Raw genomic sequence first — 72,089 nt, 5'->3', positions numbered from 1 at the left:
TAATTGACAAAATGGACCCAATCTCTGGTTTGAGTCCCTTCTAAAATTTCTTCGTCTTACTAGCTTCCCCTTTTAGGTGTTCCAGAGCAAAATGGAACAAATCTTCGAACTGCTGCTGGTAGTCCAGCACGGACTTGGTTCCTTGCATGAGTGCAGAGAACTCAGCTTCCTTCTTGTCCCTAAAGCTCTCAGGGAAGTAGTTCTTGAAGAAGACCTCTTTGAATTGCTCCCAGGTAGGGTTGGATGAGCTGCCTCAAGGTTAGGCTTGGTTGCCTTCCACCATGCTTCTGCCTCGTTTTGTAGCTGATATCCTACACATATCAACTTCTGCGCATTCGTACATTCAAGTACGTTGAATGCCTTCTCCAAGGCACTAATCCACCGTTATGGCTGCATTACCTCAGTATTTAACTTGGAAAACGCAGGTTGTTGGAGTTTCTTGAATCTCTCCATCACCTTGACTGTAGAGTTTTCCGCTATCTATTGAGGCACATGTGGTAGAAAAAGTATTGACCGGTTGGGTGGTGGCGGTGGTATTGCTTGTTCCTGCATCATGGCCACAAATTGTGTAGACATTTGGCCCAACAACTCCTGTTGTTGCTATATGGTCCGCATCATGGTGGTCATGAAAGCGTTCACCTCTCTAGCTGCTATACCTGGCTGAGGTACAGTGGCAGTAGCTTAGGCAACCATTGGTACCCTCGGCGAGGTAACCGACACTTCAAAATTCTGAGCTTCGGTTCCATCCGGCAGCTCAACTTCTGGGACAAATCGAGAGTGTCTCCCTCGACGACCACCTTGGTTGGATCTAGTGTTGACCATTATTGCTTTTCTGAAAGAAGCTATACGTTCAATATTTCCCACACTCTTAACGAGGTCAATATATAATTCCTAACTATCACATGCTCATTGCCCATTCCACAATTCCAGTGTAATCATGTTATCATCCCAGTGAGGTATGTTATTTATTGAGTGTTTTGTTAAGTGTTTTATATTCGTGGAGTGTTTTATGCTGTGATATGTCATGCATGATATTATGTTGAAGATTTATATTAAACAAAAAATTTTAAATTTTATACTTGTGTCTAGCATGCAAGTCTCTCCAACTTCATCCTGGTGATAAGAGCCTGCCCGTAAAGGTATCCTATATCACCCCTAACCTTGTCAGCTAGGGAGAGGTAGATGGCACGACCCTCGGGTCCATTAGTATCTGCAAGTGCCAAGAAGACAATTAATTGATTCTCAGCCCGGGACTGTATTTCTTGTATCCAAGCTAGTCTCTTCCTTAGTTGTCTAATGTAGAGCATGTTGCTGGGGTCTCCAGCCCGAACAACGCGATAAGGTCCTGCCATGTAGAATTTCTAAATATCAGGTCGCTATGGCTACTTTAAAATCAAGTGCAACACTATAGGTGAATAAAACAATCACGGACAAGAAGTTAAATAGGTTAGCTCGAGGTTGCACACAAAGTTACTATGATCTATTGGGTCCACTCAATTCCTGGGTAAGAGTAAGGGTAGTGCTTGGAGTTTTTTCTCTCTCTTTTTTTTTTTACTCTGTAACCTATTGGGCTTGGTTGGGCTAGGTTATGGGTAGAGTATGGCCTACTTCCAGCCACAAGGTTTTAAGTACGGCCTAAGTTTCCCAAGATTCTACAACCACATATCTCAATATCCCTACGTATCTATGTTCAAGTTTGCACAGCATCACTCACACAGTGGTTCATACATACATGTATATGAACATATAGTATTAAATATAATAGTTTTACTCAAATTTAGCCGTATATATGTATATATATAAAAAATCATCTTCCCCCAAATTCCTTACTCCCTCATCTTATTAGTTTATACTTATATAATTTTCCCATTATTACTTTATTTATTCATTTATGTTTATTTTTCTTTATTTTTCATTATTATATCATTTTTTTATTCACATAATCATTTGAATGCTGTAATTGTGTTAATCATACTGTTTTAGGGTGGAATCTATAAGCCCATAAATAAATATCTCAAAACTGCTGAAAATTCCATTCTTTAGGCAATTCTCTGGGCGTTTGGCTCCATCGCCCAAAGAATCGGGGCACAGGGTATATAAGTCCGAGAGTTGTCATTTTCAACTCATTTTCTCTCCCAAGTGTTCTAAACCCCTATCGTAGAGCTCCAAAGGCTTTATTGACTATTTCTACACCAAATCCACATGTCTTCACGAGTCTTTCGCACATCCACGCGAATCTATGGTAAGTTTTCTACACTTTTCTCCCATTTTGTACTGCTGTCCTCAATTTTCTTGTCTTTTTGTTTGAAAATACAGATTTTATGCCCTAATTTGTTTTTATTTTCCCTTCTTGCTTGCAGCACCATGTCCACAAGTGGTAGGCATAGTACGGTGAGGAAGGCAGTGACCCGCAAGTGGCTGCGGTCTGATCCTGCACCTTCTTTGCCATCTACGGTACCTGCTACCTCGCCAGGAGAGGATTCCTCGTCCGAGGAACCAGAGTTCAACCAATTTTGGTTTTATAGATTCAAGCATTCGTAGGACTGGGAGAAGTTCAAGTCCAAGAACATAGTGAATGGAAGGGTGGTGCAAGTGGATGACTTCCACCAGTATGGCTTGTATGCTAGGTTAAATGCCCTAGGCTAGGCATCGATGTTGTCACCCACACAGCCATGCTATCCGAACCTGGTTCGGTACTTTTATTATAACCTTGTACGAGCCTTTGGGGTGTAAGGATTTGGTCTGGAGAGCAGGGTGAAGGGAGTGGATATGAAGTTCACCACTGCCATCTTGGTAGAGATCTTGAGACTGTCGACACAGGGAATAGGTGTTATTACAAGCCTCGGGTAGATATTTCTGATATGTTTTCTTCGGAGACTACGAGGATAGTCTTCAGGGCATTGACTGGGACAGATGGGGTTCCAAAATCTGAAGCTGATTACAAGCATACACCTAGGATCATCTACAGGTGCATCTCTTATAATATTTATCCGAAGGGCGGAAACCGGGGTAGCATTTCTATGCTCCGAGCATATATCACTTTTATTGTCTACGGGGGCTGGTAAGGGGGTCCGGTGATCAACCTCCCGTATCTACTGATGCAGGTGATGCTCTATCACACACAAAACCCATAAGATGGGAACCTGCGCTATGGGAAGTTCCTAACTCTTGTGTTCCAGTATTTTGGAGTTCCTCTGATTGGAGAGTATACGGATGGAGACAGGTCCAAACTCATCAACAAGATTTCGATCTAGAAGATGAAGATGCAGGGGGAGCCGAGAGCGATGTTGAGGTTGGGGAGGAGATGTAGATTGAGCAGTAGGCAGCAGAGGGGGCAGAGTTGGGTGAGCAAGGTGATCTAGAGGGCACTGGTGCACAATTTGTAGATCTGCCCACCTATGAGCCAACCGGTGCTACTAGTTCTCAGGTGCCAGAGTCATATGGGTGGTCCGACATGATAGCACAGTTTCAGGGTCTCCGTACCCAGTTGACACAGATGTTGACGCGTATGGACCATGGCTTCTCTTCCCTGGAGGGGAGAGTAGGTTCTGTTGAGCGGCACTAGACTTATGGGATTCCTATTACCGTATTGACTCCCGACAGACTCACCCTCTGCCGAGCGACATACCTCCGCAGGAGTAGCCTTCCAGCACCGGTTTACTTTTTGGGATTTAGTCGTCTAATCTTTCAACTTGACTTGATGTAGTTTTTTTTTTTTTTTTCATGGATTATGTAGAGTTTTTTTGTTCATTTCATTTCTTGCAGATGTAATTGGAAGTAGTGCTTCCATTGAACTTTATGTAGTGGCTCCTGCCATAGTTAACTTTTATTAGAAACTAATGTGTGTGTTCTATGTTTTATTTACACCTACCCCCTGTAGCTTTTAATTATTACATATTTTATTTTCTTGCAATTTATTATTCTTATTCCGCTGTCTATGAATGTAGAAATGGCTTCTCGCTCTGATACCAAGCTCTGTCACACCCCAAACCACGCCCTGGGAGGATTAGGTAGGTGACTTGAATTGCATGACAGTAATCTGCCAAAACCCATGGATCTAGAAGTAGTTAATCCATTCACAGACACACACATCCACCATAATACATCATGTAATACTCAGAGTGCTACGAAAAACTATAATTACATTAAAACATTTAAAAAATGTAGCAGTATAGGCAATGATAATATATACAATACTGTCTTTGTTCATTCCCTTTCTCACTTCCACAGAGAAAACAGTAGTATCCATCCCTACAATATAGCTTTTAAACAAAAGAAAATATATACAGGGCAAGGTAACCTGAGCCCGAAAAAGAAAGAAAGCTAAAAAGTAAAACGGGTAAAAACTCTGTCAAAATAAAAAGGGGTCCCCAAGATACAAAGTTAGCAGCAACACCCTTCACGGGTCATCTTCAACTATTACTAAGAACACACGCACCAATGGTATGACCTCCGTTCAGGTCCACACCAATATAGTCATAACCACTATGGCTCTTCTCCGGGTAATAAGTCTCCCCGCCACAGTGACATCCACCTGTAGGATCATCTAACAGAAAAACATACATAACAGAGTGTGAGCTTCACCGAGCCCGTGAATGAAATACATCACCATGCATGCACATGCAGTCACAACCATATGAGTCCTATATGAGGTGCAGTTCATTTTATTTAATTGGCCACCTAATATCACAACTAAGGTAGGTTAGTACTACTACAATCCCCAATACATGTATCCCTGGTGCGGGCTTTTAACCCCTTCCCGTGATACACCCATTGAGTTATCGGAGAGGACCAATCAACTCCCGCATCAGTCACCAAGGTTAGCCCGACCAGCCCTCTGTGATTAACTTGTGAGGCATCCATCTTTTTTATCACTTTTCTTTTCTCTGGCTTATAGCCCATAATTCACCTTTTCGGTGCAAGAACATTTCTTTCTTTTCTTTTCTTTTCCTTTTTTTCTCATTCATATGGTCATTCGTACAGGCATCCAACACCTTAACCCCTGTTGGCAAGGGTTCGTAGCACGGGTGATGGAACTCTAGCCCAATATGTCTATATGGCATCGTATGAGTCGGGTGGTATCAACGCATCTCATTCTATGGGCTACCACATGCCTCATTTCCAAGCCGGCTACGGTATCTAATCTAACAATCACATACAACATACAATATTCAACCATGGATTCTAGCAGTCAATACATTGTTGTTTCCAGATTTCAAGATTTAATGAAATAAACATACAACACAATTTCATTATGTAATAATTCATTTTAGCATATTAGTTATGTTACACCTATATACACGATGACATTTCACTCACCTTGGTCTGGTCCTATTGGTTCAGTTGTTGATTTTTTTCTGGATGGTGTCTGGCTGTGTACCTCGAGCGTGGGATCAAATCCTAATTTATTAAATAAAAAATGTGTTAATTAACATTCAAAGCTGTTTTGGATAACCTAGTGTTGGTCTAGGCTCACTAGTCTGACTCGGTGTTCATTCTAGTGTCACTTGAAATTCTTCGAGTCTTGCATTGGGCTTTCGGGTCCATGTCCCAGTGCATCATCCAAAGATGGGGATTAGGGTCAGATCTGGTATTTATCAGTATGGTTAGTTGTACATGGTCTTGATGGTCTTACTTAACAGGTCCCAGGTCAACAGTTCAGCTGGACCATCCCTGGTAGGGTTACCAGGCCATAACATTGAATAGATGTGAAGGGGGGGTGTTTTGGTCATTTACCACCTCCACACACTGTGTATAACCCATTGGTGAAGGCCAACAAAGGCAGGACAACATTACAGTCCAAAATCATTCTCTGGGCGATTCACTGGGTGATTGGGCAATCACTCAGTGCATCACCCAGAGCCTGTTTGAAATGTGAATAGGCTTTGTTTCTTGGATTTTTCTGCATTGGCAGCCATGAGGTCGATCTAGAATGCATGTAAGTTGGTTAGGGACCTCATGTGGAGTGGAATCCAATGGTGCTCATGGATCATGGCTTGGTTCCTCCATTTGGAAGCCAGGAGTTGTCCAGACAGCTCAGAGAACAACAGCCCAGGCTGTGTTCCAGCTCAGAGCTATGGCTTGGGTTGCATGCAAGGGTGGTTTTACGTGTATAATCATGGTAGGGAGCTGTTCCAACACAGAGCTAGGCAAGGAGCAGCCTATATGTAAGGATCCATGTCCAGACTGTCTGTTCTGGATGCAGTTGGGCAGTGCAGTCTAGCACAGAGACTGGTCTCAGTCTCAGATGTAAAACAACATTTGAAATCATGTTACATAGCTCAGATCTAGCATGCAACAGGTTTGCATATCAGGTCTAAAGCATCCCAAGGCAGCCCCCAGGTGTTCTGGGCTTTCCTTAGCCAGTTTCACCTTCTCAGAGCTGGGATCCATAAGAGAATTTAGGGAACAGCAGCATATGGGGATGAAGATCAGTATACCTGAGATGGATGGGCTGCAGAGTCTATGAGCAGGCAACAGCTCAGGTGATCTCCTCCTTCCTTTCCTCTTCTTCTCCTTCTCTTCTTCTCTCTTTCTCTCTTCCTTCCTTCCTTTCCTCTCTTCCTCTCCTTTCTGTTTTCAGCTGGGGGCAGTAAACGAATTTTGGTACTGCTCCCTCCTATTTATAATGCTGGCCCCTACTGAGGTAAGTTTGGCTGCTAGCCCCCCCCTCCAGAATGCATTTTTAAACTGATTCTGGGCCATTCTGGCAGCTCAGGTGGGGTCCCTATGGGTCCAAGGGTAGGTAATGGTTCCTAAAATTTCCATCTACCCCTAGAGGGTGTCCATGGTCTGTATGGGTGGTCCCCACATGTCTGGAGTCCAAAATATCCAATTCAGCCACTCTGGACGATTCACTGGGTGATTGGGCCAATCGCCTAGTGCATCATCCAGAGAATACGATGTCATCAATGTACACCTCTAAGCGGCCTTAGCTGTACTTGGCCGTCCACTGTTCTCAAGCGATATGCCCCACCTTTTAAGACCTGATGCACAACGAACGGTCCTTCCCAAGTGGGCGACCAATTCCCAAATTTGGGATACTTATGCCCAATCTGCAATACGGCTTTTAAAACTAGGTCAGACTCAGCAAATGCCTTGGGCCAGACTGTTTTGTTATAGGCCTTAGCCACCTTGGCCTTCTGGGCCTACACCCGGTCAAGAACCAACAAACGCTTCTCGTCTAGATCGTCGAGCTTAGCCATCATGGAATCCCTGTACTAATTTGGGGACATCTCGTATTGTCTTGCCACCCGCAGGGACTTCACAGTCATCTCCATAGGCAGGATGGCATCATGACCAAAGGTTAGTGCATAGGGGGTTGTCCCTGTCGCCGTCCTCTTTGAAGTCCTGAAAGCCCACAGAACTTCTGATAGCATCTCCGCCTAGGACCTTGGGTTGTCATCGATAACCTTGGACAAATTTTCCTTGATAACCTTATTGCTTGCCTCTGCTTGACCGTTGCCCTGTGCATAATAGGGCGTCGAAAAGGTAACGGTCATGCCATACTCCTATGCAAATTAGGACACTTCCCCCTAGAGAATACTGACCCATTGTCACAGGTCAAGGTCTCAGGCAGGCCGAAGCGGTGTATTATCTCATGCTTCATAAACCTTATCACATCAGCCTGGCTGACTGACTTCATCGGCACAGCTTCCACCCACTTAGTAAAGTAGTCGGTTGCCACGATAACAAACACATGCCCCTGGGCTGATGGGGGAGTATCCTTCCCAATAAGATCGAGAAACCATCCCCTGAACGGCCATGGCTTGACGATGGGATGAAGTTGTGCTGCAGACACTCCTTACATGGGCGCATGCCTCTGACAGGCCTGACACCCTTTCGTATACTTGATGCAATCCTGCAAGATGGTCGGCCAGTAATAGCCATAGCGCCTAAGCAGCCACCTCATCTTGATTCTAGCTTGGTGGGAGCCAAAAATCCCCTCGTGTGCTTCGGCCATGACGAGCATGGACTTATTCAATCCTAAGTACTTGAGTAGAAGATCATCCTGGCCCTGCTTAAACAACTCTTCTCCAAGCATGAGATAGTTCAATGCACGGTATCTCGTCTTCCGATCTACTTTAGCATTAGGATTCTGGAGATAATGAATGACTGGGGACCTCCAATCTGGTCGAACCTCATCCAACTTCCCCACCTCAAACGCTCCTTCCTCCAGGATGGATGAGAAAGTCTTTCTCTAGATGATGAACACCTTCTCCACTTCTCCCCTCGAGAATGAAACACTTGAGGCGGCCTGGGCAAGGCCGTTCGCCACACTGTTCTCTACTAGTGGGACATGCTTGACCGTACTGTCATCAAACTTGCCCAAACACTGCTGAGCCAAAGACAAATATGGCAGTAAGGTCTGACTCTCACAGCGGTACTCCTTAGCCAGGTGCCTGATGACCAACTGGGAGGCACCAACGACCTCGACATTCCGGGCTCCCAATGCATTGCGGGTCCTGAGGCCAATTATCAAAGCCTCATACTCAGCTTGGTTGTTTGTGCACGGAAAGCAAAGTTGGAGGTAAGGTGGGTCTCAATGCCGGCGGGGGATACCTACACTATTCCTACCCCTGCTGAGGCACTAGTCCTGGATCCATTAAAGAACAATTTCCAGGGTGTCTGTGCAACGGCGTTCACCCCTTCACTCATATCTGCCTCCCCTAACTCGAGCGGGGGATGTACTGCGAGGAAGTCAGCTAAAGCCTGGCCTTTGACCGACTTCTGGGGTATGTACTGGAGTGAGAACTCCATTAAGGCCATCATCCATTTCCCTATCCGCCCCCTTATAATCGGTCTGGACAGCATGTACTTAATGACATCTGTTTGACAAAGGACCAGCACTGACGTGGGTAGTAAGTAATACTTGAGTTTTGTACAGGTGACATACAGTGCCAAGTAGAGCTTCTCGATGGGCACGTACTTCCTTTCCACCTCGATCAAGGCACAACTTAGATAGTAATCAGCTTGCTAGAAGCCAGCCTCATTGTCTTGAGCGAGGAGGCTCCCAATCAACTCCTCCGAGGCCGAGATATACAGCTTGAGCAGCACCCTATTTCGTGGTGGCATCAATATAGGGGGTTCGGTCAGATAGCGCTTTAGCTCTTCAAAGGCCTGCTGGTGCTCAGTCCCCCAGCGGAACTCGTCGTTTGACTGAAGCTGTAATAATGGAGAAAAAGCCCTTACTCGGCCAGCGGAGTTGGAGATAAACCTCCTAAGGAAGTTGATTTGTCCCAAGAACTTCTATAGCTCCTTCTTGTTCCTAGGGGCCGGCGTCTGCATGATTGCCTTCATCTTGTTCTTATCGACCTCAATTCCTTTTTGATGCACTAAGAAACCAAGGAAATTTCCTACTAACACCCCAAAAGCGAATTTAAGGGGATTCATCTTGAGGCCGTGATGCCTCATCCGCTCAAAGGATCTCCGGAGATGCTCGAGGTGCTCCTCCTGGCTCATAAACTTAACTACGACATCATCAATGTACACCTCTAAGAAATGGCCAATCATGTCATGGAAAATGAAGCCTTCGGAGATGCTTGAGGTACTCCTCCTGGCTCATAGACTTAAGTACGACATCATCAATGTACACCTCTAAGAAATGGCCAATCATGTCATGGAAAATGAGGTTCATTCCCCTTTGATATGTGACCCCAGCATTATTCAGACCGAAAGGCATCATGACCCACTCAAACGTCCTAATAGCTCTAGGGCATCTAAAGGCTGTTTTGGACACGTCCTCGGTGATAAATATTTGATTGCACCCTGAATGCCCATCCATGAACGACAAGATCTGGTGCTTTGCGGCCGAATCGACCAGCATGTCGGCCATCGACATTGGGTACTCATCCTTGGGAGTCGCAGCATTCAAGTCTCAGAAGTCTATACAAACTCTCATCTTTCCATTCTTCTTAAGGATGGGAACGACGTTCGCCGGCCATTAGACATAGCGAGTTGGCCGAATAAACCCTGCCTTAAGGAGCCTCGCAATCTCGTCCTTAATCTTTGCCACAACCTAGGGAGTTGTTTGACCGGTTTACACCCTTCCAAGATAGGTAAACGGTGCTCGACAAGTCTTCAGTCCAAACTAGGCAATTCGGTATAGTCCCAAGTAAAACAATTTTTATATTCCATTAACAAGTTTACAATCGACGCCCGGAAGCCCGGGGAGAGCAGGCCACTAATAAATGTTGGCCTCTTAACATCCCCGGAGCCAGATCAATCTCCTCGAGTGGATCCTGGACTTCGGCCAGTGTCTCCTCCATCTTGGGTGGCGCTGGCCGAAGATGTTTTAACTCCAATCCTCGGCCTGAGTCCTCACCGTCCGTAAAGCACTCGGCCATATGGGCCTGAGTCTACACTAAACGTTGTTCCAGGCTGTAGAGACCCAGCCTCTTTATTATATCAATCACTACGCCTTCCTTCTCGGGCCTTCTATCCATCATACCTCACTTTACTCAGTGTAGGCCCGTCGACACCTGACAGCCTAAGGAGCCTTAAGAGGGCGTAGCTCAGCTGCTCCGCATCTTTGGCCACTGTCGAGGCCATTGCCATCGTTGTCGATCTTCCATCCTCGTCTTGCCCAACAAACGTAATGGGGGTGATCTCTCCATCATAGAGCCTAGCCTCTGCGTGATTCGCATTGACCAGGAAAGGCCTATTGTTAGCACTTACCCATTCGATCTTTCCCTTGTCTTTCCAGAAGACCAACAACTGATGGAGAGATGAAGGGATGCAGCTGTTAGCGTGGATCCAATCTCGTCCCAGTAAAGCATTGTAATTGGCGTCAGCATCCATAACGAAGAAGGCGGTTAAGGACTCCTTGCCCCCAATCCTGAGATCAATTGGGAGTATCCCCTTAGGTTTGGTAGCCCCACCCAAAAAATTGGTAACCGAGACATCTGCCAACAAGAGCTCGGTCTCATCATGGCCTAGATGCTTCATCATCCTTGAGGGGAGTATGTTAACTGCAGCTCCGTTATCAACCAAAACCCGAGAGACAGACTTCTCGTTCATCTGCACGTTGATGTACAAAGGCTTCAGATGTTGAGTCATCTCTTTGCTAGGCTTTTCGAAGCTCACGCTCGACTGGGTGGCCCCTTGACCATTGTCCCTGAATCGGTCACGTTGATTGACAACAAGCCGTGAGGGACGGGGCTCTCAGCCATACCCTCGAGGTCGATTCCCATGATCATAAGACCGTCGTCTTCCTCCTCAAACTCCTCGTCAACAATGTCCATGAACTCACAGTTTGACTGGTACATCTGTGGTAGCACGTAAACCATGTTGGCCGGGGCCTTGAATGGAACTGGAGTCTTCACCGGAATTGTACTGATCATCATGGTCTGGATGTACCATTAAAGCTCAGAATCATCAGTATACTCCTGCTCTGAATAGTTGGAAGTCCCTCTCTCAGGGGAAGATGGCTCAGATTCGCTCAACCCCTTTTGTTCTCCTGCCGAGGCAAGGTACCCTGAGGTCACCTACTGATCTACCTCGAAACTCGCCTCAGATTCTTTGACAAAGGCTGCGGGCTCTGTCTCGGCTAATATCTTCTCCTTCTCCTTTGAACAAGGCTTGACAGTCTGTTGGCTACTTCCTCTGCCAGCCTCCGACTGACCTGTGGAAAGTGAGGTTTCCCCATGGTCATCCCTCTTCTTTGGAAGCCTGCGTACCTGTTGCCTCTGCTCCTCCCTGGCTAGAGAAGCATTTGCTCGGCCAGGCGGCCCCTCAAGCTGGAGTCGTATCGTGGCTTGTTGTCTCTGCTGCCTGCGTTTCTGGGTTCTGGTCATCCTCCTCCCTTGGTCGAAAGGAAACTTCGGATGTCTCGCCACATTCCAATGATAATCCCTCTCGGCCCTCGATTGGGGAATCACCATCATGGGTGGATAGGGTGCAGAGAAGCCTCTTGGTGGCCCCTCTCGCGCTTCTTGCTCTGGTATGGTAATGGCTGATTGTAGACGCGTCGGCACCAATGCTGACGGCCTTCCCACTCAATCCTTGGGTGATGGCCGCAACTTTGTCCTTCTCTCTAGTCCGCTGGTTAACTGACGGCCTGGATCCTCTTCCACGAGTCATCTTCCTGTCCTCGTTTTCGATTGCCGCAACGGCTCCCTTGATCGTTCGCGGTCAGACGCAGTAGCAGGGCGTCTCGGCCCTACCTGTTTAGTGGGTCCTGCAGGCCTTGCGAGCTTCGCCTCTCTGCCACTTGGTTGATCATCCACCAAAGGAGCGCTCGACTCTGCATTGTAATGCACACAAACCCCCATTGAAAACGCTGGTCTGGTAATGGTTCGATGGCCTCTGGGTCGACTCCTTTCTTCTTCTCCTCAGACAAATGCTGGAGATGGTTCAACGTGACCAATGGCTCTTTCCTCTTAAGCAGGCGTAGCTTTGATAGGTCAGCATCCACCATGTTGACCGGCAGAAAAGGGTTCTCGTCAACCAACATGATGCCTTTCCCCTTGTCTGGGAACTTCAGGCGCCCATCATTAATAGCTTTCTGCAATGCCATGCGCAAAACAATACAACCATTAGTATTATGAGTAAAGGAATTGTGCCATTTGCAATACCTTTTCCCCTTAATCTCCTCGGCCGAAGGTATTTGATGTCCCATCGGTTGATTTGCTTGTCCTTAAGAAGGTGGTCAAAAATTGACTCGGCCTTGGATATATCATAAGAGTATCGAGCCCTACTATCCAGGTTCCTGGCCAGAGTCGGCTTTGGTGTTGGGCTTGCCCCTGTGCGCTCGGCCATGGGAGACAGAGCCTTGCACACATAGGGCTTCCCTGAGACTATCTCGGCGATGTTAACCTCGCATTCTTCATTGACCTCAAAGTCTGAGAAGTTAACTGGACTTGAACTAGAGGTAGTAGCCCCCATGATTGCCAAAGCCGGTTGCTTATAATAAGTCACTGAGGATGAAGCCTTTTGGTCTTCCTCCTCCTTGAGGAGCAACTCATGGCTGGTTACCTGGGCTATGAGCTGACTGAGGTCTGGGAACTCCTGGCCGGCAAAACGTTTTTGCAATTTGAATGAGAGCCCGCCCAGGGCCATCTAAGCGTATTCCGGCTCTTGCAAAACAGTCGGGCACTTATATTGTGCCAACTTGAACCTATTAACAAACTTCGTGGCTGACTCATCGGGAAGTTGGCACATGCGTGCCAAATCCTCTATGGGGACGAGGGGGTTAATCCAGTAGAATTGAGCATGGAACTGATCCTCCATCTCACGCAAGTTTAAATCGAGCCAACCGACAAGTTAATGTACCAAGTAAACGCTGAACCGGCTAGGGAATTTGGAAACAGCCTAAGTTTTATGACTTCGTTAGTCCCTAAACTTCCATACTGGACAACAAACCTCGCTATGTGCTGGACAATAGACGTATTGTCTTCCCCCGAGAACTTAGCGAACTGTGGAATTTTCTGAGTATACCCAAGTCCAACTGGTCATAACACTCTAGGTAAGGCTTTCTGTACACCGGCCAGGTAATAGGCCGAAACAAGGGATTAATCTGCTCTTGAATCAATTGAGTCAGATCCTCCTGGTTAACAAGTACCTGGGGACCTCTGCTTGCCCCTCGTTAGGCGGTGGAGGAAAACGCCCAACATACGGGCATTCTGGCTTCGACAGGTTCATCTTGGGCACCGCCAGCCTTTGATAAAAACTTGTACTCGCGCGGCCAGTGTGCTCTCCTCCTCCAGCCTGGAGTCCTGCTATTGGACCAACCGTGGTAACCGACACGGCCGGGTTCCCGATCTGCAATGCCAGAGCAGTAGCTCCATTCTAGGGAAGGGAGGTCCTGACCGCTGCACTGCTTGGCCGTGTCAGTTGGCTAGACGAACTTCCTGCTTAACTGAAAACTCTAGGATAAGCCCCCTGAGCCGCCGGCATGCCGGCTCCTGTTCCTACCACGCTGCCAACTTGAACGGCCGGAGTCTGACCGATACGGAGCTGGGCAACCTGAGGTGGCCGGTGTTGGGCCAGGACCATCATAATTAACTCCTCAAAATGGGCCTGGGTGCCATTATATGCCTAGGCTATGGAAGCCATGATGGCTTTCATGTCCTCTATCCTTGATTGCAGGCACCCTTGCGTCTCAACGGTTATGCTGGCCTACCCTTGCAACAATGCAGCCACGAAAGGAGGTACAGCAGCATCCAACTGTTGTTCACCTTGTGCGACTATCTGATCGGCATTTCTGCCATTAGACTCATCCATACTGCTATCCTTGTTACGTTGACTTGCTCTGGTCTCAACCATCGCTATCGAGTGTCCCACCAGGTATACCAAAAATGTTATGCTAAAAATCCTTCAATCGGCGCTGTGTGGTTGGAATGGAGTAAGACACTCTGACTGGATGTGGCGACCTAGGGTTCTACTCATGCCCCGGTAATTCGAGGACTTCTCAAGGACAGCAAACATGCAAATGACCCAAACAATGGGGTAGGATTGCACTTGGATTACTTGACGTGAACGATCTACAGTGCAAATCAAAAGGGTGTATAAAGCAAAACAAGAAAACCTTAAGTTCACACCATCATGAAAGTAAAGAAAGACAAATGCAAGGAAAGTAAAGATAAGTAAAAACTGTAGGTTGGTGATGTGTTTGATTGATCTCGTCTCTCTGCTCCCCCTGTTTATTTATATAGTAAGTATAACTCCAAGAAACGGTTTCCTTGATTATCGGCCATGACTGTGCCACATTCAAATGACCACTCCTCAGTTCTAACTGCAGAGAAACTACCCGTAGTGGTAACTGCTCCTCGCCTTGCCCGATAGATCCACTTCTAACCGAAGGTGCCAAGGTGCCATCGGTCACTCCGCTTGGCCGAGCTGCCCTGTGGCCGAGGACCCCTTCCTGACCATGATAGAGTAGAGCGAAAACTGGGTGAAAACAAAAACAAAATCTACAGTGGATTCCACTATCGAAACAGAATACCTTACAGCTTGCAATGCAGCAAAAGAAGGTGTTTGGCTGAGGAAATTCCTATCAAATTTGGAGGTTGTCCCTGACCTTGTCAAGGGCCCTATTCCCCTGTTATGTGACAACACAGGGGCCATTGGACAAGCTAAGGAGCCTAGGGCTCATCAAAGGAACAAGCATGTCCAGTGGAAGTATCACCTCATCAAAGAGATTATCCAATAGGGCGACGCAAGTGTCTCCAAAGTGGACACAACTGAAAATGTGTCAGATGCCATGACAAAGGGTTTGTCTCCTAGAGTGTTTGAAAAACACATGGAGGGCATGAGTTTAAAATGTATGGGAAATTGGCTTTAATATACAAGTGGATGATTGTTGGATTTATGTGTCCATCAAACCCGGTTCGATCCAGTTCAATCCGGTTTTACTTTGTATTGAACCTTTATACATTTTGGTTTAATATTATCACATGCGATATAAACTTTTTGAGCATTATGTGTCCGTAAGCTTTACTTAAAATGGTAGTCACGACTAGGGTTTGGGCTGGGTGCCCTTATCATGTGGTCGTCGCATTGGGTAAGCCTAGACATGTGATGTCAGGGTACGAATACAAGTACTCACATGATCGATGTTTGTATTGGCGAAGAATCTATTTTGTTGATTCCCTCATGTATTACTACCAGATGTAGGAAGTGATAGTCATGTGTCACCGACACCCTTTACCTGAGGGAACCCTGTCGCTGCAAAGCGTGATCACATTCTTTGGTTCATCAATGACTGAGACTCAAGTAAGTCAAAGCCGGTGTTCTTGAAATGCGCGATCATTTTGTGAGTGAAGGGGTTACTCAACATGGTCACCACTGCCCGATTGGGAAACACCAAGATTGAAGTTGTCTGTGTATGGTCAGATTAGAATCTGGATCCAATGCCGTTATGGAAATGGTTTTTGCAAAACCTATTTTGCAAAAAAAATAGATTATATGTAGTTATTTGAATAAAGTGTTTTGTCGAGTTTTGCGGGATCCGATCAAATACACAGACACTCTTATATGGATATGTACAATGGAATGGAGTTTGACAGTACAAGTGTACATGCCTTAGATTCCATAATAACGGTGTTGATTAGTGAGGGGGGGTTGTACATGATAATTTATTATCATATAGGGAGTTATTTGGAATTTATTAAAATAATTAATTCTTTATTTAATTAATGGATATGGTGCTAATTGTAATTATCCATAAATTAAAATAATTAATTAATTATAACAGTCCCTATTAGAGTCTGCTTCTTCACCAATTAGAAGCACTTTGAGTTTAAACATGATAGCCAAACAAGGAAGAGAGAGAGAGAGAGTCTGACTCTCACTAGAATTTCTTTTTCCCATCTAGAGTTTTTTGAAATCCTAGTATTATTTAATAACCGAAAAACGCAAAGGGAGCAACAATGCTCCACATTTATGGCTGCCCCCCTCTCTTGGATGGTTTTTGGTTCCACTCTCTCTCTTGTGATCTCTTCTTCTCCTTCTTCTTGCTCTCTACTTTGTTTGAGAGTTAGGGTTTTGGAAACCCAGATCTATGCTGGAAGAACTGAAGAGCATCTAGGATTGGCTTGAAAAACCTTGACTGCGCCATTGGAGGTTCAGATCTGTTTGCTTGAAGTGCTCATTGGAGGAAGAACCATTATCTATTGGAGAAACAACACTTGAGGCTCATCAGATTAGCAATTCTATGTTAATTCCTATTGATTTACTATATTGATTATTCATGGGATGTGATAGTAACCCGAATCGATTATTTTCCGCTATGCATTAGGGTGTGGGATGGATCCTTCTATCCATGAGATGAGAATAGAGATGATTATTCTCTATGACATGGATCCCAATAATTTCATGGGACTTCAAAGAGATGCATTGGGCATTGGTTTGTCATACCAAACCCTAATAGGGTTCCAGTAGGACACCATGGGCGACCATGAAAAACCCTAAAGTTGAAAATTGGATGCCCAAGTCAGATTAGGGACAATCCTGGAACTCCTTAAATTAGGAAACTCAACATAAGTTTTATTGGTTTACCAAGGTGAACCACCATGATACCATGGATCATAGGATCAACCTACAATGGCTAGCTAACCAACCTAACTTGTCTCGAATGACACAAATAAGAAGGCTTAACGTCACTAGATCCAAAACTACCTCATAATCTGATTGACAGAATCAAAACCCACAAGACTCCAACCGAATAATGGATAGAAAAAATAAACAAACTAACTCTTCATATTCTGAGCATCATTATTCTTGTTCTTATATCCCAACAAATGAGCCACACAACCAATTCACATGAAAGGGTTTGCATAGTGATATAACATTTAAGATACAACCTTTAAGAAGAATACATACGTACCTAAGGTCACAAATGTCAAGAATGTATAATGGAAACAAAATTATTAGAAACATTAACACTGAACAGAAGAACGAACAAGAAATAAATCAACTCTTATTCTGGCCATATACACCAGACAGTTAGCTAGACAACAAATGCATTATTTACAGTAGACTTCTCATACAAAGATTCAACCTAACAAGGTAATATCATCTTAGGTACATATAAGTACATACCTAAATTTCTTTCCACAGCCGAAGCACAGACTCGACAAGATTTCCCATTGAAACCTACTTTTATTCATAGTTCTGACCCTCTAAAGGAGCTACATAACAGTTCTACCATCTACAACAGACTCTATGTAAGGTGATCCCATCTCAGTTACATTACCTTTACTCAATTCTACAGCTGAAGCACAAGCTCAACAAGATAGAGCTCCCCATCAAATCTCAAACCTGCTGATTCAGAAGACTGAACCAATCCATCCACCATACCGCCAGACATAAAAACATAACGCCCAGAACGATCAGTGCAGGTCCTATGGAATGATCTGCAGCTGGGTTGATGACCTCCTACCTTCAACCTCCTCCACATTCTTTTTGGTAGTCTCTTTGAGTACAGAGTATTGGAATGGATTTTAACAGATGGGATTGCACTAACGTCCAACACCCAAAAATCATTTTTCTTGTGCCTAGATGAGTCTTCACCCCCATATATCAGCACTTTGCCTCCTAAGATGAGTGTAGCTGAGTGACCAACCCGTGGGAGAGGCACACGTTCTGGGACGTTAGATGATTCATTTATTAGCTGCACCCACTTAGGATATTCTTCCCCAATATCCAATAGCCAGACATCATTGAGCACGTCGTAACCCATTCCCCTTCCTCCAAAGAGAACAATGCAGGAACCCCCAATGTAAGTCAATGTATGCCCTGAACGAGCAGGAGGCGAAGGGTGGGCCACAATCTGATACCATGTTGCAGATCTTGCACCATTGGGGATATCCAATAGCCATGTATCATTCAATCTAAGGCTGTCTAACCCAATCCCTCCATGGATCACCATCCTATTGTCACCAGCACAACACTCAGCATGGGCTCCACGAGGAGCAGGCGCATGGGGACCCACATCAAGGAGCCTCCATGACAGTCTGATTTCTAGTGTCTCATCATGGACAATGTGCCCCAGCCATGTATCACTTTGACGGATCCCATGGTCATTGATCCCACCAAAGAGGACAAGCGCATTTCCAACAACAGCACATGTCTGTCCAAAACGTCCGCTTGGAATGCCTGAATTGATCTTCTGCCACCTCAGGATTCTCCTAAATTCATTACCTATATATGCCACCCACGTGTCATCGAGATGGCGCCCTACAAAAGAACAGATCTCAGATTCAAAAGGAAATGCCATACGTAACAATCACAAGAAGTAGTTCACATCAAGTTTATGACACAGCCAACAAGAAGAGAACCATCTTATTGTCAAGCTTGAAGTTATAAGTAAGTTTGACAAATTTTATCTTCCAGATTCTTCTGGATGAAGTAATGCTGTGCCTCTAAATGGAAGATCAATGTTTCTAAAGCCATACCAAATCATTTTACTGTTGGGTCCCAACACGGAATAAAATGCCATAGGTGTTCTGCAAGTATTTGCCTTCAGAAACCCAAGAGTCACTAGTGAGTAGAGAATTCTAAATCTTGCATGCAAGGCATAAATGATCTGATACTGTAGAGAAGGCAGGACTGTCATAGGACTCAGGTCTGCAAAGCATTTACTAATTGATCCAAGCAGTTGTTGGGAAACTCTTGAGAAATGTTTAATAGCTAAAAGGTCTGAATAGTCTCAAGGAAATGGTGAAGGTTTCCATCAAGGGCAGTTAGTAAGTGTAGTTCGGTTACCACCATAGGCCAGCTTTTACAGTCTGTCTTCACCTTTCGCATGTACACAGTGCCTCTTGGGCATCTTCCAGTCCAGCACTTTGTTGACTAGCAAGGAGGAGGAAAAGATTTTGATAAAGGGCCCCCAACTGAAAGGTATATGATCTTGTAGTTCAATTTATTTAGAGCATCGCTTCACCAGTAGCTGATAAATAGCTAACCAAAGGGGCAAAAGATCCAGGCCTGTTAAAGCATCAATAAGTTTGCAGACTTGTCTAAGTCCTGTTTTCTTCGATCATAATTGTTAATAGGGAATTTTTACTTGTGTATTTCTCTTTCCATTTTTAGCTGCTCTGCCATACATTAACGAGAATTTTCTTAAGAATATATTAGAAGAGATTCAACAAGATGAGGTCCAAAAGCTTCAAGCATAGAGTAAATCTATAGTAAATAATTTGCTTGCAGGATAGGCTTCAACTAGAGAGAGAAACAAAAAGAAAATAAAGTAAATCATTCAAAACCACTTATGAGGAACTTGCAATTCAATTATTGAATCATAGAACAAGCTACTTAGAGTCTATTAACGATGAACACACTAAGCCACAGGGTTAGCTACAAGAATGCTCCAATTACTTGTCTGTATATCTCTGCCAAAACCTGTAGTCTGCCTGTGCATTACTAAAAATATCTGACTAGGAACTTAAAACACCTTCTGTGGACCTATCACCTGAGAAACTATAGAATCCATTATGTATTCCTAGGTGCTCTAGATTTCTAAATATACCTCTTTGGTCTTCATTATCGATCTACACAACCATATGTAAGCTATGAATCTAAAATTCCAATTCCATAAAAGTGCATAGCACAGAATAGGTGGAACACGTGTAGGACTATCCATGACATCGGTATGCACATGTACTGTGAGACAATAAGGAAAAAGTATATAACAGAAATGAGAAAAATTCTTTCATGGAGAATGCCTTTTTAGATGATGTCAAAGAGAAAACTGCAAGGGTAAATACTATTGAGATGATCCTCACAAAATCTCAGTGACTCCATGACAGGTGAAGCCTGAAGAAAGATTTGGGTGCAGTTTCTCTGATGAGCATGTCAAGATGCTATCTCTTGATGAGCAGTAAACGGACCATGGATTTCAGTCTCCTTAGATAACAATCTTTAAATAAGGATCATTGCTATACATTATTTCAGAGCAAAGGCACATCATTATACAGGATAGGGACATCAAAATATGATATAGCACTGAAATGCTGGAAAAATATTGTGCTCCGGAAAGGGGGCAGATGAACCTGGCCAATGTCCCATCTTCCCTAGTGACAATCAGCTTGTGGAAGGTATTATTTACCTTTTCCTTTTCCCCATTGCAAGCCCAAAATGCCAAGTCCCGTCTTCTCCAACAACGGCGAACTACTGAGAAGGTTTTCTCTTTCCCACATTTGAAAGCCACCGTTTCTCCACCAATGGCAAAGCTGTGACCTCTCGTAGTCTGTATCTGTTTCCTCAAAGAAAAATTATTTTTATTGCTCCAGTGATTATGAACTCTCCTACATAATCCCCTTTAAATGATCCAATCCCATCTTCTCCATTGATAGCAAAGGACTTTACTTCTCTAATTATCTTCTTTTCTCTTCTGAATGGAGAAGTCTATTGAACATAACTACTGTCACATTAGAAGATTTTTACTATTCATAGGGATCATTGGCCTTGACTCTGCAAGCTCTCTCTTTTCTTGTTTGAGCATCAGATGATCAGACTGTCTACTGCCTTCATTCACCAGACGGAGATTACAGTGAGAGAGAGAATATGAGGGGCAAGATTTCATGATCACCTGCTACTCCAAAAACATGATTAGGTGCTGAGTTTTGGGTTCTGCCCAAGCCTCATAGAGGGGTCTATGGTCCATTGCTAAGCTCTGGTTACAGTCTCAGTGATGGCTTCTATTGTTTCCGGCCTAGATTGTTTAATTCTCCCTTTAGAGATATGTTTGAATTGGTGGGATATGTTCTTGGAGTAAGAACAGGTGTGTCTGATATTTCCTTTATTGTACCAGGAGTCTCAACTTTTAGTGCTGCAGTAAGGACTTTGAGAAGACATAAGGAACTTGTGTAGAAAAGGTTGCTTTATGTTCTTTAGAAATTCATGCCATATTTTTGAAAAAGAGATATCATGGTCTCGAGTTAAAGGCCACTGGGGATTCATAGTAGGTTGATGAAGCCGATTTTTGGCGGCCCTAATTTTTCAGACACAATATAGCATATGGGGTTCCAATACCTTTGCATACATCGCTGTTTTTGCACGTAAAATCCTTTGTCAAAGGGGTCCTAACACTGCTCATCAAGAGATACCATCTAGATGTGTGCGTCAAGGTAAAATTTTTCCTAGAAGTTTTCATTTTCCTGTTTAAATGAATTTAGCCTAATTAAGCTATGAAGTTCGTTTTATTCTCTTTTCTGAAGAATAAATCCAAATCCCAAAGCTTGCATTACAGAGATACACCTAATTGACATTACAGTCATGCCAAAACCCAAACTAATATTTCTAAATTTTGCAGAGAACAAATATAGATCTAGACTCTTCCAATCTTTTTTAGCTATGATTTGAGTAGTAATTCAACAGTAATCAATTTTGAGCATTCCAAATCCATCTAATGCCTGCAACAGAACCAAAAACTTAAATCAGCTAAAACCCACAACTGCAGATTTGAGAAGCTTTCACCCATTGAAAGAGGAAAAAACATACTTCCAAGGTTCAAAATCTATGAATCCCACAAGGTACTATGACAGGGGACACATTCTAGAACAGAACATTTAAGCAAAGAATGCATCATACGACAGCAAAAAAAGACAATTAAGGATCCACATATGCAGCAACCAGAAAACTAATGGAAGCTATTCCAAATTAGTGAAAAGCATAATTTCATTTTATTGGCAATATATGCGTCATCCAAACACTTAAAAGCAAAGCCATTTTAAACACTGGAAACAACTTTATGTCCCAAAGTTTCCAATTCAATGTTTTTGATTTTTTCTGATCAATTCATGAATAAACTACAGAAAGCAAATGGAAGAATGAGTAAACGATGAAGCCAACAATGGCACTAGAAACCCATGGAAATGATGGAATAGACAATTAGTAGTACCAGTCAACATAAATTATTAAAGATCTTAAAAAATCATCTAGGGACAAACAATAAAACCATGCAGCTTAACATAGAAAAAGTTCAAGATATCCTAAATCCCAATTAATTGATAGGGAAAAATAATAAGAGACACAATTGGTTCCAATCCAAGAGCTTCAAAAAGCTAAGGACCAGGTCCAAATGCTAACCTCAGATATCGGTATTGCAAAACTAACCTTTAAAATGGTCTAATGATCTCAGAAACCGACCAAACCCAACAAAAAAAAACCAAGTGGCAATTAAATTAATAATTAGAGGCAAATATACCAGTCAACTAAACTATTTAAAAAAAGGGGCAAGAAACACACTCATAGTTTAAAAGCCATATATTTCCAAAAGCATTATAAAATAAAAAGAAATATAAATTAAGACTACCCACATAGAAAGTTAGAATCCAACTCGAATCACAATCAGTAGCAAAAATAGCTAAAATTGGAGATGAGTATTTAAAAATCTAACCTCCCTCGCAACCTCCACCAAACAAAACTAGACAATCCGACACAAAATTGAGCGAGTGAGAAGCTCTGGGCCTTGGACATATCCCATCATCCACGGCAGATAATTTATGACAATAGACAGAACCCAGTTTAGAGACCTGCTGATAGAGCTTCTTCCATGAGATATGCTTCATCTCAGGAGATGAGAAGAGGGCATCAATAGAATTGTTGCCCCAATCTCTCCTACAGATTGATTCCCAAAGAGCCTCTGAGAAGACTAGAGACTTGAATCTCCTGCAAGTCATGCCAACAGAAAGGATCGAATCTATTGGAAGAAGAAGTAGAATCGAGATGAGGTGATCATACGCTATGTGGGTTATGCAGGATTTGTTGCTATTGTTGTTTTTGGTTTTGCTGCTATCGCTGCTGTTGCGATTCTCTGCCATGAGAACTCAGTTCTACAACTGGCTCTTCCGCCGTAGGTCACTGAAACATGTTTTTGTTGGCTTAATGTGAAGGGAAAGCAAGTTCCTTCGTTTACTGTTTCCCCACCGGGAAGATGATGATGGTGGGGCTTATGATGAGAGAGCAAGAGAGAGATATCGTCATTATCGTAGTAGGGGTATCTGATCAGTACGACGGATGCGTGATTGGAGAAAAGTTCTTGACCGGTTCAACTCTGAACCTGATGCCTACCGGGTCACAATACACGGGAATTTTTATCACCTCCAATTCGCTGCCCCTTCAATTCCCTCCAATCCCTCACATAGGAGTAGAAATGACCACCCTACCCCACCTTGGGCAGTGTGTTCGGGCAGTGGGTAAGGTGGTCATTTCCGCTCCTATATGAGGGATTGGAGGGAATTGGAGCGGGCAGGAATTGGAGGTGATACTAGTCCTGAGCCCTGACTTTTAAGTCCCGACCAGGCCAAGAAGAGCTTTTCCAAGGGTCTCGTAGATTGGCTTCTCATCATAAGGGTGAAAGTTTGACCCAGACGGCCTGAGTCCAACCTTAGCCCGAACAGGGCCTGGGCTAGATATCTCAGCTTTGAGGGTGGGTTAGAATTGGAAATTGCAGGCCAGGGTTAGGGCCGGGCTGGGCTAGGGTTGAGGCCTCGAGCTGAGCCCAACCCCGCCTAGTCCGACCTTGATTTTAGCATTATTCTAATGTGTAGCATTATGTTGGAGACAGAGAGATACTTGTGTGAGAAATATTCTTAAACATGGGATCGATTAATGAGAGAGAGAGAGAGAGATAATGATACTGAGAGAGATTAGTGAGATGAGAAAGAAAGTCGTATGTAAAGAATATTAGTACTAAGTCTCCTAAGTGAAAGCAAATTTTCCAGAGTCCACAAGATCCCCAAAGTGACAATTGTTGCCATACAAGAAAGTAACCTGAGAACTACATCACTACAATCACTCAAACCAAAACCAAAGAGAGAACACACTAAAATTGCAAACAAATTATAAGAATCCAAAAAATTGTCGAGTACATACTTTTATAGGGGACTACATTCAAACACCCCCTCTCACGTTCTCTCCACTTCCCTCTCATTCCCTCTCCCACACCACTTTCTCCTTTTCTTTTTTCATTTTTCAAATCCCCCTCTCACGTTGTTACACCCGCACTCGAAATATATCCTAATAACCCTGGTCAAATTAGACATTTACCAACGGGTAATGCCACGATGGCAAAGGTCAACATATGTGACCTTGAACCCAAAATTTTATTATACGTATCCCCTCGGAGCCCTGAAAGTGTGGATTAAAGCCCCGCAACTTTCCTTGAGGTTTGGGCCTTGACAGCAGCAACAGAGTCATGAACAGACTCACTAGACTGGTTCCATTCGTGGATTCGTCCGTACTATTTTTTGCCCTTTTGAAGTATTTTTGTGTGGGATCCACATCCCCGTGTCCCGAATACGGTAACTAGACCTTCGGACAAGATGGACTCCCACTCTTACCACCAATTGGTTAGTTGGGCCATGAAGGTGGGCCCACAAGACTTAATTTAAATAAATAATGGATTCTTCTACTTAGCTTGAACCAAACAAGCCCTAAAACTAATATGCCCTTGTAGAATTTTAGGCTAAGCCAAAGGTGACCTAATAAATTAGACTTAATACGTTGTGACCTTGGCCAAACAGGCCCCTAAGGCCCATTTAAACCTAAAGGACTATCCTTGTCTTAGAGACACTTAGGCAAACAAGCCCTAAGGCCTCTTTTGGTCTTTAAGAGATAGGTCTTAGCCCCATATTCTCTCATCTCTCCCCTCCAAGCCAACCCGTGGAGGAGAAGAGGTAAGGAAGAAGAAGAAGAAGAAGAAGTAGGAAGAGGAATGGGAGGGGAAAGGAAGAAGATGGAAGGCATGCCAAAGGGGTTTGGCTACCCTACCTTCCTTTTACTGTCCGGATAAGGATTGAAGAAAAGAAGAAAAAGGAAAGAAGGAGAAAGGAGGTGGGTCTTCAAGACTGGCTAGGGTTGGGATTGGAGCTCCACTCACCAAGTATGCTCTATCTCTTGGTACCTCCCTCTTATCCATGTACACTCTTGATTTGAAGAAGTTTTATTGAGTTTGAGCTAGTCTAGGGTTCCATTTGGGATTCAAGGTGAGGCTTAGCCCTTGAATGGAGCTTTAATAGTGAAGACCAAACTTTATTGAAGGCTTCTATCAGTTGCCTTGCAGTTTTAGCTGTTAATCCCTTGGTTTTCAAACCCCAAACCCAATATTGGACCAAAATAGGAGCTAGATCCTTGTGCGATCTTGGATCCATGAGGTAGGTCTAGGTTCTAGTGACTCTAGGGAGACCTAGGACACCCCTCCATGACCCTGAGTGCCATGTGAACTTCAGGTTCCAAGATGGAGGAGAAAACCTTGAGAAATCTCGAAAAGAACTTCGACGGACCCACGAACGGAGTCACCATCGTGGTTCCGTTCGTAAGACCGTCCAGTGTATCTTAGTAATTGGTTCGAATGGATGCAAGAACGGATTTACTCTGTTGCCTCCATCTGTGATTTCGTTCCCTCTTGGGAATGTCTCAGGAGCCGAATGGATGCAGGGACGGATTCATGAAGAGGTTCCGTCCGTGGTTCCATTCGCTCTCGGGTAGGTCTCAGCGTTCGAACGGATGCAGGAATGGATCCAGGTGGAAGTTCCATCCATGGATCTGTCCCTCGTGTTTTGACCTTTTGGCTTGAATGGAGTCAGGGACGGACTCACCATGTTGCTTCCGTCCGTGAGTCCGTCCATGTTATTTTGGTTGAAACTCAATTTTACCTTTGGGGGCATAACATGGGACCCCTTTATACATCTTTTAATGTTTGCTTTTGCATTCTTAGGCTACCCAACTCAATGGATAGAAGGTGCACCGGTGAGATGCATGTCAACCATGCTGGGTGATACCTGAGTTCGGTGACTGGGTCTTGGGTGATTTGTTTGGGCTTAGATATATATTTAGCAATCGTTATCATGCTATTATATGAATTATAAGCATCTTGTGCATTGCATTATTTATCTCAAATGTGGATTGTTATGAATATGATGTGATAATGTTTTCACTATTGTATCGGGTTACGATGTCAGGTGTACCGGTTTCGAATTAATTATGAAACTTGTTAACTGTCATCCTGATCTGTATGCACCGTGCCTTGCTGGTACCTAGGTACTAGATGGAATGGGACGTTGATGCACCCGGAATACCTCTCTGGGAGATAGGACTTGTAGGTAGTATATCTGTGGTTTATGCTACGACCCTTACCAACAGGGGTTTATATGTTGGATAGTCTGAGCACCTATTGCTTGTGGGGGAGAGAGGCCAGGTCAGGGGGTGATGGCTATCGTTGTCACGCCCCCATCCCAACAAGGGATATAATATCATATAAAGGGTGACTAGGACGACGCGTGTCATCCTACTAAACCGCCCGGATCACTGACACAGTGTCCCAACGCACAGTCATATCCAATATTAACACAATATAATATTAGAATGTAGAAAAGAGGAATATTACATTCCAAGGATCAGTAGTATTGCGGAAGCGTATAAATCGAATAGTTACAAGATGTTCAAAGCTAGATGATAAATACAGTAATTAGTTACATTTCCAATGATCATCTAATAACTATCAAAAATGGTATTACAAGATAGTATTTCACCATAGGCCTTAGCCTCAAAAGTAATCAAAAGGGATCGAGTCCCGAATATCCTCACGGCCCGTAGGCACAATCATCGCAAGGACACCCGTCGCCATGTTCCTCAAACACGGCCTCCGGTTCCTCCTCACCGATCTCATCGTATCCCGAGGGCTGAACTCCAAGTCCCGCGAGATATCCGTCACCGCACCATAATCTAAAAATGTGCGCACGAGGGGTTAGCTCCACTCGAGCCGTGAGGGGATGGGAATGCACAAACACGCAATTCACATAGTCCAATGATGCATGCACATGTTAAGTTCATTTTTCCACCTAACAAACAACTAAGTCAATGGCATATGCTACTCGTGACAACTCGGGAGACACTCGGGTCACTTAACTTATCGCCACAATGAAACCTCAATTGTCACGTGGGACCTACGCCGATCGAAGCCTCCAAGACCACTCGTGCGGACACTCGATAACCAATACTACCATGATCGCCTCTCCCACCTCCACGTAATCCGATTACTGATTATCCAACACCTAAACCCCTGTTGGTAAGGGTCGTAGCATAAGGGTGTGAAATCCTAGCCACAAATATACTACATGCAAGTCCTATCGCCCCGAGAGGTAATCCGGCGCATCAACTTTTCATCCGGTTTAGTGCCCTTACACGACAAGACGGCACCGCATACAGATTCAACATGACATTCAACAAAATTTCTTCATAAATGTATATAGTGTTCGGGTTCGCACCGGTACCCACCGCACCGAGACCCATCAAGATACAACATTACCAATCAACATTATAACAAATAGATATAAAATTATGCAATATGCGCAAACATGCTTATTTATTATAATGAGTACATAATATATAGTGCAATAATAATAACAAGCCCAAACAACCAAACCCACTCACAACGTATACGCCAAGCACCACGATTATCGCTTGTCGCCTCGATCAAGCAATAAGCCACAAAAGTGAATATATTAACCTATACAAAGAGTGGAATAAGGTTACACGAGCGAAAGGAACGGATCCCCAAAATGTCTCCCATAAACACTTAAGTATAAGGTTTCAGAGACGAAGTGGTTGCAGGAGTGGTTTCATGCCCAAATTCCGCAACCACATGTAAATCCTAGGAAACCGGGGTTCGGGACAGTTTTAGTCAAGGTCGGATGCGGATGTGGTTTCGAAAAACTGAATCCGAGTGTAAATCCGAGCTCACAGGGCTCGGGACAATTTTTGTCAAGGTCGGATGCGATGTGGTTTAAAAACCGAATCCGAGTGTAAATCCGACCTTCACAGTAATCCTTCTCGAAGGTAATTTCGTGGTGGTTTCTTGCGGTCGAAACCACATGTAAACCTCACACCTTCAGGTCCAAAATCCGAAGGATTCCCTCCAAGGACCCCATTTCAAGTGGTTTTAAAGCACAAGGACTTCTAGAAAACTCCATCCTAAGCTCATTAGGGTCCAACCTTAAATCTCTCAAATGGCAATGAGAACCCTCACATTAGAGCTCATAATGGAGTGAACTAACTCCACCATAGCTTGGCTTTAAAGCTCCATCTACTCCCTAGGTTCCAAGAGAGATCTAGGTCAATCTCTCCCATTACCCAACCCCTTTTAAAACCCAAAATAGAAGAAGGAAGAAGCTTACCTACCCCCAAGATGAGAGCTCCACGATTTCGGCCCAAGAAATGGGGTCTCCACCTTCCTCCAAGCCTCTCTCTCCTTCCTCTTTCTCTTCCTCTCCTCTTTCTCTCCTCTTTCTCTCCTCCACGATTTAGGGTAGAAGAGAATAGTAAAGGAGAAGTAATGTTCCCTCTCTCTCCCTCATGGACTCATTTATAATAAATGGGTCTTGGGTACCTCTAGTCAATTGGGTCATGAGGCCTAATGGGTCAACCCATTAGTCCTATGTGGGTAAGTGGATGGAATAACCCATCATTGGGTCAATAGGTTATATGGGCCTGCCCACAACCTCAATTAGGGAAAAGCCCATTCTTAGATGGGTTCATATGAGATGGGTATAAGTCCCCAATATACTTCCTAAAGGTACGCGGGACCTGAACTTAAATTATTCCCTTCTCTCATGAAATAGCTCGAGCGGTTCAAGCCCGGACCCGCACTTGAGGTTACCAAGGGAAGAATAATTAATAAGACTTGAGGCTAGAACTTACTTTTCCCCCTGTCATGGTTTATTACCCATGACTCAACAACTTCGCCACGGCAATGCTAAGCTCATCACCGAACGAAATATCCAACCGAGGTGACGGTCCAGGATGCTCTCTCCTGAACTCCTCGCTTCCCGGCTGGTACTTGAGGGTAATCGACGAAGTCGCCACAACGAACTTTCCCCATCGGCGGTTGATGAATCTTTCCTCCACAGCAAACCCGCCGTGGTCAACGATTTTGTAGCTAGGTTTGACCGTCATGGAGAACAGGTCACCAGCATACATGGCAGCGGTATCTACACGTCACGAGAAGAAATGATATTTAATTATATCCCGGGGTACGGGTATAACAATCGTGGTCTGCCATTAGGTGGTCTAATGGTTTCTACCGATGTAGGCTCCCTCGTGATAATTGAGGTTTCATTGTGGCGATAAGTTAAGTGACCTACAGTGTCTCTCGAGTTATCACAGTAGCATACACTTGACTTAGAATTTGTATGCTAGGTGAAAAATGAATCTAACATCTTGCATGCATCATGAACTATTCAAAATTGTATGTTTGTGTGTATGTGCATTCCCCTTTGCTCTCGCACTAGCTTGTAGAGCTAACCCCGTTGCACAACTTCTTTTTAGTTGATATGCAGGTAATCTCTTGATGAGCACCTATGGATGCCAATCAAGTGGGGCCTGGGACTTGGATGTCGATGCACACCCAAGAATGGTACCCTTGTGGCGTGATTTAATCATTTATTTCTGTATTCATCTTTATTCATGTATAAACTTCGTTTATAATGTACGAAATGTACCGGATGGATACAAGGTATTGTAACTGTATTATGTGTTATCATTAGAGAACTAATGCTCTCTCTCTCTCTCTCTCTCTCTCTCTCTCTATATATATATATATATATATATATATATATATATATGATTTAAATGATTTTCGCTTCCGCTAACTCTGTAATTTGGAATGTCTTATTCCATTTGGACATATTCCCTAATATTATCATGCATTGATAATTGGATAGATTGTGGCTCGGGACACTGTATCTACGATCCTGGTAATATTGGGATGACACCAGTCATCCCAGTCACCCCCTTTTTCTTATAAAATATCCTTTAAAAGGGATGGGGGCATGACAGAGTGGTATCAGAGCGTGATGCTTTGCAACGACCATAGTCTGACGTAACCTCTTGATTTACTCTCTACAATTAGGTTCTAATTTAAAAGCGTCAAGAGCATAAATAAGTGTATGTAGTCATAGGAGAAGATTGATTGTGGTGCAATTGAGAACCTAGAAGATAATAGGCAAGTATGGAATTTAGGACTTGAAACATATGTTGTTAAGTGATAACTGTAATACTATTTTGTTAGGTCTTAGGTGAGTGATATACAGTCAATCGCATTTAACAATCTACAATAATTAAAATAATACAAGTAAAGCCCAGAACTTAAGGGAAACATATATATATATAAACATATATACATATATAGTCATTAACCAATTGCCAAATTGTTTAATTCCTTCCTTGGAGGTAATCGTATCCTTCCTAACTTAGAATATCCACAACCATCATTTCCAAAATCCCAAACTAGCTGATAAAAAAAAAAAAAAGGGAAAGTAGAAAAGCAAGAAAAAAAGAAAAGCTAAAAGAAAATAGTTCCAACAACATCCAACTCAAAGACAAGTAAAGAAAAGTCTAAATAAAATAACTTCAAATTTTGAGAGAGAAGCGGGCTAGTCTTCCATGCCGTCACTATCATCGGTCCTCCCGCTACCACCATAACAGAGAAAGGTGCTGATGTCGTTCAATTCCTTCTCCATTCTCTCAAGACGCTGACCTTGAGAAGAAAACTGCTTCTTAACTTCTTCAGAACCCTCCATCATCCTCAGGTTCATCTGCCTGATGGCCAAAAGAATATCACCTCCACCTCCCTCTTTGGCACTAGAAGCCCTTGTAGAATGCGGCCTGGATCCCATAAACTCTATATCCTCATCCTCATCATCAATCTTTTGGGGTTCCCCTCCCTCCCCATATCTGACCGGCTCCCTAGAGCTGTAATAATCACAATACAACCCCATCCTCTGTATGACATTAAACCCAAAAGGCCCCTCGGAGCTTGTCTCTTTAGGTTCATGATCAAGGTCTATCCCAAAGTATAGGAAAATCCGATTGAGCAGTCTACCGTATGGCAAGGTATTCTTGTGACGAGGATTGGCCACCACATGGGCCATGTGCTGAATCATCACATATGGAAGGCATGTCTGCTAACCAGTATAAGAGTACGCCTATGCTACTGCCATCAAAGGGGGTTGGGTGCTGTGTCCTTTAGAGGGAGCTAGGTTGGTCTTGGCAATGAAAGTAAGAACCCACTAAGAAGGGGGAGACCTTGTAAGATCTTCATTTTCATTAGACTTGTTATTGATGAATGCCCTGAACAACTTTTGACTGCTTTCAGGGGACAGCCATTTGTTAGGATCGCTGCCTGGTGCATAAAAGACCCTATCCCCTTTTGCAGAAATATCCAAAAGTATCCCTAACTCCACTGAAGGCAACTGTGACCCCCTTCACAAATGAGGTCAACCTAACACCTTCTCCATCTTCCTTGACGAGCACCAAATTAGAATAAAACTCCCTAACCAATGTAGGATAATAAAAGTCTAGATGAGTCAGTATGCTGCTCCACTTCAACTTGCCAAATCTGATGCCCACCTTGAAGGCAATCAATTCCTCCACTACCATATCCCTCTCCACCAACATCTTTCTGTTATGAAAGTGCTCTCGGTAAATTCCCTCAGTCTCTGTCGATATAATCCTACCCACATTGAAGGCGAGAGGGAGAGCTTGCACGATGCCTAAATCGTTTCGCCTACGTGGAGCCATAGATAATTCCTACACATAAGAGACCACCAAAAAGACGACAATAATTGAGCCAAAATTGGAATGAATAAGATATGATTAGCGAGTATAATTATAGATACAAATGCCTATGACATGTGGGAAAATTGTGGATGAGAAGGGTTACACAAGGATAAGATAAGACGTGATTACCATTTGGAAGTATAACTAACTTGAGGAAAGGAGATAAAGATATACATATATATAAAATCCATGTGAAATCCCTAGGGCATAGGCATGAAGGGATGAAATCGATAGGGACAATTTATACTTTTGACTACCCTACATCCCCAATCAAACATCAAACAAGTAAATGGATTTAATGAGAACCATAACAAGAGACAAAGATTGATTATGTTAGAGTAAAAAGGAAGGGGATAGATTTCAAAACTTATACTAACAACCACACGAACAAGTGAATATGCTTAAGGATGTGTCAATGAAATTATTTCTATGAAATTTTAGGGCATATAATGGATTAGTCATGCCTTCAAGGTTTTTCCCAAAGTAGAGAGGATTTGAGAATTTTATCCCAATCAATACCTAGAAACAATTGAAGTAATTCAACAAAATATGGCAAACTTGACAAATGATCTCTAAAATTCCTTGAAAAGAATTTTAAAATTCAATCAAAACATTATGCACACAGTACTTAGCAAAAGAATAAAAAATAGTAGCATCAAACGGTTAGGGCTTGATTCGACTAAAAACTCTAGCCTCAATCAATTTCGGCATGATTCCGGTGTTTACATGGTTATGAGGATGCAATCTAGGGTAACATACACACACAAATTTTTTTTTGAAATAATCATCCCTAATCGATGGGAAGAGGAAGAAAATGAAAGGACATAACTAAAAACCCTAGGAAAGAAAAGGAAGAGAGTATGGGAGGGAGAAACAAGGAGAGAGCCTTACTTCGAGACAATGGAGGAGAGCTTGGGCGCCTTGAGTCTCAAAGTCACCAAGGGAGGGCAAGGAATGCTTGAATGAAGGTCTCTTGGAGAGCCTTTGCCCTATGGTTCTATTCTTCCCTCTTGGAGCCAAAATGAGATTGAAAAACTCGTGGCTTTGGTTTTTATAAAATTTTGCGAACGGACACACGAACGGATCCACCATCGTGATTTCGTCCGTGAATTCATCCATCACAAAATTATAAATTTTCATTCCTAGAATTGCACGGAACATCGAACGGATCCACCATCGTGAGTCCGTCTGTAGCTCTGTTCGTTTTGGTATTTTTGCCAAACCTAACTTTCTCAGAACGGACGAACGAATGGTTTCATATTACATAATCCGTCTGTTAATCCGTCCTGCTTATTTTGCAATGGAGTCACGAACGGACTCACAACATTGATTCCGTCCATGAGTCTATCCATTTTCTTTAGGAATTTGAGCCCAAATTTTTAGAGACCTTGTGACCACACCTATATGTAATGATTATGTGCCTATATCCCAGTTTTACACCCATGTTGTTTGGCCCATTCATGGTTATTCTTTAATCTAATTGGATGTTATGAGGTTGAAACGTTAGGGCCTACGCCAGTAAGAAATGACAGGCATTAGTATATGTTGTAGCTCCCCTCTTAGGTGAGAGAAGAAGGGTTACCCTTGGGGATGAAAATCCTTAAGCCCCATGGTTGATTGAACCTAAAGTAGTTAGCAGGAGCAAACCCATATGGAGTGGAAACCTTAATAAGGGTACTAAATGCAGATTTGTGTCCAGACAAAATAAGATGGGTAACGACTTAATGTCGAACCCATGTTTTAGATAATTTATTCTAAACGACTAATGGAGACCTTGTGCAAGTGAAAGTCATTCATGACATCTCACAGGCTAGCATCACCCTATTTGGAATTTCATGTGGCCCATCCAAACTTTTATTTAGATCCATAGATGGAGTCTCAAGTCGTGTTTAGAATTTCTAGAAGACCTAGTATACCGTATCTAAGACTTGCCTACCCTTATAAACTAACCTTGACGATGGATACATTCTTGAAGATGTAAATATAATTATTGAATTGCTTTGTACTTATGAATATGTGATGGCTTTTGTGTGACCTTGTCTCAACCTTACTATGTTAGTTAGTTTGAGCCCCGGCCTTGATCAAGTTGATTTTGGTTTAGTGGGAAATGAATTTGAGAATGATCGGGTAGGTTAATTATTAAGACTTGCTTAAAAGAAATGACTTAGACCGAAACCGATAAGAGATTGTCTAGTTCTTAAAAGAGGGCTAGTATGGACTTACTTTTATTGGAAGGATAGATTGAGGACTTATGAGATGGTGAAGGCTGAAAGTAAAGGATCTAACAAGACCTTCTTTAACAACAGATATGAATGGGGTAATGGGTCATCAAATGCGTTACCTCAGTACTGGGAGTGAACAATAGGAGATTCCATCAATATTCCAAATCATTCTAAAGTTGGTTTAGGAAATGAGATAACCTGAAAGTGAAAGCATTCAGAATATTAACCTGTGTTAAGGACTAGAGGGAGTTAGACCCTATAACTCAAGGATGACCAAAGTGTAATACCGACCTGATCAGGAAGATCAAAGGTACCTATTGTTCTTTATAACTTAACCTAGTCATTAAGGACCTATGTTTTCTGGGATATTGGAATCATCGACGCTTAACCCAATTGAGCTCAGGGTTACTGTGAACCGCATCCCCTATGATTATGTAACCCTATAAGGAAGAGAATTTGTAAGTCCTGACTTGTTGTGCCATGTAGGCACTGCCCCACCTTGACTGGACCCCTGATTTAGTCCGTGTAGTAGGTGACTAGAGGTGTTGTTATTTAACAGTCCTCACCGTTGAGACCTCTAGACGTGTCAAATTTTGAGGATGAAATTTTTATAAGGTTCGGGGAATGTTACACTCACACCCAAAATATATCCTAATACCTCAGGTCAAATTAGTCTTTTACCAATGGGTAATGTCACGATGGCAAAGGTCAACACATGTGACCTTGAACCCAAAATTTTATTATACATATCCCCTCAGAGTCCTGAAAGTAAGGGTCAAAGCCCCACAACTTTCCTTGAGGTTTGGGCCCTGACAGCAGCAACGGAGTCACGAACGAACTCACTAGACTAGTTTCGTTCGTGGATCTGTTCGTATTGTTTCTTACCCTTTTGAAATATTTTTGTGTGGGACCACGTCCCCGTGTCCCAGACACGGTAACTAGACCTTCGGATAAGATGGACTCCCACCCTTACCACCAATTGGTTAGTTGGGCTAAGAAGGTGGGCCCACAAGACTTAATTTAAATAAATAATGGATTCTTCTACTTAGCTTGAACCAATCAAGCCCTAGAACTAATATGCCCTAGTAGGATTTTAGGCTAAGCTAAAGGTGACCCAATAAATTAGACTTAATAGGTTGTGACCTTTGTCAAATAGGCCCTAAGGCACATTTAAACCTAAAGGACTATGCTAGTCTTAGAGACACTTAGGCAAACAAGCCCTAAGGCCTCTTTTGGTCTTTAAAAGATAGGGCTTAGCCCCGTATTCTCTCATCTCTCCCTCTCCAAGCCAAACCGTGGAGGAGAAGAGGTAAGGAAGAAGAAGAAGAAGAAGAAGAGGAATGGGAGGGGAAAAGAAGAAGATGGAAGGCATGCCAAAGGGGTTTAGCTGCCCTACCTTCCCTCCTCTTGCTGTCCGGACAAGGATTGAAGAAAAAAAAAAAAGGGAAGAAGGAGAAAGGAGGTGGGTCTTCAAGGCTAGCTAGGTCTAGGATTGGAGCTCCACTCACCAAGGTATGCTCTATCTCTTGGTACCTCCCTCTTCTCCATGTACACTCTTGATATGAAAAAGTTTTGTTGAGTTTGAGCTAGCCTAGGATTCCATTTGCGACTCAAGATGAGGCTTAGCCCTTGAATGGAGCTTTAATAGTGAAGACCAAGCTTTATTGAAGGCTTCTATTAGTTGCCTTGCAGTTTCAGCTGCTAATCCCTTGGTTTTCAAACCCCAAACCCAATATTGAACCAAAATAGGAGCTAGATCCTTGTGTGATCTTGGATCCATGAGGTAGGCCTAGGTTCTAGTGACTCTAGGGGACCTAGGACACCCCTCCATGACCCTGAGTGCCATGTGAACTCTAGGTTCCAAGATGGAGGAGAAAACCTTAAGAAATCTCAGAAAAAACTCCGATGAACGGTCAAACGGAGTCACGCCATGGTTCCATTCGTAGGTTCGTCTAGTGTATCCCAGTAACTTGTTGAAACAGATGCAGGAACGGATTTACTCTGTAGCCTCCGTCCACGGTTCCATTCCCTCTCGAGAATGTCTCAGGGACCGAACGGATGCAGGGACGGATTCATGAAGAGGTTTCGTCCATGGTTCTGTTCGTTCTCGGGTAGGTCTCAGGGTTCAAATGGATGCAGGAAAGGATCTAGGTGGAAGTTCCATCCGTGGATCCGTCCCTCGTGTTTTGACCTTTTGGCTTGAACGGAGTTAGGGACGGACTCACCCTGTTGCTTTTGTCCGTGAGTCCGTCCTTGCTATCTTGGTTGAAACTCAATTTTAACTTTGGGGACATAACATGGGACCCCTTTATACATCTTTTAATGTTTGCTTTTGCATTCTTAGGCTACCCAACTCGATGGATAGAAGGTGCATCGATGAGATTCATGTCAACCATGCCAGGTTATACCTGAGTTCGGTGAGTGGGTCTTGGGTGATTTATTTGGGCTTGGATATATATTTAGCGATCATTATCATGTTATTATATAAATTATAAGCATCTTGTGCATTGCATTATTTATCTCAAATGTTGACTGCTATGAATGTGATGTGATAATATTCTCTACTATTGTATCAGGTTATGGTGTCAGGTGTACTGGTACCAGAATCCCAGAATTAATTAAGAAACTTGTTAACTGTCATCGTGATCTGTATGCGTCGTGCCGTGCTGGTACCCGGGTACTAGATGGAATGGGGCGTTGATGCACCCAGAATACCTCTCAGGATGATAGGACTTGCATGTAGTATATCTGTGGTTAGGATTCTTGCTCCCTTATGCTACGACCCTTACCAACAGGGGTTTATGTGTTGGATAGTCTGAGCACTTGTTGCCTGTGGGTTAGAGAGGCCAGGTCAGTGGAAATGATGGCTATCGGGGTCTGCCACTGGATGATTTGATGGCTTCTACTAGCGTAGGCTCCCTCATGATAATTGAGGTTTTGTTGTGTCGATAAGTTAAGTGACCCACAGTGTCTCCCGAGTTATCACAGTAGCATACACTTGACTTAGAATTTATGTGCTAGGTGAAAAATGAATCTAACATCTTGCATGCATCAGGAACTATTTGAAATTGTATGTTTGTGTGTATGTGCATTCCCCTTTGCTCTCTCACTAGCTTTTGGAGCTAACCCTGTTGCGCAACCTCTTTGTAGTTGATATGCAGGTAATCTCTTGATGAGCACCTATGGATGCCAATCAAGTGAAGCCGGTGGTTGGGACTTGGATGTCGATGTACACCCAAGAATGGTGCCCTTGTGGCGTGATTGAATCATTTATTTCTGTATTCATCTTCATTCATGTACAAACTTCGTGTATAATGTATGAAATGTACCGAATGGATATAGGGTATTGTAAATGTATTATGTGTTATCATTAGAGAATCGATGCTCTCTCTCTCTCTCTCTCTCTATATATATATATATATATATATATATATATATATATATAATTTAAATGATTTTCACTTCTACTAACTCTGTAATTTGGAACGACTTATTCCATTTGGACACGTTCCCTAATATTATCATGCATTGATAATTGGGTAGATTATGGCTCGGGATATTGTGTCTACGATCTTGGTGGTATTGGGAAGACACCTGTCGTCCCAGTCACCCCCTTTTTCTTGTAGAATATCCTTTAAAAGGCTGGGATGGGGGGCGTGACACATGTTCTCTCCACTTCCCTCTCATTCCCTTCTCTTCCCTTCTTCCTTGTCCTTCCTCTACGATGGGAGATCAATCTCCAACCAATGGCACCCTCACTCCCAACACCATTCTCTCCACCCCTTCCTCTACCTCCGCTCACCATCTCCTCTCTCTCAAACTCACACCCACCAATTTCATTCTCTGGGAAACTCAACTATAGCCCTTTCTTCAAGGGCAGAACCTTTATGGATATGTTGATGGATCCCATCCATGCCCTCTGGACATTGCTACTACCTCTTTATGGTTTCAACTGGATGCCTTGCTTCGTTCCCTTCTCATTGCCTCCCTCTCCGAAGAGGTTGTTCCACTAGCCATTGGCAAACCAACAAGCCATGAACTCTGGACGGGTCTCACAACAGCCTTTGGCTCCACTTCTCAAACTCGGTTCATGGTCCTTCACATCAGTCTCAAAGATACTGTGCAACAACTTGATGAGGGTGTCTCTATCTTTCTTCATCGCCTTAAAGATTTGGCGGATGAACTTGTTGCGCCGGTCAACCCATCTCTGCTGATCACTTTAATCTTCATGTCTATCGGGAATTGAAGATGGACCTCAAAGATATTGGTCCTTCTCTACTAACAAGGACTGAACCACTGCCTTTCACTGAGCTACAGTCCTTGCTCCTCAGTCATGAGTTCTTGAAGAACTCCTCACTTCATCAGTTTGCAATTATGATGCCCAATGCCAATGCTCCTAGTGTCAATCTGACATCGAAGGATAGCCAAGGTACCCAACCCCCTTCTTCTAGCCTCAAAGTTTCACGTGGTCGATGGGGCCATGGTTTTGGCTGCTTTCCAAGGGAACGTGGTCAAGGACGCCAATGGTGCTCACACTGTCGCCGGAACAATCACTCTGACACCACATCCCCCTCTTACCCTCCATCCGCAGCCCTAACTTGGTACCCCGATACGGGGGCAACCCACCATGTTACGCCGAACCTTCAATCTCTTGCAACCTATGACTCCTTTGGTGGTAATGAGCAGCTCTTTATGGGTAATTGTAAGGGGCTGCCAATCTCTAACATCGGTTCTGCCACAATCGCTTCTCCCTCATCTTCTTTTTCATTTCATTTAAATGATGTTTTGCATGTTCCCTACATTTCCAAACCCCTCATTTCTGTTCAAAAGTTTGCCAAGGATAATAATATATATTTTGAGTTTTACCCCTCTTTCTTTCTTGTGAAGGATCGAACAACCAAGGAGGTTCTATTGTCTGGCCGGAGTAAGGATGGGCTTTATGTCTTCTCCCCACCATCTTTTCAAATGAGTGCCGATATTGCTGTGGGGACAACATTAGATGCGTGGCATAGCCGACTAGTTCATCCCCATAATGACTTGCTTCATCGCATGATTCGAATTAATAAATTGCCTTGTAATAATAAATCTCTCTCCCCCCTTTGCAAGGCATGTCAATTAAGGAAATCTTGTCATTTACATTTACACCTTTCCCCCTTTCGTAGTTTATTTCCGCTTTAACTCATTTTTAGTGACGTTTGGGGCCCCGCCTATGTTTCCTCGGTTTTTGGTCATCGGTATTTTGTCATCTTCGTGGATGACTTTTCAAAGTACATATGGTTTTACCCAATGACCCATAAATCCAAGGTTTTACATATTTTTCGTCATTTTCAAACCTTAGTTGAGTGGCTATTTTCCCGTAAAATTATCTCTTTCCATACCGATTGCGGGGCTGAGTATTGCACTCTCCCCTCATTTTTTGACCAAATGGGTATTTGCCATAGAATTTCGGCCCCCCATACACATGAGCAGCAAGGCTCTATTGAGAGGTAAAATCACCACATTGTTGAGACCGGCCTCTCTCTCCTTGGCCATAGCTCGGTTCTCCAGCATTATTGGCACAAAGCTTTTGACACGACAGTCTATCTAATCAATCGAATGCCATCCAGGGCTTCAATGGACCGTTCCCCATTTCAACTATTATTCCACAAAGTACCTGAATATTCTTTTCTTCGGGTATTTGGGTGCTTATGTTTTCCTTTCTTAAGGCCATATTATAATCACAAAATGGACTACCGGTCTACCCCATATGTGTTCCTTGGTACAACACCTCACATACTGGCTATATATGTCTTGATCGTTCTACTAATAAAATTTATATAGCCTACCATGTCAAATTTCAAGCATTTGAGTTTCCCTTTGCCTCACCAACCACCTCCACCTCAACCTCTTCATCGACATCTCTATCATCGCCTCCATGGGAAATTGCTCCCAATAGGTTACCACCACCACTCAATCTGCCATCAACAACCAACCCACCTCTACATTCTCCCATTACCACTAGTCCACCCACCCCACCTTCTCCTCCACAAACCAGTCCTAACCTTCACCCCCCATCCCAACCGAATGCTACACCATCCCCATTACGGCGCACCCACTTGTATTCACGACCTATACCTTTACACCACTCCCATTTCCACCGCTCTCTGCGCCACTACAAACCCTCCTTTGAACCCACCTGTTTCACTCAAGCAAACAAAATTCTAGAGTGGCGTACAACAATGACGGAAGAATTCAATGCTCTCTTAAAGAATGGCACATGGGATCTTGTACCACCCCCTCCCCCTTCTAAAAATATTGTGGGCTGTAAATGGGTGTATCAAGGGGCTCTCTTGAGTGTTATAAGGCTCACCTTGTGGCAAAGGGCTACCACCAACAACCCAGCTTGATTACACTAAAACTTTTAGTCCGGTTGTTAAGCCCATCACCATTTGTACCATTCTCTCACTTGCTATTTCTAATGGTTGGGCCATGCGACAACTCGATGTCCATAATGCCTTTTTACATGGCATACTTCAAGAAGAGGTTTACATGTCCCAGCCTCCCAAATTTGTTGACCCAACCAAGCCCAACCATGTCTGCAAATTATTGAAGTCTCTCTATGGGCTCAAGCAAGCTCCACGGGCTTGGTTCACTGCCTCTCCCAGTTCCTACTTAAAATTGGATTCAAGGCATCGCAAACAGATCCCTCTTTATTCATATATCGAGAGGCTGCTAACACTAGTTTTGTTCTTATATATGTTGATGACATCGTTGTCATTGGGAATTCTAAGGACCAAATATCAACTCTTCTCCAACAACTAGCACAGGAATTTGCTATCAAGGACTTAGACCCATTGCATTTCTTTCTAGGGGTTGAGGCTCTCCCCCATAATCAGGGCCTACTTCTTTGTCAATCTCGATATATTGGTGATTTGTTGACAAGGGCCGGCATGACTGACTGTAAGCCCCTACAGACTCCAATAGCAACCACTATGGCTCTTACCGCTACCTTTGGTACTCCTATGGCTGACCCGACATTGTATCGATCCATTATCGGGGCACTTCAATATGTGACCTTGACTTGTTCGGATGTCACCTTTACGGTTAATAAAGCCTGCCAATACATGCATGCCACAACTGAGACTCATTGGGGGGTTGGTCAAGCGAAATATCCGTTATCTCAAAGGCAGTCAATCACACAGCCTGTTGATTGACTTCCGTTCCGATCTCTAGTTACAAGCCTTTAGTGATGCTAATTGGGCTGGTTGCGGCGATGATAGAAAATCTATAGGCGGATTTGCCATCTTTCTTGGGACTAACCTCATCTCATGGATATCAAGAAAACAACGTACTGTTGCATGCTCTTCCACAGAGGCAGAATATAAGGCCATGGCAGATTCGGCCGCTGAACTAATATGGCTCCAATCTTTATTTACCGAACTTGGCATCACTCTATTTGGCCCGCCAATACTTTGGTGTGACAACATTGGCGCAACGTATCTCTCATCCAATCCAGTCTTTCACACCCGGACCAAACTTGTTGAAATTGACTTCCACTTTGTCCGGGATCGTGTTGTAGCCATGAATTACTCATCCAGTTCATCTCCACAAAGGACCAATGAGTAGACATCCTCACCAAGGCCCTCGCAACGGCCCGATTTTAGTTCTTACGTGACACGTTGAAGCTTCGATGCTCGAAACCTTCCACTTGAGGGGGCATATTGACCAAATATTAGATTTCCTACTAAACTTGGGAACCCAATATTTGGTTCTATCCTTCCACCTTACCTCTAGACAAAAATGCACAAAATCATCCAATCAAGGATGTACCAATTATACATACCAAACATAGGATGTGCTACACTTGTAAACTTTCCTCTCTATATATTTTGTAATATTCTATTCTTTCAATCAATGAAAAACACAATCAATTATACCATATTCTACTACTAAGGGAGACCTAATTTAGGCATCGGAGAGTCCTAGGCCAGAACCATACCGATTCTCCTTTGTCACTGACATCTTTTTGTAGGTTGCGACACCCAAAGGATCCATCGGCAATTTTCTGACGCAACAGTACCCAATGCGACGACCATATGATAAGTGTGCCCAGCCCAAACTGTAGTTGTGACTACCATTTTAAGTGTAAACTTATGGACAAAATGCTCAAAAAGTTTATATCACATGTGATAATATTAAACCAAAATATATAAACGGTTTAATAAAATATAAACCAGGTTTGATGGACACATAAATCTAACAATTTCCTTATTGTGGTGGTGGATGGAACGGTGGATAACATATATTTTTCATACATACTCTTGAACTATTTAAATTACATATACATACAAAGAGCCTTCAAAAGGTGGGGTGTCCCGCCAATTGATCCTATTCTAATACATTGGGACCTACCTTAATACTATATAGGGGCAATTACTATCACTACCCTACACTTAGCCCATATTTACTAAAACTACCCTACCTTAAACTTCTTTTCTAATACTACCATGCTTTTAAACTTTTACATCTCCTTCTACCCTCATGTTTTTAAATACCCAGATTGTCACACCCCAAACCAACCCCTGGGAGGATTAGGTAGGTGACCCAAATTGCACTGCAGCAATCCGTCAAACCCCAAGGATAGAGAAGCAGTTAATCCATTCACAGACACACACATCCACAGTAATACAAAATGTAAAACATAGAGTGCTGCAGAAAGCTATATTTACAGTAACTTAAAAAAAAAAACAAAGGAAATAAAATATATACATCAACAGTGTTTTTAGTTCATTCTCTCTCTCACACCCAGAATATCAGTAGCTCCTAACTCTATCTGACACAGCTTTATACAAAAGAATATAAATAGGGCAGGGCAACCCGAGCCCCAAAAACAAAACTGTAAAACAAAGGGGGGAACTCTAACAAAAACAAATGTGAGTTCCACAGTCAAAACAGAGTCAGTTGCACCCCTCATGGGTCTTCATCAGCCACCATCGAGAATACTCGTACCAGCATATGACCTCTGTCCGGGTCCATACCAATATCACCATAACAACCATAGCTCACCTCTGGGAGATAAGCCTCCCCACCATAGTAACATCCACCCGTAGGATCATCTAACAAAAACATATATAACAGAGTGTGAACTCCACCGAGCCCGTGAATGAAATATCACCACGCATGCACATGCAATCACAACCATATGAGTCCTACATGAGGTGCAATTTATTTTATTTATTAGCCACCTAACATCACAACTAAAACAGGTTAGTGTTTACTTTAATCCCCAATACATTTGTCCTTGGTGCGGGCTTTTAACCCCTTCCCATGATATACCAATTGAGTTGTCAGAGAAGACCAGTCGGCTCCAGAATCCCTTCCCAAGGTTAGGCTGACTGGCCCTCTGGATTAACCTGTGAGGCATCCATCATTTCTTTCACATATCACATTTCTTTTTTTGGCTTATAGCCCATAACCACCTTTCCGGTGCATAACATTTCTTTCTTTTCTTTTCTCTTTTTCTCTTTCATATGGTCAATCTCACAAGCATCCAACACCTTAACCCCTGTTGGCAAGGGTGCATAGCATGGGTGATGATACTCTAGCCCAATGCATCTATATGGCATAGTATGAGTAGGGTGGTGTCAACCGCATCCCATTCTATGGGTTACCACATGCCTCATTTCTAAGCCGGCTACGGCATCTAGTCCAGCAACTCACATACAGGAATCATTGTCCATTCACAGTATTCGTCCATCAAACATTCCTTTATTAACAAAATTCACAATTAATAAAATAAGAAAATAATATAATAATATTATATTATAATTTGTTTTAACATATTAGTCATGTGACATTTACACACGCGCTGTAATTTCACCCACCTTGTTCTGGTCCTACTGGTCAGCTGTCGGATCTTTTTCGGTTGGTGTCTAACTGTGCACCTCAAGCACGGGATCAAAACCTAATTTATCAGATCATAAATGTGTGTCAATTAATATTTTAAGTTACATTAATATCCTAGTGTTGGTCTAGACTTACTTGGAATTCTTTGGGTCTTGCACTGGGCTTTAGGGTCTATCTCCCGGTGCATCATCTGGAGATGTGGAATTTTATCTGATTTGGTACCTTAACAGTATGGTTAGCCAATACATGGTTCAAACAATCACACAAACCAGTACCCAGGTTAGTAGTTCAGCTGAAACCATTCATGGCCATGGTTACTTGGTCTTGTGGGGCCCACTTTAGTACCCAAGGTATGGATGACAGCAAGCATAAGTGAAGAGGGGTATTTTGGTCATTTAACACCCCAACACACTGCCCATAGGTCACTGGTTTTGGTCCAAATAGGCAAGACACAAATTGAGCCCAGTTTATATCTTTGGGCGTTTAACTGGGTGATTGGGCAATCGCCCAATGCATCGCCCAGAGCCTGTTTGACACGAGTTTGGGCAGTTTTTCTTGGATTTTACAGCAGGGGCTGCCATGAATTTGATCTAGGATGCATGAGGGATGATCATGGACCACAATTGAAGTAAAATCCATTGGTCTAAATGGTTTTGGGTTTGGTTTTCCCATTTGGAAGCCAGGAGGTGTTCTGACAGCATAGAGAACAGCTGTCCAGGGCTTCTTTTACGTATATTTTCATGGTAGGACACTAATCCTATGCTAAGATAAGAAAGGATCACCATGCATGTAAAGATCCATGCCCAAACTGCCTGTTCAAGGTGCAACTATACAGTGCAGTCAGGCACATAGATTGACTTCAGTCTCAGCTGCAGAAATAGCAACAAATCTTGGTATATAATGATCAGATCTTACATGCAATGACTTTGCATGTCAGATCTGATGCATCCCAAGCCATCCCAGTGATGTTCTGGGCATTACAGGTCAGGGATACAATGATCAGAGTAGAGATCAGGGAACCAACACAGAGAACAGTAGCATATAGTGTCTGTGATTATTACCTGGAGGTTGTATGCAGCTGGATCAATGCTCAGAATTGCAGCACAGGTCTCCTTCCTTCTTCTTCTCCCCTTCTCTTTCCTTCTATTTTTCTTCCTTCTCCTTCTCTTTCTCTCTTTATACTTTAGCTACAGCAGCAAGGACAAAATGGCAGTCTCCCTCCTCTATTTATAGAGTTGGGCTGACTAAGGCCTGTTTGGCCTTAGGCTCCCTTTCCCAAGAATGCATTTTTAAGTGCATCCTGGGCCATTTTGGCTGCATTGGTGGGGTCTACATGGTTCCAGGGATGGGTAATGGTTCCTAAAATTCCCATCTACCCCTACAGGGTGTTCATGGTCTATATGGATGGTCCCCACATGTCTGGATTCTAATAAACCCATTTCAGCCACTCTGGGCGATTCTTTGGGCCTTTGGGCCAATCGCCCAGTGCATTGCCCAGAGAATGCAGCTCTGCTGTATAGGCCTTGGGCTTTGTCATTAAAATAGTAAAAAATAAAAAGCACCCACCTACTTCTTCTCTCTCCCATTTTTTACTCCATTCGGTTTTTTTTTCCTTCAACTTTTCTATTTAATTAATTTTTTATTCAACATTTCATCCTCATCGTTCTTCTTCGAATAGATCATGGTTCTATGTATCGGTATCGTATCACCTGTGTTGGTCGACAGTACCAGTTTTTCTAGTCAACAGGGGCCGATACCATATCGGTAGCACGATACAGACAAGGGGTAAAATGGTCAGAAAACTCATTTTTAAGGAGATTTAGGGGTAATTTTGCTCAATACAGCCAGTCCAAGCTGATATCGTATCGATTTTGTAGGTTACCGATACCCATTCCGATACCGTGCACTAAAACCATGGAACAGATTGACTTCTCAAAAATAATAAAAAGTAAATTAAATAAAAAATAGGAAGAGAGAGAAGAAGTGGGGCGCTTTGAAGAGAGTCGATCTATTCCATGGTTTTAGTGCATGGTATCGGAACGGGTATCAATAACCTGCAAAATCGATATGGTATCGGCCTACATCGGCTATATCGGGCAAAATTACCCCTGAATCTCCTTAAAAATTGAGTTTTCTGACCATTTTATCCCTTGTCTGTACCGTGCTACCAATATGGTATTGGTATTGATGACTAGCAAAATCGGTATGTATCGCCCGACACAGATGATACAATACCGATACTTAGAACCATGATTTGTTTGAACTTTGAAGAAGAACGATGAGTGTGACATGTTGAATAAAAAATTAAATACAAAAATTAAAGAAAAAAAAAATGAATGGAGTAAAAAATGGGAGAAAGAAGTGGGTGGGTGCTTTTTATTTTTTACTGTTTTAATGACAAAAAAAGTAAAAAGTAGAAGATGATTAGTAGGTTAAATAGATTAGCAGGTTAATTACTAGGTGAAAAGGAAGGGCAATCTAGGTATTTAAAAACATGAGGGTAGAAGGAGATGTAAAAGTTTAAAAGCAGGGTAGTACAACAACAACAACAATAACCATAACCTTATCCCAACTAAATGGGGTCGGTTACATGGATCCGTAAGGGCCAAAAAAAAAAAAAAAAAACATAAAAAAAAAAGGAGATTTAAGCATTAGTCAAAGTAGCATCCCAGGAACATCCCCCTACGCGGGATCGGCTACATGGGTCCTTGACCTCCAAACAACTCTATCCGCGGTCATACTAGGATCTAGCCCTACCATATGCATATCCGTTCTTACCACTTCTCCAATAGTCATTTTAGGTCTACCCCTACCTCTTTTAGTTCCTTCCAATTGAATCTGGTTACTCTTTCTTATTGGTGCATCCGTGGGTCTCCTTTGTACATGACCAAACCATCTCAAGCGGCTCTCCCGAAGTTTGTCCTGGATTGGTGCTACTCCCAATTCGGTTCTAATACAAACATTCCTTACTCTATCTCTCCTGGTCTTGCTGCACATCCTCCTCAGCATCCTCATCTCCACTACACTCATCTTATCTATATGACTCTTCTTAACTACCCAACATTCCACCCCATAAATCATCGCTGGTCTTATTACTGTCATGTAGAATTTCCCCTTAAGCTTAATAGGCATACGTTTGTCACATAAAACTCCTGATGCTCCTCTCCATTTCAACCATCCTACTTTAATTCTATGGGAAACATCATCTTCTATATCACCTTTTTTGTTAAAGGTTGATAGTAAATACAGGCTAAGTGTAGGGTAGTGATAGTAATTGACCTTACTATAGTGTGGTCAAGCATATATACAGCTGTCCACCTTATTAAGCCAAAGCATCAAACCTCTTAGAAGAAGCTGCATGATACAGGTTGATATGGGATATAGGCCACAGAAAACCCCCTAGTTTGGTCTCCAAATAAGAAGCATGATACAGGGTGATACTTGATTGTGCATACAAACCTTTAATTTCTTATCCCTTTATCACGCAAACTCTTAATTTAGATTCTATTACTACTACAGTCATTTAAAATACCAAACAGACCAGGAGTTCCAATGGCAAATCCATGGCAGGTATTATAATCGTTCAAGGCACTGCCTTTGCCACAACTATCAACGGCACAGCTGCCTTAATCTTTTTGGTTATCAGTCTACTTATCGTCCTCCACAGTCTCTGGTGCATCTATGGAAGATGTCTCGAACGACAATATATGGTCAGCGGCGTCAGCCACAACGACCAGCAAGACCCTCAGCTATTCATTGCCATTGGAGACCCACAAAATCCCTCAATTGAACCACCTAAGATGGGGCTATCCCCATCGGTGATCGCTGCATTACCGACGTTCATCTATAAAAAACACGACCAAACTGATGGCATCGGTGACACGACAGAATGTTCAATTTGCTTGAGCACTAAAGAAGAAGAAGAGACGTTTAGACTTCTACCCAATTGTTCGCATGTGTTCCATGTACAGTGCATTGATATGTGGCTGAGCTCGCAGATGACGTGCCGTACGGTAGCTGAACCTTAAACACCATTGATGCCCGAGCAAGAAACCGAAAGAGAGACACATTTACAGGTTCTAGATCCTGATGAGGCAATAACCCCTACAGTTCCACCATTGGAACCATTGAACTCAGTGATACCAAGTTTAGAAGCTGCATCAGGTGACACTTCACAATCTTCAAAGGTGGATGCTTCGAGCTCACGACTGAGCTCCTTCTGTAAGATCCTTAGTTGGACCAGATCTGGGAGGAAATTTCAGCAGTTGGAGCTATCAGCTGCAGATCATGGAGTAGAAGATCCATAGAGGCAATTAAATAAACTTCCTATTTGTCTTTTATTCTTATTAACCCGTGAAATTTATAACCCTGTCTTTGTTTACTGCATTGTACGTGTGCCATTCTAATATGTTATACTACGAGTGTTCTTGAATAAATTTCAGCGATTAATGGATTGTTTATGTCCATTTAAAATGAGTAGTTATATTAGTTTGTAATGGTCTTGTCAAGGTTTGATTTTAGAGATTCAAACTTTAAATGATTTGGTAGCAAAGTACCTTAACTGATTTTCCAAGGGTAACGTAGTGAACCCCTTGAAGACAACACAAATAAACCCTAATTTAAGCTTGATATGAGGAAGGCATATGATAGATTGGAGTGGCCATTTATTGAACACATGCTTTTAAAGATGGGTTTTGCAACACATCAGGTAAAAATGATTATGGCTTGTTTATCATCAGTTTCCTACCAGATTCTTATTAATGGAGCATCGAGGGGTACTTTAATTCCTTCACGAGGGATTCGGCAAGGAGACCTTTTATCACCAGTGTTGTTTATTATATGTTCTCATGCCTTGAGTTGTTTACTCCAAAAGGCTGAATTTGATGGTGAAATTAAAAGTATCAAAGTACGTAATCGTGCTCCGCTAATTATGCATCTCTTGTTTGCTAATAATAGTCTACTATTTACCGAAGGCAAGTTGCATGAATTATATTCCCTGAAGGCATGTCTATCGACTTATTGTAAGGCATCTGGCCAAGAAATTAATTGGAAGAAGTCTTGTATGACTCTTTTCACCAAATATTCATCCTAGAATGAAAAGATGGTTCTCAAGAATTATGAAGATTCCATATGGTTCTGGCCCTAAGAAGTATTTGGGACTTCCCACTGATTTTGGTGTTTCTAAGGCTACCTTATTACATGATCTCTCCTCTAGGGTGCGTCAAAAGGTCCAAGGTTGGAAGTCTAAGCTTCTTACACATGCTGGAAAGGAAGTCTTATTGAAGTATGTGGTGTTTTCTATGTCAATGCATGTATGCCTTTTAAACTTCCAGCTTCATACCATAAAACATTGTGGCAAATGGCATCCAATTTTTTTTGGAGTGATACTGATGGACGACCTAAATTACATTGGATATCTTGGGAGCGACTATGTTTATCAAAGGAGATTAGTGGTTTGGGTTTTCGGGACCCTACACTTTACAATAGTGCTTTACTATCAAAGACTGCATGGCGCTTATGGTCTGATCCTATCTTTTGTTTCATTTTTTATAGGCTATCTACTTTCTTCATACTGATTTTTTGAGGGCCTCAACTGGTCATCGTCCTAGTTGGGGATGGAGAAGCATTATGGAGGGGAAGCGGGTCTTGTGTGCTGGTCTATGTTGGAGGGATGGTGACGGTGCCAATATTGATATAGGCATGATGCTTAGGTGCCAACATTGAAGGATTACAAAGTCTCTACAACTCCAACAAATTTATCATGGCCTTCGAAGGTTTTTGATTTTATTGATCAGACTAATAAAACTTGGCGCTATAATCTGATGCGAACCCATTTTAATGATGTTGAAATTTGTGTGATCATAGAGATTAATCTATCTATCTTTCCTGAAATGGACAGATTGGAATGGATGGGGAGTAAGAATGGTGTTTTTTCAGTACGAAGTGCCTATCATTTACTCTCTAATAGGGAGTATGGTAATCATTTATTGGGTGCAACCTCTTCCAGATTACATTCTTTGAGTTCAATAGACTCAAGTGTTTGGAAAACCATTTGGAGTTGTAGAACCATGCCTACGATACAATGGTTTTTATAGAGGGCTTGTGCCTCTGGCCTAGCAACTGGAGATGCTCTTGCAAGACGTAATGTAAATGTTGATCCACTGTGTGGTCGATGAGGTGATCGAGAAACTATTTCACATATTCTCTTGGGTTGTCCTTAGGCCAGAGTGGTATGGTTTGGATGTCCTTTGGGTTCTGTCTCGCCAACCATTTGTCATTTTTCAATTTCTGATTGGATTTCTAGTTGGAAATATTTTTCCACAAGGTGGAAAAAGGAGTGCAGATCATTGATAACCCTTTCTAGTTTTATTTTCTGGTTTTTTTGGTTATCACGTAATGATATGGTGTTTCGGCGAAAGGTTTGGCATCCCAATGAAGTTATTGCTGCTGCAGTGAAGGCGTTCTAGGAGTACATGTCTGTTCAAATTGTTGCTGGTTCATCTAATACTACATCGACACATCTAGTGTCACACCAATGGATAGTGCCCCATGTTGATTATGTTAAATGTAACTATGATGCTAATTTATCCTCAGTTACAAACAAATCTGGAGTTGGATATATTTGCAGAGATCACTGTGGTACGCCTTTATTTGCCTTATCAAGTCCAATATTCTTTTCAGATGTGTTGGTTAGTGAGGCTATTGCAGTTCCGATGGCGATGTTGCAGTTGATCTCAAATGATTATACTCATGTCATGGTTGAGGCAGATAATCTGAATCTGGTTACGTATGTTACAAGTGGTGGTGGAACTTCTCCCTTACACATTCGGGCGATTGTTGAAGATATCATACATTTATCTTCTTTCTTTATATCTTGTAGCTTTACTTATATTCCATGGGAGATTAACAACGTGGCTGACTCCTTGGTTGAGCTTGCATGTTTTATCCTAATAAATTCATCCTTATTTACCCTCCAAAAAAAAAATCATACATTTTCCTTGATGAACTTTTGTTTTTTTGGTAAGAAGATAATTTATTAATTAAATAAAGAGAAATTTACACATACCACCCCTGAGGTTTGACGAAAGGATATTTTCACCCCCCAGTTTTGGAAAATTCTGCGTACCCCCCTGAGGTTTGTAAATGGTAACAAATAAACCCATTCCGTTAGTTTATGACTAACACTGTTAAAATCAAAAGGTAAAGTGACAAAATACCCCTTCAAGAAAAAAAAAAAAAAACCTGCAACTCATCTTCCCCATGAGTTACAGGTATCCCCATCGGATTGCTCCATCCATGGCTTCTAATGGAACACTTCAAACCTGGCAAAGAGCTTGAAACACTTAATTTGAAGGGATCTGAATCAGAGCACAAAAATAATGACGAAGTGAAGACTGATGGGGATTTGGATTTGACGAACCGATGGAGAACCAACAGGGAGGTTGAGGCGCCAGTTTCTGTTTCTGAAAATATTGACGCAGAGGATCTTCTCCTTCTCGCCACCTCTGAATCGAAATCACTGTCTCTTTCTTCAAATTCTTCAATTCCAAGGTGATAATCTACTTCAAATCCTGCACATAAATTAAAATTCCAAATTCACGCTCTGTTCTTCTTTTAAAATGCTTGATCCGTTTAACTATTTTATTTCCTCTCTCGTAGCTGCTTCCACTATTATCCATCCTTTCACAATTACAGTATTAATGGAAACGATGACTCGTCTCCGAGCGATTCGAAGTCGTGTTCTTCATCTCTCACAAGTGAAGGCTATTCTAAGGAAACTCGACCATGTCCGCTGAGAGTTCTCGTAGTTGCAGCTCGTTGCAATGATATGAGGGACAACGCCGGTGATCAGGTCTACTCAATTCTTTTCTTCTCTTTTTGTTCCAACTGTTAGGTTCAATTTGATGAGATTTGTCTATAATACTTCGTAGCTCAAGATCTGATATTGAATTTGAATTTTACATTTCATTTTTCCACGTAGATCTTCATGCAATTTGAATTCTAATTAATGAGACTGGTAGTCGTTAAATCTGAATCCGATTTTTTCTCTTCCTTTATTTTCCAATTCTTTGAATTCCAATTTCATCTCCTCCAATTTGAAATCGTCAAATGATTTTTAAGAAAACAACAGTTTGGGTGAGTAGAAACGTCTGACGACCAGAGATGGAGATGGAGAGAAACAAAGAAGAGAGCGTCACCCTATTCGAGCAGGTTCGCGTCAATGGGAAGCTGACGCCGGTGTCGCTCTCTAGCAACGGAAAGCTTCGGTGACCGGAGAGCACAGAAAGCGCTGCTTAAACCTGTTGAAAAATCTAAGGACTTTAGAAATCAGTTCGAATGACGTCATATCCGATTTTGAAGGCGGTGAGAGGATGCCTCTTCTGCGATATCCTTGGAAAATCCTAACTCGTAACTCAAATAATTCCAGAAGAGATCTCAGAGAAATGGCGAAGTCGAAGAACCACACTGCGCATAAACAGTCACACAAGGCTCACAAGAATGGAATTAAGAAACCCAAGAGGCACAGACACACATCCATGGATCCCAAGTTCTTGAGAAACCAGAGGTATGCTAGGAAGCACAACAACAAGACCGGTGGATCCGGGACCGAGGAGGAAGAGTAAACAATGGCACACTACAACAAGACCGTTGGATCCGGGACCGAGGAGAAACAAAAGAAAAACCCTTATTTTTTTTTTCTTTTGTAAGGGTAATTTTGTCCATTCATCTCTTTTTTTTTTTGGGTTCTTTTTTTAGAAGGGCAATTCCATCAATTCAAGTCTAATTTTTAACAGTGTTAGTAATGAACTGACGGAATAGGCTTATTTGTTACCGTTTGCAAACCTAGGGGGGTACGCAGAATTTTGCAAAACTGGGGGGCGAAAATATCCTTTCGTCAAACCTCAGGGGTGGTATGTATAAATTTCCCTTAAATAAAAGAAGGAAAAGAGTTGGTCCAAACAAAGTCCTCTTGTTGAGAGGCTCCATGGTCTGCTAGAAATTTAGCTACAAAGTTTCCTTCCCTAGGGGTGTGATGGAAAGAGATCTGGTTGAAGAAGGCAATAATTCGACAACAATCTTGCATCAAGGAATAGCTTGGTTATGGCCATTCAAAATGTTGATGATCATGAGGTTATCACTTTCCAGTAATACATTCAGGAATCAATGTTGTAAGGCCAATGAACTTCTTCGTTAACACTAGTTGGGCACATTAAAAGAAGCTATTTCATTAGTCCATTAAGGAATTAGTTGATAAGATAAAACATAGAGCATATTGGACCAGTTCAAATCCATATGGAACCTCTTCTACACTAGTAAGATATGGATATTTGTACTTGGTTGTAGCTATTTCATATACAATACATTTCATAAATTAGCAATAACTTCCTTGGATCCATATCCCAATCCAACCTAAAATTCTAAACGGATCTGAATCTAGGATTACTATGAGGTGAATGGATATGGGTAGGAGGAGATTTTGGATCCAACCCACTTCATTTTTTTTTTCTTCTTTTTTTTTTGTGGTAAAATCCACTCCATTTTCCACCCTATATAGAATGATAAATCTTTATTGAAATATTGTACTCTATGTGAGTAGCTTTTTTGGATCGACATATCCCAATCCAACATAAAATTCTGAAAAAAAAACATGATTCTAAGATTAATATGAAGTGAACGGAAGGGGTGGGAAAAGATTTTGGATTCATTTTCCACCCTATAATCTTTGCGAATAAAATGAAATATCTTTATTAAAATATTGGACTCTATGATATGAAGGAGAGATAATTTGGTAGAAACTTAAGATTACTTAATTTCTTTTTCTTGTTCATTTTCCTAATTAACAAATCATTTAAAGACTCAAGATTATTTTGTTGGACACTTTATGACTAGTTAAAAAAACTATATATAGAGCATGCTTCTCGCCTTCAAAAGGTCAAATGCTTTGGAGTATTTTTAGAAAGAGATAGTTTTGCTCTAGGTCGTCTTTCCTTGTATGAAATGATGAAGATTCTATTTTGACAGAAGGCACTCTAATTAAAAAAAGGTGCAACTAAAAATGTTAGATTTTATATTTGTTATTTTTTTTAAGCCAAAGCATCAAACCTCTTAGAAGAAGTTGCTTGATACAGGTTGATATGGGATATAGGCCACAGAAAACCCCCTAGTTTGGTCTCCAAATAAGAAGCATGATACAGGGTGATATTTGATTGTGCATACGAAACCCTTTTTTAATTTCTTATCCCTTTATCACGCAAACTCTTAATTTAGATTCTATTACTACTACAGTCATTTAAAATACCAAACAGACCAGGAGTTCTAATGGCAAATCCATGGCAGGTATTATAATTGTCCAAGGCACTGCCTTTGCCACAACTATCAACGGCGCAGCCGCCTTAATCTTTTTGGTTATCAGTCTACTTATCGTCCTCCATAGTCTCCGGTGCATCTATGGAAGATGTCTCCAACGACGATATATGGTCAGCGGCATCAGCCACAGTGACCAGCAAGACCCTCAGCTATTCATTGCTATTGGAGACCCACAAAATCCCTCAATTGAACCACCTAAGACGGGGCTATCCCCATCGGTGATCGCTGCATTACCGACGTTCGTTTACAAAAAACACGACCAAACTGATGGCACCGGTGACACGATGGAGTGTTCGATTTGCTTGAGCACAATAGAAGAAGAAGAGACGGTTAGACTTCTACCCAATTGTTCGCATGTGTTCCATGTACAGTGCATTGATATGTGGCTGAGCTCGCAGACGACATGCCCTATATGCCGTACTGTAGCTCAACCTCAAACACCATCGGTGCCTGATCAGCAAGAAACCGAAAAAGAGACACATTTACAGGTCCTAGATCCTGATGAAGAAACAACCACTATAGTTCCACCATTGGAACCATTGAACTCAGTGATACCAAGTTCAGAAGCTGCATCAGGTGACACTTCACAATCTTCAAAGGTGGATGCTTCGAGCTCACGACCGAGCTCCTTCCGTAAGATCCTTAGTTGGACCAGATCTGGGAGGAAATTTCAGCAGTTGGAGCTATCAGCAGTAGATCATGGAGTAGAAGATCCATAGAGGCAATTAATTAAACTTCCTATTTGTCTTTTATTCTTATTAACCCGTGAATTTTATATCCATAAGGGTCACATACAGTAAACCCTGTCTTTGTTTACTGCATTGTACGTGTGCCATTCTAATATGTTATACTGCGAGTGTTCTTGAATAAATTTCAGCAATTAATGGATTGTTTATGTCCATTTAAAATGAGTAGTTATATTAGTTTGCAATGGTCTTGTCAAGGTTTGATTTTAGAGATTCAAACTTTAAATTATTTGGTAGCAAAGTACCTTAACTGATTTTCCAAGGGTAACGTAGTGAACCCCTTGAAGACAACACAAATAAACCCTAATTAAAGCTTGATATGAACAAGGCATATGATAGATTGGAGTGGCCATTATTGAAAATATGCTTTTAAAGATGGGTTTTTTGCAACACATTGGGTGAAAATGATTATTTCTTGCTTGTCATCAGTTTCCTACCAGATTCTTATTAATGGAGCACTGAGGGGTACTGTAATTCCTTCACGAGAGATTTGTCAAGGAGACCCTTTATCACCGGTATTGTTTATTATATGTTGTCATGCCTTGAGTTGTTTACTCCAGAAGGCTGAATTTGATGGTGAAATTAAAGGTATCAAAGTACGTAATCGTGCTCCGCTAATTATGCATCTCTTGTTTGCTGATAATAGTCTACTATTTACTAAAGGCAAGTTGCATGAATTATATTCCCTGAAGGCATGTCTATCTACTTATTGTAAGGCATCTTGCTAGGAAATTAATTTGAAGAAGTCTTGTATGACTTTTTCACCAAATATTCATCATAGAATGAAAAGATGTTTCTCAAGAAACTGGAGATGCTCTTGCAAGACGTAATGTAAATGTTGATCCACTGTATGGTCGATGAGGTAATCGAGAAACTATCTCACATATTCTCTTGGGTTGTCCTTATGCCAGAGTGGTATGGTTTGGATGTCCTCTGGGTTCTGTCTCACCAACCATTTGTCATCTTTCAATTTCTAATTGGATTTCCGGTTGGAAATCTTTTTCCACAAGGTGGAAAAAGGAGTGCAGATCATTGATAAACCTTTCCAGTTTTATTTGCTGGTTTTTATGGTTATCACGTAATGATATGGTGTTTTGGTGAAAGGTTTGGCATCCCGATGAAGTTATTGCTACTTCAATGAAGGCGTTCTAGGAGTACATGCCTATTCAAATTGTTGCTGATTCATCTAATACTACATCGGCACATCTAGTGTCACACCAATGGATAGTGCCCCATGTTGATTATGTTAAATGTAACTATGGTGCTAGTTTATCCTCAGTTACAAACAAATCTAGAGTTGGATATATTTGTAAAGATCACTGTGGTACGCCTTTATTTGCCTTCTCAAGTCCAATATTATTTTTAGATGTGTTGGTTAGTGAGGCTATTTTGGATGGCGATGTTGCAATTGATCTCAAATGATTATACTCATGTCATGATTGAGACAGATAATCTGAATCTGGTTATGTATGTTACAAGTGGTGGTGGAATTTCTCCCTTATACATTCGAACGATTGTTGAAGATATCATACATTTATCTTCTTTCTTTGTATCTTGTAGCTTTACTTATATTCCACGGGAGATTAACAGCATGGCTGACTCCTTGGCTGAGCTTGCATGTTTTATCCTAATAAATTCATACTTATTTACCCCCCAAAAAAAAATTCATACATTTTCCTTGATGAACTTTTGTTTTTTTGGTAAGAAGATAATTTATTAATTAAATAAAAGAAGGAAAAGAGTTGGTCCAAACAAAGTCCACTTGTTGAGAGGCTCCATGGTCTGCTAGAAAGTTAGCTACAAAGTTTCCTTCCCTAGGGGTGTGATGGAAAGAGATCTGGTTGAAGAAGGCAGTAATTCAACAACAATCTTGCATCAAGGAATAGCTTGGTTATGGCCATTCAAAATGTTGATGATCATGAGGTTATCACTTTCCAGTAATACATTCAGGGATCAATGTTGTAAGGCCAATGAACTTCATTAACACTAGTTGGGCACATTAAAAGAAGCTATTTCATTAGTCCATTAAGGAATTAGTTGATAAGATAAAACATAGAGCATATTGGACCAGTTCAAATCAATATGGAACCTCTTCTACACTAGTCAGATATGGATATTTGTACTTGGTTGTAGCTATTTCATATACAATACATTTCATAAATTAGCAATAACTTCCTTGGATCCATATCCCAATCCAACCTAAAATTCTAAACGGATCTGAATCTAGGATTACTATGAGGTGAATGGATATGGGTAGGAGGAGATTTTGGATCCAACCCACTTTATTTTTTTTTTTCTTCTTCTTTTTTTTTGGTAAAATCCACTCCATTTTCCACCCTATATAGAATGATAAATCTTTATTGAAATATTGTACTCTATGTGAGTAGCTTTTTTGGATCGACATATCCCAATCCAACATAAAATTCTGAAAAAAAAAATGATTCTAAGATTAATATGAAGTGAACGGAATGGGTGGGAAAAGATTTTGGATTCATTTTCCACCCTATAATCTTTGCAAATAAAATGAAATATCTTTATTAAAATATTGGACTCTATGACATGTAGGAGAGATAATTTGGTAGAAACTTAAGATTACTTAATTTCTTTTTCTTGTTCATTTTCCTAATTAACAAATCATTTAAAGACTCAAGATTATTTTGTTGGACACTTTATGACTAGTTAAAAAAACTATAGAGCATGTCACGCCTTCAAAAGGTCAAATGCTTTGGAGTATTTTTAGAAAGAGAGTTTTGCTCTAGGTCCTCTTTCCTTGTATGAAATGATGAAGATTCTATTTTGACAGAAGGCACTCTAATTAAAAAAAGGTGCAATTAAAATTGCTAGATTTTATATTTGTTATTTTTTTAAACACAAAAGAAATATAATTTTCATCATCCTATAGGTCATATTAGCAAAATAGTTTTGAGATCGTTTTGTTGGTCATGGGATCTGTTGCGTTAAGAAATCTCCACCAATAGTCCTCTTAGGCTTGGACCTGCACAAGAGAACAAGATGGACACTAGAGAACCGGTTTTTACCAGCAGGGGACTCTCTGATGCCTAAGTCGGATCTCTCTGACCAATAATGAAGAATAGTAAAGATGATCCCCTCGTAAGGGGTTATACCTGAGTATATATAGTGTTAGCCAAGGGCTAAGCAGTTCTTGAGAGAGTCTCGATATGGTAGCTTCTATTCTTCTTGAGAATATTTTTGGGAAGGGTCTCTTTAAGAATGAGATCTCCTCTTTCCTTTTTCCCTGCTTCTACTTTAGTAGCTTCCATATAGGAATGGATCGTTATAAGGAAGGTTGACCTTGGCGCTTGGGACCACGTCCTACCTGTTTACTAGTTTGGATCTTGGAGGTGACTCGCTGGGTCCTGGGTCATACCATCTTGTTGACGTGGCACACCATTATTGGATAGTTATCTTTAGGTATAACAGGATCATCTCAAGAATTTTGCCATAAGAATTAGGGTGAAGACAAGAAAAGAAAAACATCTCTTCCCATCAGCCCATGGGAAGAGGATATCATCTCATACCCGAATGCGTAGCGGAACCCTAGATTAATCAAACAATTAAAACCTTAATGAATGACAACTTAAAAAAAAAAAAAAAAACAATAAGGCTTACTAACCTGGAGAGCCTCAAGTGTTGCTCCTCCTCAAGATAATGGTTCTTCCTCCAATGAGCGCTCCAAGAAAGATGTTCTTGAACCTTCTTGATGTAACCAAGGTTTCTCAAGCAAATGCAATAGTCTTCTCCAAGAAAAGATTCAATCTGTAACTGACACACCCCGCTCCCTACACCTAGGGCTGTGTGACTGGAATACCCAGTGTATTCCACATCAACACTAAGATCTACACTTCAGTACCAGGGCCACCGACTTCACATAACCAATCAAATTAGAGTGTATGTGCGGAAGCTATATAACAACTATAAATTATTAGAGTGCGAAAGCTACACAGGTGATATCATATAGTAAGTGGCATCTTATTCCAACATTTCAAGGTTTGTAAATTTAACTAGCAATATGTATAAATACAAGTAATTAAAATTCCAAAAGTTAAATCGTATTTAATTACATCAATCTTCAATAAACATTCCAAAACTCATATGGGCCTGAGGCTCGCACTAAGCCACACCACGAGTACTAGTCTCATAAGTACACCCCTATCCATGTTCATCTCTGCAATGTACTTTAGCCATCAGAGTACTAATACGCTGAATCACCATTGACTGGTTCCTCTAATCCTATATCCATATCTAAAAAAAGAGAGGACCCTTGAGGGATGAGCTTCTAACTAAGCCCACTAAGTAATAGATCACACAAGCATACGCAAACAATAATGTAAGGACGTAAACCACAAATGATAGACAATCCCATAGCGTCCCATACCACCAGGACAATTCGTGCATCAGATTCAGTTTACAGTCATGCACATGAAAGAATGAATTCCAGTTTTAGTATGGATCCACCTAACAATCATATGCCTAAGTCAATGAGGTAAAGTGCTACTGCAACATCCCTTAGGCAGCACCCCGGTCTCTAGAGTCAAACATAGTGACCATCCGACGATAGCAGCCCAAGTTACGATTGGAAGCCTGCGAGACCGGACCCCCTCACCGGGTTGTTCGGTACATCCAAATACCGGTGGTCTATTGAGAATGTCACCCCAATCCGTCGAAAGTCATCATCGGTTACCAAACAACTTTCTCCCTATTGGTAAGGGGTGTAGCATTGGGGGAAATGTAATCCTAACCATGCTTCTAAATGGATAAAGGTGAATACATGCGTAGAGGCCAGAGGTCGAGTCCATAGTGCCAAAATACCGGTTGGCCTAACTATCCTCTCGCCCCTCTAGCTTACATGTACACATACCAGGGCACAATGGATGTGATGCCGATATCACGGTCGGCTGGTCACAAACCCGTACATCCATGGCGATCCCAAGTTCGACGCCCACTCACGATACTTGGATCCCAATACTCACATTCATCATACACATTGCATATCCAACACAAAACCATCATTCGCATACACACCTTGTTGCAGAACCGTTATGAAAATCACATCTCATATTCTTGTCTCAACACATAATCAATATCTACAGTCACGATAACAACTCAAGTATAATCATAAGTCCCTAACCAGCTAGCATTCAACATTATAATCTTAAACCACTCTTACTTATCACAAACACTCACAACCATTGAAGTATAGGTAATCTCAGGTTCTGTGTAGTGTACACTCCCGCCATAGGTGTAAGTTACCCTAACATGTCAATCCACAAGTATATAATAGGTGAGAGAGGGTCTGGGTGTCCAATCCAGAGTTAAGACTCCAAGGCAACATCAACATAGCCTGAGCAGATTGAAGCCTGCGGACTAAGCACCATCGTTTGCAGGTCAACGGATGAAGCAGGCAAGCAAGCTCCAACAAATAGAGTGGATAATACCCTAAGTCTGAGCGGATGATGCATCGTCCACTCAAACCAAAATTGTTGTATTTTGGATTGAGCTCGAATCCATCTTTGGTCAAAGGCCATAGGGCCTACAGAGGTTCTATGAGGGTGTTCTTAGCCTCCAAGGAAGCTATTAATCATGGTGTTTAATCCAAATAGGATCTCCTATGAGTGATTTCGGTCCTAACATCAAGGTTTCTCTAATCTTGGAGGTTTTGCAATGGGGTTTCATGGTGGTTTGGCCATGGGGTTGGGAATCCATCAATTGGGGCCACTATTTAACATCAATAATACTAAATAGAAGGTTTAAATGGATTAGAACAAAAAGTAATATGATTTGGCTAAAGATTGGATAGTTTCCATCATCAAGAATCCTCAAATTGGAGGTTCTTCAAGAGGGTTTCATGGCAACTAAGCCATAGGGCTGTGGATGGGTGATTCTAAGTCAATAGTTGATGCCTTTAACATAAAATAGAAGGGATAAAACACTTAGAGAAATAAGCCACAAGATTTGGGATCTAATTAAGCAATCTCCATTAGAAAACTAGTAAGGATCAATGGAATCAAAGGGAGCAAGGGGCTGCATACAATGGAGATCAATGGAAGTGGCTTTAGGAGGTGCTTTTAAGCTTGGAGTAGCTCAAACTTCTTCTCCTCCATGAGCTCCTTGGCTGGGATGAGCTCCTAAGATGCTAGAATTAGAGTGGAGCTCAAGGTTGGCTCAGAAATGAAGATGGGACAGCAATGGAGTTACTCCACCATCTTCTTCTCCTTCTTTTCTTCTTCTTCTTCTTCTTCCTCCTTCTTCCTTCTATTTCAATCTCCCACATTTTTTGTTATACCCGCACCCGAGATCCTAATTGTTTATTGTTTTCATCCTCATGATGTGCAGATTCTGCTGCCTTGTATGCTGGTGAGCTGTTCACAATGATGGTCAAGCCCAGCTAAAAGATCATTGACTTTGACATGGGTTTTCCCGTTAAGGAAAGGTTCCTTAACCGGGAGTGGGGGAAATTCATCGATGGTGATTTCATCCACCATTCCCCTAGTACAAGCCCTAGAAGAGAGGAGTACCAGAGGAAATATCCTGTGTCGTCCATACACATTGCTTATTGATGAGGTCAGCATCGCAGTGGGAAAACTCTTTGGGATCACGGAGGAAACACCATGATGGTCGAGGGATAAGTTACTCACCTTAAGTATACTTGTTTATGATTGTCTTTAAGTTCTTGAAGTGTGGGCCAAGGCTCGAAGACCTTTCTTTTGTTGTTCAGCCCTTTTGGTTGGAACGGATTCACGGACAGACCCACAGGAGTGGATTATGTTTGAAAATCCATTTGTGTTGTTGTAAGCTTTGTGTATGTTTTCTTATGTGGGACCCACGTGCCCGTGTCCCGGACACCGTGACTATCTTCCCGAACATGGTGGACCCCATCCATGACCTTCACTTGCATGACTGGGTCATGTGTGTGGGCCCACAACCCCTATAATGTATTTATAATGTGTTCTTTACTTAAAGACCAATCCAAACAACACCTAAGGCTCAACTTACTATAAATACATTATTCAGCCATTCAATGACTCATTTACTATCTACACCAACCTGAACCTTGGGAGTTAAGAGAGTGAGAGAAGAAGAGAAGGAGATGAAGAAGAAGGTGTTGGTAGAGGGTTAATTGGTGGAGCTCATCCATTGGGAGGCCACTTGACAAGTAAGTGTAATCCATCCGCTCTTCCCTCTTCCTAAATCATTTTAAGAATACTCTCCTTTTGGATCGGCTCTAGCCTTGTAATACCCCGATCCTAGAACTGTTGATTTAATAATTGGTTGTTATTGATTTCACAGAATGAGTAGACTAGATAGAAGGGGGCCGAACCTAATGTATGAAGTGGCTAGATTATGGTAAGATTTATATGTATTTATGATTCTTATATGTTTAAGTTGATTTTTGGGCATATGTAGGATTTATAGATCGATATGGACATTTATGTTGATTTATAGCCCATGATCCTATTTTATAGACTATGATATGATTTTATACACTATGATTGTATTTTTATATACTATGGTTAATGATAGATAATATGCATTTGGGGTGACCTAGATATATGCTATATATTTTTGGTTTCACTTATGTTATTGGTTCAATGTTGGTTTAATGATTGGTTCATGTCTTGGTTCATTTTAAGTGTTTTTTAGTCTAGTTTAATATTAAGCTAGAGAACCAAGGGCATAATAGGAATGACCCTGGCTAGATACCTTAAAGTGATTCACTATTGGTTGGAAGGCTTAGGGTAAGCATTATTAGTTTGGTTTTATGGGTATTCTCTTGAGAAGTTTGAGTATTTATAGGTTTGCCATTACCTATAATTATTCATTTTGGGGAGCTTTAGCCTGACAACAAAGTTTTTTCTCCACACTACCAAATTAGGGTTAGAGAGTGACAAGAGAGAGAAATGGCTTGAAGATGATAGAATGAAATTGAAACTGGTGGATTGAAGGCTAATGATTGAAGTTGTTTGAGATTAATGAAGGATTAGAGCAAAGGATAGAAGTGGTGAACTCATTCAAGGGATTTTAAGGTATTAGAACCTTGGTTTTCGTTTGGTATCACCATAGGTAGCTAAAATGTGATTTGGTTTCATGGATTGTTGTTAGAATAACTTAATTAAGAGGGTTATTGGTTGTATTTGATAGGTATTGCAATCTAAGAGGAGTTTATCCCCCTTTTGGGAGATTTTGAGGTATTTCTTAAGGTAAAGGTCTTAGAAGTGATTTGGTTTTGCAACTAAGTGAGGGTTTATTCTATTGATAGTTTGATTGTCTTACTTAGGTTGTATTGAAGCTAGAACTATAATGGATTGAAGAGATTCCACGATTTGATTGAGGATCCAACTGGTGAACCCTAAGATTGTTGGGTTTTCATTGAAGAAGAAGGTATAATCAATTTTGTTTCTTAAATTGATCATGCATGAGTTAATTGAGCATTCTAGGATATTTTGGATACATGTTTTAATGGATTTATGCATTGCATTTCATGTATGGTAGTTTGGGGATGAAACCCCCAAGTTTAGGATAAGTTTTTATGGCTTTTCAGACATCCTGAGCACATTTATTTGGGAACCGATCGATCGGTATCGATCATCCAATCAGTCGAAAGCCAAAGAACTATCCTTCGATCGACCAGATCGTGATTGGATTACTCTCTGGAACAATCGGTCGATGATTCGGTCGACCGAATGACAGACCGTATGGATACAAATTGGGCTTTTCAGGATGTTTTTGCATGGTTTTGTTTTATAATTTGGTCAGTCCTTGGACACCAAAAACTACGAATTGATTTGATGTTTTGGTGACCTTTAGGGCCATTTGAAGTTGACTAAAAGTTGGAAGATTGAAAAACATTTGAAAGGTGAGTAATGACACTCAATTATATTAGAACATGAGCTATTAGGTTATGCGTGTATGGATGATGATTGGAATAAATGATGCCACGATTTATGCTAACTATGAATAATTCACACATGATAGATATAAAGGATGTATGTTAGAATGAGAAGTAAGAAGACTTAATGTGTTAATAGGTACTAGTTATGCATTATGTGCATAATAAACAGTTAGAATGATAAGAATGCATGATGGATGGACTATGAGTGGGATTCTAAATGCAAAAGTTATGATTGATAATGATATAATCTTTATCCCTTATTATGAGGATCTGATTTTCCCATTTGATGCTCTTTCGGGGGCGCAGGGGGTTAGGTTGTTGTCTCTTCAGTTGGAGAGAGAAGGAATGTGTCTTCTCAAGGGTTTTGATTTTTGGGGGATGGGGGTCATACAATGAAATGAAATGGATCGCCACCTAGGGTTAGTGCCTAGGAGTCATTGGAGTAGCCCTAGAAGGGCTACGAGACTTCGATTGGTCTGGTCAGAGATTCAAGGTAAGTGATCAGGTTACGAGAGTGGGAAGGTGTTAGGCACCCACCTCGCTCGGGTAAAACGATCTCTTTACTAAATACTGGTTTTCGAATATTCATCCTTTTATGAATGTCCTATACCCATATACATAGCTACATAATGATGCACGAACTATCTAATTAAATTAAACTATGTTACACTAATTGTTGTACACTACACGAGAATATTTGAAAGGACTACATTGTACTGGAATTAAAAGTAAACAGAAGAAATGTATACTTGTATGCTTTAAACAAATGCAATTATACTTGACAGACAACGTCCCCCAGCTCAGGTGGAGGCAAAAGACTGGCTTTGTCCCTTTGTCAGACAGAGTAATGGCTTGCAAATGTCAGACCTTAGGATCTCAGACAGAATAACGACGTTCCAAGACTTTGAAAACTAGGAGCTCAAAGGCCAAACAGAGTGGCTATACCACAGGAGGTTTCCTAGATTTGGGCCAAAGGGGTTGGGGAAGCCAGACTCAGATAGCCCGGACTTCGGACAGAATGATGAGGCTCGAAGGCTTGGAATCAAGTTGGGGAAAAGCCCCGAAACAAGGAAACAAGGAGAGACTGGAAAATTGGAGCTCGAGCAGGGCCACACAGGCATACGCATGGCGATGCACGGTAGGGCCGCGCAGGTGTGTGCGGCACTGCCTTGCATGGCCGCATTTGGTGCGTGGCGCTACCTCGTTGGGTTGTACAGGCTGTGCGTTGTTTGGTGGGTTTGCTGTATGTACGATTTATACCCTATGGGGCGAGTGGGGATGTTTTTTGAGTTATACAATGTTCGACAAGTTGGTTTTCAGGGACATTGCCAATCATTTACGTCCGATTGTCGTCATCGCTAGGGGGTGATAAAATCTAGCGTCTATAGTTTGCCCCACTTTGGCCGAGGCCTGTGCCAACAGCTGGAGGGCGAAGATAAAAGTCCACTTGATTTTATCACCAGGAGCATGCATCACGGTCATTGTGCTCATAGGTGACGGATTTTTGAATGATAAAACCACATTTTGGCAATCCATTCAACGAATAATAAAACTTATTTTGGAAAACCATTCGACAAGTTTTGAAGTTCAGATGGCCTAACCTAGGCATCTTCTTACCTGATGAGGTAGCATTTCCTGGCCTGATTTCTTCCTGGCGTTCGATCATTGCACAACAGGATTCTTATCTTTGATCATTGCTTGGCTAGATTTCCTCCTAGTGTTTGAACATTTCTCTTTGGGATTATGATGCTTGAACATTGCTCGACTGGGCTTCTCCTGGCGTTTGAACATTACTTGGCGGGATTCTCATCTTTAGGCATTACATACTGGGATTCTGTTCTTTGAACATTACTCGGTCGGATTTCCTCCTGGCATTTGAACATTACTTGCTGGGATTCTGATCTTTGAGCATCGCTTGGTCGGATTTCCTCCTGGTGTTCAAACATTGTTTGCATGGATTCTGATCTTTGAATATTGCCTGCCCAGATTTCCTCCTAGCATTCGAACTTTGCTTACTGGGATTCTGATCTTTGGGGTGGCATTGCTCGCATTTTCTTCTGATAAGACGATAGCACTATGACTGAGTGATGATAGTGGATGATGAGACGACATCACGACCAAATTTTGAAAGCGTATTGCGACCGAATTTTGAAAGCATAACGATGAGACGACATCGCGATTGAACTTTTGAAAGTGTAACGATGAGACGGCATCGCGATCAAATTTTTAAAAGTGTAATGATGAGACGACATCATGACCAAATTTTTTAAAGTGTAACAATGAGATGGCATCGCAATCGAATTTTTGAAAGTATAACGATGAGATGGCATCAGGACCAAATTTTTTAAAGTGTAACGATGAGATAGCATCGCGACTGAATTTTTAAAAGTGTAATGATGAGACGACATCGCGATCGAATTTTTTAAAGTGTAACGATGAGACGGCATCACAACCGAATTTTTGAAAGTGTAACAATGAGACGGCATCGTGACCAAATTTTTGAAAGTGTAATGATGAGATGGCATTGCGACTGAATTTTTGAAAGTATAATGATGAGACGACAATATGATCGAATTTTTGAAAGTGTAATGATGAGGCGACATCGTGATCGAATTTTTGAAAGTGTAAGGATGAGACGACATCATGATCAAATTTTTTAAAGTGTAACGATGAGATGGCATCACAACCAAAATTTTGAAATACAGGATGTTTCCCAGCCAAAAATTTTTGAAAGAATAATTTATGGTAATAGCAACAAGGCCCAAGGGAAGCTGTGGCATCAAGGCCCAAGGAAATTGATGAGAGGGCATCGAGGCCCCAAAATTTTTTTTTTTTTTTGCTTTTGCATTTCTCTCTTCTTCTTTCTTAAGACCTTACCTTCTTAAAATGAAACCAATCTAGATTGGCCAGCTTGACGATATGAGGGAATCTCGGGATCATCATGCGAACTGCAGCCATAATCAAGCTGAGGAGAATAGACATCTTAGGAGACAGTTGGCGTTTGCAGGACTCATCCCTGCCCCATTTGTGCTGCACGATGATCAGAGTAGTGATGATGAGGGATATGGTGATGATGATGAGGGATATGGTGCCGGATGCCAAGACTTTATCCTCTAGTGATGAGAACTAGTCTCTCCTTCCTTTCTTATTACATATATTTTCTTTAGATTTCATGTTTTAAATATGGGAATGTTGGATGATTGTTGGACGATGTTCTTTTGTTTTTTATTTATGCATATGGAATTGGAACAATATGTTAATCTAATTGAGACACTTGCCTTTTCCTTTGCAACGCATAATTTCTTGATATTTTCATCTAACCCTTGATCATTACATGCATGGAAATGGTAGAAGGGTAAGGAAAACCAAAAACAAAAAAAAGGTGGGGAATTGACACATAGACCAACAATGTCACCTTGCAATTACATATTTCCTCCATAGTGTATCCAGTTTCACAATTTTCGGTGTCAATTGTTCTGGCGGCCGAATCTTCACTTCCATCATCTTGGGCGGTGTCACACCCCCATTCCAATAAGGAATATAATAATAAGTAAAGGGGTGACTTTCATCCCACTAAGCTACTAGGATCACAGACATCGCATCCCAATCCACAGTCCTAAACTAACATCAATGTCTCATCAATATCAAAGTGCAGAAAGCAAATAAATATTACATTCCCAAGTATCAAATGTATAAGTGGAAGCTTATAGAGATAGTATTTATAGTATGTTCAATTGGCTAATGATACATAATACAGTTCTATTACCTTCACCGACTGACCATAACATAACGACACAAAATATGGTATAACAATAAATGTTTATATAAGGCCCGAGGCCCAAAAGTCAACAAAAAGGTGACCAAGTCCCAAGAATCACCATGGCCCATAGGCACAATTATCACTCGAGCATCCGTTGCCGTGTTCCTCGATCATAGCTTTCGGATCCCCAGTTCTGATATCATCAAATCTCGAGGGTTCAATCTCGAGACCCGCAAGATAGCTAGTACCTGTATCATCATCTAGAAAGATTGTGTACACGGGGGTTAACTCCACTAAGCCAGTGAGGGGATGGTGATGCACATACACACAACAACACAAATAGTCCATGGTGCATGCCATTATTAATCCATTTATCACCTAACACACAATGCTAAATCAATAGGTATATGCTACTATGGTAATTCGGGAATACATTGTGGGTCCTTTCTTTCGATGCCACAATGCAACCTCAATTATAGCATTGGAGCTCGTGTCGACTGTAGTCATTGCCACTCAGAGGCAGACCTCAACAACCATTACTATCCCTGACCTGGCCTCTCCAACTCTCCACAGGTATCAGGTGCTCTGGATACCCAACAACTAAACTCCTGTTGGTAAGGGTCATAGAAGAGGGAACGGAGTCCTAACCATAGTTATACTACATACTTCCTATCATGTCGAGTGGTATTCCGGGTGTATCAACGTCCCATTCCATCAAACACCCGGGTACCAGCACAACATGGAGAATACAGGCCATCATGACATGCAATATTAGTTCTCAATCCCGAGTCCAGTGTCGGTTGGGTTCGACACCGAAACCCACATACTAGTAATTCAAGTCACATCACATGTATTCCATAATCCATATCATCAGTATCAAAAGAGATAGATGTAATAATGCAAACATGATCATAATGATGCAATCAATATTATTAGATGTATAGATGCATATCGACAAGCCCAAACAATGCCCAAACCCACTCATTTTCGTCCACGTCTTGTTCGGTGCGATTGTTATTGATTGCCCTGATACATGCTCCCCCGTATTAATTAGATCACCTAGGGATGCATGAACATTGTTAGAAGGTGTAGGAGGGGCCCAAGGGGAGTTCCCCAAAATAATTATTGATTTCATAAAACACAGCATGAACAGAATCAAGGGCAGAGGGGCAGCAGGGTGAGTCCGTCCTTGGATCTACCCAGGCATTTGGGTTCAAACAAGTGGAATGGAACCATGGACGGAACCTACCACTGGGTCCGTTCGTCCGTCCATCCATGACTGAGACCAAACCGAGGGGAACGGAACATCGAATAAAATCACTCTTATGATTCCGTTTGTTGTTCCCCCCAGGACTAAGGATTTATCGGGAGGAATGGAACCACGGACGAAACCACTCCTTGGATTCGTTCGTTGTTCCACCTGACCATGTTACCCAATTTACATGGAATAAAACTACAGACAGAAGCACGATCATTGGTTTCGTTCGTTGTTCTGTTCGAGGCAACACAGGGATTTTGTAGGTTTCCATCTTCCAACCTTTTCCCTTGGGATCCAACAGCTATAAGGGCTAAGAGAGGGTATCCTAAACCTCTCTAAGGTCACTAACACCAGGTTACACCATTGACCTTGGAGAATACATGGATTGGTCTCCCAAGATTGATTTTATTAGGGTTAGGGTTAGAGGAATCATTGGACAACGACAAGGTTGCAAAAGGGTTCCATGGGGGTTGAATGCAGAGGGTGGAACCCATTGTGGAGGCTTATTGCATACCTTAGCCCACACCTTGGGTCCCAAGTGGAACCCTAGGTGAAACCCATTCCCTAAAAGTCCCCAAACCCAAAATAGAATAGACGGAAAGAGAGAGAAAGGGTGTTTACCTCAATCAATGTAGGAGATAATGCAATCTCCCCTAAGTTAGAAAGCATTCAAGCCTACCACCACCTTCTCCATCTTTCCTTCTCTTCTCTTCAATTCCCCAACGCATGTGGTTGGAATGAGTAATGGCCAATAAGGCGAAGGGTCTTATTTAATGCAAATGGCCTTAAGGCCCTGTGTGGTTTAACCCCAAGTTATAAAGTTTACCTTTTGTCCAAGTTTAACCTTGTGGGCCCACCTATATGGCCCAACATTGGAAGTGAAGCTCAAGAGTGGGGCCTACCATGGCATAGACACTGTCCGGCGTGTGGGGTTATGGGACCCATGCGTAAAATTCCCAAAACAACCTTGACAGCTTGAATGGATGATCGAACGGACTCACCAGCAGTGGTTCTATTCCTGCTGTCAAGGATGAATAAGCTAAGAAATGTCATGGGTTTTAACTTGCACTTCAAGGGCTTCGAGGAGGATCCGACCATGTGAGTGTTAGAGTAAGGACTATGCGTATGGTATTTACTAACCTTTCATCCAGGCTCAATTCCCGGACCCCAAATAGCAGTCTCTTTTTAAACACAGCACAGAGGCACCACTTGTTGATGCAAGTAGCCACCGGTTTCTCCTTGCGATCCTCTTCGCTCTTGGGACTAGTGCTAGGAGGGTAATCCAGGAAATCACCATCCTCGAACCTTTCCCAATCTCGATTAAGGAATCTCTTCCATCAGAAGTCCGGTGCTTTGGTCGACGATCTTATGATTTGGCTTGGTGACCATTACAAATATTTGACCGACGTACACTGCTGCCTTGCCTACATGGCACAACATTACAAATTTTATATTATGGCTTTGGGTGCGGTTATAACATCCCCCACACCTTATAAGAATTTTGTCCTCGAAATTGATGTACCTTGTAAGTCAAGAAAGGAAGGATAATTAGCCCACATTTCTACTTCGGATTCCCAAGACGCCTCCTCAGCTGGGTGATTGCACCACTTGATCTTCAAATAACAGAGGGGGTGGTTGCGGAGGTGAAGCACCAAATTGTCAAGTATCCTTTTGGGCTAATCTAGGTATGTTATATCGGACGCAAGCTCCGGTGGTTTTATGTTAGGATGTGGCCCGGATCATGGATATACTTCCGCAACATGGAGACATGGATTATCGTGTACACCTGCCAAGGAAAGGGGAAGAGCAAATCGGTATGCCACCGGCCCGATCTTTGCAAGAATCTCATACGGGCCAATAAACGTTGGACTAAGTTTCCCTTTCTTGCTAAACTAGACTTATACAGATGCATTTGCTTAGAAGGAAACATTATCCAATTATGCCTCTAAATAAACTGAAATTTCATTTCAATCCAAGCAAATTCAATAAATAAAATCTCTGGGCGATGCATAGGGCAATTGACCCAAACGTCCAGTGGAACGCCTAGAGTGTCAAAAATGGGTATTTTGCATTCTAGGACTTTGGGAACCAGTTCTTAGGTGTGTAACCACCTCATACATGTGCATTGGGAATTTAGGAACCATTCCCTACCTTTGGAACCATGTGGACCCCATCTTTGTAACTAAAATGGTAAAGAATCAAGTTAAAAATGCATTTTAGATATAGGACAGCTTGTGCCAAACAGATCCTAGTACTTTAAATTCTATAAATAGGAGGGCCCAGCCCTTATTTCGTTTTCCCTATTGTTCCTAGCATTAGAGAGGAAAAAGAGAAAGAAAGAAAGAGAGGGAGAAGGAAGGAGAAGAAGAAGAGAAGCAACGGGAAGAAAAGAAGTGGGGTTTTGGACTTGTGAAGTCTTGATCAAGTTTACCCAAGGCTTGAAGGTAATCAACCAAAGCCCATACTACCTCCTTCACCAAAAAATGTGTTCTGTACTTGGCATTTGAGTTCAGATCCATAAGCCAAATAGTCATGCCTTTACATGTATATTGTAAACACATCATCTAGAGTACTAGGATAGCCATGGATCATCCATACATGCTTAGATTTCACATGTTTTATTTATTATCTACATTAAATATAACTTGTTAGTTCATAAATTTAGTTTCAGCCATGTAGATAATGGTTTCATGATAAAACATGTTTATATCTTATAAATGATTAGCTAGAGACTTAGATCTTTGCATGCATGCTAGGTTTAGGGTGTTATAGCTTAGGATAGTTGCTCTAATGGGTAGATGTGACTAATCTTATATGAATTATAGGGATTAAAGTGGTTACATGTTGGATTATAGCCTTGCATACTTGAATTTCTTTG

At 41.9% G+C, this 72,089-nt stretch overlaps 3 protein-coding genes across 3 annotated transcripts; 2 read left to right on the top strand and 1 right to left on the bottom strand.

Moving 5' to 3' along the window:
• Positions 1 to 17,399: 17,399 nt before the first annotated feature.
• LOC122662035 (F-box/kelch-repeat protein At1g51550) lies at positions 17,400 to 23,421 on the bottom strand. The gene is made up of 2 exons (XM_043857584.1): positions 22,841 to 23,421; positions 17,400 to 18,678 (listed from the first exon to the last, which is right to left on the bottom strand). The coding sequence occupies exons 1-2, from the start codon at positions 23,262 to 23,264 to the stop codon at positions 17,708 to 17,710; spliced, it is 1,395 nt and encodes a 464-aa protein (XP_043713519.1). The 5' UTR covers positions 23,265 to 23,421; the 3' UTR covers positions 17,400 to 17,707.
• A 29,148-nt stretch (positions 23,422 to 52,569) lies between these two features.
• Positions 52,570 to 52,798, top strand: LOC122662521 (60S ribosomal protein L29-1-like). Its single transcript, XM_043858175.1, has one exon. The coding sequence runs from the start codon at positions 52,613 to 52,615 to the stop codon at positions 52,790 to 52,792; it is 180 nt and encodes a 59-aa protein (XP_043714110.1). The 5' UTR covers positions 52,570 to 52,612; the 3' UTR covers positions 52,793 to 52,798.
• Positions 52,799 to 54,499: 1,701 nt separating this feature from the next.
• Positions 54,500 to 55,255, top strand: LOC122662989 (RING-H2 finger protein ATL40-like). The gene has a single exon (XM_043858695.1). The coding sequence runs from the start codon at positions 54,500 to 54,502 to the stop codon at positions 55,253 to 55,255; it is 756 nt and encodes a 251-aa protein (XP_043714630.1).
• Positions 55,256 to 72,089: the final 16,834 nt, after the last annotated feature.

This window comes from Telopea speciosissima, chromosome 5 (genome assembly GCF_018873765.1).
Source record: "Telopea speciosissima isolate NSW1024214 ecotype Mountain lineage chromosome 5, Tspe_v1, whole genome shotgun sequence".
In the NCBI taxonomy this organism is placed as follows: Eukaryota; Viridiplantae; Streptophyta; class Magnoliopsida; order Proteales; family Proteaceae; genus Telopea; species Telopea speciosissima.
The sequence above is the reverse complement of the archived record's forward strand: the minus strand, read 5'-3'. Positions and strand labels throughout refer to the sequence as shown.

Coding starts and splice junctions, on each gene's coding strand:
- LOC122662035 (XM_043857584.1), bottom strand. CDS start 23,264: ATGGCAGAGAATCGCAACAGCAGCGATAGCAGCAAAACCAAAAACAAC. Junction 18,679..22,840: donor TGGTGGAGGTTGCGAGGGAG/GTTAGATTTTTA, acceptor GTTCTTTTGTAG/GGCGCCATCTCGATGACACG.
- LOC122662521 (XM_043858175.1), top strand. CDS start 52,613: ATGGCGAAGTCGAAGAACCACACTGCGCATAAACAGTCACACAAGGCT.
- LOC122662989 (XM_043858695.1), top strand. CDS start 54,500: ATGGCAGGTATTATAATTGTCCAAGGCACTGCCTTTGCCACAACTATC.